The sequence below is a fragment of the Phyllostomus discolor genome, chromosome 12 (genome assembly GCF_004126475.2).
Source record: "Phyllostomus discolor isolate MPI-MPIP mPhyDis1 chromosome 12, mPhyDis1.pri.v3, whole genome shotgun sequence".
NCBI lineage: Eukaryota > Metazoa > Chordata > Mammalia > Chiroptera > Phyllostomidae > Phyllostomus > Phyllostomus discolor.
Window position 1 is genome coordinate 64,493,364 of NC_040914.2, and position 69,939 is coordinate 64,563,302.

General features: G+C 50.8%; 2 protein-coding genes and 1 non-coding gene across 3 annotated transcripts; 1 reads left to right on the forward strand and 2 right to left on the reverse strand.

Moving 5' to 3' along the window:
* Window positions 1-196: 196 nt before the first annotated feature.
* TLE7 (TLE family member 7) lies at window positions 197-4,120 on the forward strand. The gene is made up of 8 exons (XM_036013566.1): window positions 197-679; window positions 803-905; window positions 1,567-1,779; window positions 1,886-2,127; window positions 2,326-2,467; window positions 2,616-2,769; window positions 3,295-3,368; window positions 3,680-4,120. Exons 1-8 carry the CDS (start codon window positions 369-371, stop codon window positions 3,782-3,784), a joined length of 1,344 nt encoding a protein of 447 aa, XP_035869459.1. The 5' UTR covers window positions 197-368; the 3' UTR covers window positions 3,785-4,120.
* Window positions 4,121-9,444: 5,324 nt separating this feature from the next.
* TRNAM-CAU lies at window positions 9,445-9,517 on the reverse strand. The gene has a single exon. It is a non-coding gene; the product is annotated as a tRNA-Met (tRNA).
* A 16,200-nt stretch (window positions 9,518-25,717) lies between these two features.
* Window positions 25,718-52,413, reverse strand: CALB2 (calbindin 2). The gene is made up of 11 exons (XM_028501878.2): window positions 52,242-52,413; window positions 41,564-41,640; window positions 38,865-38,954; window positions 35,784-35,864; window positions 32,608-32,664; window positions 31,985-32,062; window positions 31,416-31,471; window positions 31,093-31,132; window positions 30,896-30,949; window positions 30,027-30,098; window positions 25,718-26,439 (listed from the first exon to the last, which is right to left on the reverse strand). Exons 1-11 carry the CDS (start codon window positions 52,333-52,335, stop codon window positions 26,323-26,325), a joined length of 816 nt encoding a protein of 271 aa, XP_028357679.1. The 5' UTR covers window positions 52,336-52,413; the 3' UTR covers window positions 25,718-26,322.
* Between the last annotated feature and the right edge of the window lie 17,526 nt (window positions 52,414-69,939).

Below are 69,939 nucleotides of genomic sequence, written 5' to 3' on the forward strand. Positions count from 1 at the left end.
TATTCAGCCTTCGTTTGACAAATTGACCATCAGATTTAAGGGTGAGTTTGATTTTATAGGACCGCAAATGCAGTCTGTGTGCCTAATAGGAAAAACATAATGTCAGGTAACATCTCAAAATGTCTGTGTGAAACTTTTCACCATGGCTGCCAACTTTTTGTATAAAAATATAGCCAGCAGCCACTATTTTGAATCCTCTCACCGTGAGAGGTGTTCTCTGACCATTCTAACTAGACTCCAAAACAGCGCATCTGTTTTCTCTCTTGCTACAGGGGATCAGGACGAGCTGGGAATCCAGCATCTGTTTGACGGAGCCATTTCTCACCCCCTACAACCAGGTGGCTCGGGCACTTTGTCTACCTAAGAACATGAGTGGAGAGAAGGAAGGGAACTCGTTCACTATCCTCAGAATTTATGATGAACCAGAGGAGAGGAAGTATAAGTCAGAAGACTCTGACATTTCCGCCCAGCATGGGCTTGAAGCACAGTCCCAGCTGGATGGGGTGTATGATATACCTCAGTGGCCCCCAGTTTCCCCAGCACGGCGAAGCCCAGTTTATCAGGAGATGAGCTCTCTGACCCCACAGCAGTGGGCCCTCCAGGCCCTAGACAGGTCTGAGCTCCAGGCCAGTTGGTTCTCTGCGGGAGGGCCAAGAGAAGATTCAGAGTTTGGCTCCAGGTAGGTCTTCCTTGCACGGACTGCTGGGGGAGGGAACTCACCTGCGGGGCGGGGTGGGGGAGGGTGGGAATCCTAGCTCAGAGCTCTCCGTTTCATGCTCTCCCTCCTCTCCATCTGTCATAGCTGCCTACCAGGATCCAGGTTTGGTAAGTCGTACCGGGACAATGTGGGCAGGGAGGGTGGTAGCTCACAGTCCTCAGATGGGGACCAGAAGCGAGGCCCCAGTGTCAGGAGAACAGGCTGCCAGACACCCTCTCTGCGAGCAAGTGGGCATTGATGTTTCCCTGCAGGCCAGCCTTGTGCTTTGCCACCTTCCAGTGACGAAGTCTGGTCATTCTTCAAAGCAATCGTAAGTGTCTTCTTTTAAAAAAAACAAAAAAAAAAAACTTGGGATCTTCCCCACCTCTGTCCCCTACTCCCCAAACAAGAAGCTAGTAAGAAGAAGGTGAGGGTGTGCACTGTATCCACACTCATCCTGCCCCATAGGTGGCAGGTGTCTTGTGGTTCCCTTCTGCTTTTGAACTAGGCTGGCCCCCTTCTCCCACCACCAGTGTTCAGGGCCTTCCACTCACAGGCTCACCTCTTGGAGGGCTGTGTCCTAAGGGTCTCTGAGCCATGCTCTGCACTCACTGCTGTTGCTCAGAATAGTCTGGAAAACGGGGCCCCATTAATGAAGGAAGGAAACCTGGGCACGACCTGGGCTAGTGCGGAAGGTGTTGCTGGTCTGGGGTCCCCAGACGAGGACATGGTTCTGCCTGGGGCTGAGCGAGGAGCTGTGGCGTGAAAGGTGAGGAGTGTCATCAGAGGACAGGGGCAGGCAGTCCCCGTGGATGATGGTGGCCGGGGCTATGACTGGTTCATGGCCACCCGCCTCCTCCCCTCCCCAGCCTCCCATTGCAGATGAAATAGTTGTCAGGCCGAGGGCCCCACGTGCACCCCTGAAGGTTGGCAGACTCCGCCACGGCAAGAGAGTCTGTGCCATTGCCATCAGCAGCTCGACTCACCACGTGTACACGTGTGGTCACGGCTACATCAAGGTGTGGGACAAGAGTGCTCTGCACACCTGGAACAAGGCCCCTCAGGCTCAGCTGAACTTTCAGGTGAGGGTGTTCTAGAGGGCTTGGGGGAACCCAGGCAGCGTTCTGTGAGGAGGCTCGGGGTCTGTACTTGGAGGAGGCGATATGAGAATGCAAACCATTCCTACAGGACCATCAGAACTGTGTCCTCACCTGTAAGCTGTTCCCCGACGAGCAGAGCCTGATCACTGGCGGGGTGTCCCGGACCTTGACTCTTTGGGATCTGGCACCCACACCTCGCATCAGGGCACAGCTGGCCTCCACAGGCCCCATATGCTACTCGCTGGCCCTCTCCTCCAATGCCCAGATCTGCTTGGCTTGCTTCAAAGGATTCGTTGAGATTTGGGATTTGCAGAACCAGATCTTGATCAGGTATGACCTGGGGGAGGGGCTGATGGTAAGACACTTGGGAAAGCATGTGTCCTTTCTGGACCTCACTTTCCCCTCTGTGGAGTGGGACTAGGTGAGTCAGTGTAGAGGACACACCTGGGGTACCTCTAGGGCCTTTGTGGGCCCAAAACTTCTAGGGGGTCCAACTAATACACAAACCTCTGAGTTCTTTTCTTCCAGGAAGCAAGAAATCCCTGAATATGGGTCCCGATGCGTGGACCTCACAGGCAATAAGTTCTGGACGGGAGGTGAAGACACCAGGCTGTATTCCTGGGACCTGAGGAGTTGCCAGAAGCTGCAGCAGCTCAGTCTGCATCACGAGGTGCCTGGCCAGCTACCCCTGCGCTGGGTGCAGCTGCCTGAGACTGGGAGCTGTGGGTTCCCGCGGGAGCGGGCCGGAGTGTGGGGGTGGGCATTAAGGAGGGGGCTGGGCAGCCTTGAGCCCTGACTCCGGACCTTCTCCCCAACAGATCCTCAGCATTACCCATGACCCCAGTGAGGAATGGGTGTTAGTGGGCCTGAGAACAAGCGATATCATAATCCTGCACTCGAACCGGAAGGAGAAGTTTAAGGCCTCCATCAATAAATACGTCCACCACCACAATCTGAAGTTTGCCGCCTGTGGTGAGTGAGAAACCAGGTGACACCTCAGGGTGTTCTGTCACATTGCAGGGTGTCTGCTTACTTGTAGAGCCTGGGTCCAGCCTTATTTCAGACTCCTCATTCCTCCCTCTGCAGCGCTGACACTGGCCAAGCAGAGACCCTCGCGTCCACCTTCCCACTGCTCTCACCTCTGAGCCATCCCCCTTCCCCCTGATGGCCTGGCTGTGTTTCCTGCCTTCTCTCTACTCACCTCCTCTCCTTTCCTGACTGTCTCTGAAATGGTAGCTTCCTCCACAGAGTGACAGCCTGAAGACAGACAGACAGGAGAGGCATGAAGCCCAGGCTGAGCGTCCTTTTGTTCAGTGACGCTTGCCACGATCCTGTGTGGCTGGGGCAGAGGCACTGCTGAGGGGATGGTTCGGGTTGTGTCTCTGATTTGTATGTTTGGGGAAACTGAGGCAGAGAAACCTTCTCCCTAGTCCAGTTGGGAACAGATCTGGGACTGCAGTGCAGTGTCTGGCCCCTCCACCGGTCTTTCCTTCACAGGGAGCTATTTTGTGACCACACTGGGCGAGTCAATCCACTGCCTAGCTGCGCCTTCTCTGCAGAGGTTGTTCCAGGTACTGGAAGGAGGGATGTGAAACCCAGGCATTGGAACTGGAGCCGCAGATCCCAGGTGGTCAGGTCCCAGAGACAGTGCAGGAAAGTGCCGCTGAGATGGCACCCGGGTCCGTTTAGTTGATGGGGTGGGGGGGAGGACTTAAGGTCCTATGTACCCGGGGGCTCCACCTTGAGCCCTGATGTCTGGCTCTGTCCCCAGACCGAGTCTCACGGCTACGCTGAGCCTTGAAAGAGCCCTAGATGAAGACTTCCCTCTTGCCCAAGCCTGGCCCCTGCATGCAGTCTCTTTTCTGGCCTCTTTTTCCTCTAGGAAGAGGAGTCCACAGAAATCGTGTGTTGTGATGTGTCCTCCGACAACCAGTACCTGGTCACGGGCTCCAAGAACTGTGCCTCAGTTTACCAGCTCTTGTACTGAAGGTTGTACACCATGGTCCTGCTGCTGAAGACCAGAGAAGGCCAGCAGCGTGCTGGGAGGGTGACCTTGGGTGCTGGGCAACTTCCGAGGCCACCTGCCCCTCTGCTCCATCTTCTATGGCAGCTCATAGGTGTCCCCCGCCCCCACCCAAACACGCCCCTAGCCCTTTTCTCCTAGTTTTTTATTGTACATCTTAGGATTTTTCATTTTCTTATTTTTCCACCACTGATTGCTGGGTTTTAGTGGGGAAACTTGCCTTTATAATTAATAAAATAGAAAAGCAAAAACCAGAATGGCCTGGATATATGGTAAGTTCTTTACAATAACAAACTCACCGTGGTGGATTGCTTATGACGCCATTCAGCAAATTCCAGGGTAGGGTAAGAATTTTAGACCAGACTTGGTTTTGTCTGTAACATTTTGCAGGAGGGGCGGGCAGTGTCAGGGAATGATTGGAATTTAAGAAGACTCAAGAAGAAATGTATGTACATATACAAACTTTCAGAATGTATCAGAGTTGCTAGACCAACAGTGTTCAACACTTGACCCGATTAAGATTCCATGAACAGGTCTAACTGTACCCCGAGGAAGGGCTCTCTTTCCTTTTAGCATCCTGCGTCTCGATGCCTCGCCTCATCTCACTCTTTGGAGGTCCTGATCCTAATTCTGGCATTTGATGCCAGTCAAAAGCTACTTATCTCTCTTTCAGGGCAGCTTCCTTATGTTTCAGGATGTGATGATGTAATATTTTGTCTGGCCCCCTCCAAGAGGAAAATGCCCCAGCTCCCAAAAGCAAGCCAGAGAGGACGGCTTTCTAATTCTCTTCTGTCCCACCTCCTCTTTGCTTAGTGTTGGCATGGCTGAGATGGGTAGCTGCCCACTAAAATTTGTAGCTTCTAGTTGTCACTTGGAGGAGGCTGCAAAGCTGGGGACCAAGTGTCCCATCCATCCTTTGCACTGAGATGTTGCCGGGTACCTAGTTCTTGCTGACAGATCATGAGTGAAGAATGTGTCTCACTTCTGTGCCAAGGCTAAAGGAGTTAGGAATGTCCCCTCCAGGTGCCCGTCCTTATCTACAAGCTCAGGGCGAATGATATGGAAGCCCTCGAGGACTGCAGAACAATGAGGTGGAAGCATCCTGTGTCCACAAATCCAATGTGGGGAAAAGCTGCCCACTTTGGACTTACTATGTGAAAGAGAAATAAACTTATATTTGAGCTGTTATAAATTTTGGAGTGTGTTTGTTACTATAGCCCTGAAAACAGGCAAACTTAAAGGGCCAGGTAATAAATATTTTAGGCTTTGCTGTGTGGTCTTTGCACCAGTTACTCTACTTCACTGCTGTAGCATGGAAGCTACAATACATGAATGTGCGGGACTGGGTTCCAATAAAACTATAAAAACAGGCAGCGGCCAGATTGGTCTGCTGGCAGTAGTTTGTCTAACCTGCTATAGCCAGTGTTCTTCTAAGTAATGTCAGTAGTTGGCATCCACGTAAAAATATGATACAAAGGGTAAAAACTAACAGTAGACCTATCCTACTGGGCTATAGAAACAAAGAGACTCCAAAATTTGTGACATCCATCGATGGATGAATGGGTAAGCAAGATGTGGTTTTATGTATATGCAGGCATGTGCCATGGAACGACTGTTTCGTTCAGTGATGGACGGTATGTAACAGTGGTCCTGTAGATTATAGTGGAGCTAAAAAATTCCTATCACCTAGTGATGTAGCCATCGTGACGCTGTAGCACAAAGCTCTGTGTGTTTGTGGTGGTGCTGACGTAAACACTCACTGCCATCATATAAAAGTACAGCACATACAATTATGTCCAGTATATAATACCTGAACAATAAATGGTTATGTTACTGGTTTATGAGTAGTATAAACCAGTATTATAGTATTGTAGTATTATAGTATTATAATATTATAATAGTATTATAGTATTACTATTATAGTATTATAGTAATTACTATAATAGAAAGTATAGTAATACTTTCTATTATAGTAATAGAAAGTATTATAGTATTTACTATACTATTCATAGTTATTTTAGAGCATACTTTCTACTTATAAAAGAAAGTTTACTGTAAAACAGTATGCCGAATCACTCCAGTAGCAGCTTCATATACCTTGTGTTCACCTCATCTCTTGACTGCATCATCTCCTCTTGTGCTTGACTTAGTCTTGTGTTGTTTGCACAATAACATGCTGTACAAGCCTGCGTCCTCGGAGCAATAGGCTGTGCCGTGTAACTCAGGTGTGCAGTAGGCTTGACCATCTAGCTTTGTGTTAGAACGTACTGGGACCTGAGCCACCACCCATGCTCGAACAGAGAAGGTATGCATCACGAGCTAAATACCCAGGAGATTCCCCATTATCAGAAACAACTGAGGCATAGCTGCGGGCATCCTGATGGAAACCAGTTGAATATTCACTGCCTCTCCCCTTTCCCTCGAGCTTTTCCCTGAAACAAGGCCCATAAATCTCTCAGGCTTTTGTCCCAGAATCAGCTATCCCTGATCAGAGGACATTGTCTTGCAAACACCTATACCCAGGACACCTGGGGCAGATAAACAGGGTGACCCACCTTCCCCAGGGGTCTGTTACACACCCGTAAAAACCCTCCTACTCTTTCCCTTGCCTCTGCAGTCCGCTCAGACTCGATCCGCTGGATCAGTGTCCGGCCTCAAATAAAAGCCCTTAATCAGACCTTTTTGGATCCCAGTCCTCTCTCTCTTAGCCACCTTGGCTATCTAACAGTTTGTATGGCAAAATTGCCTAACATTTCTCAGAATGTATCCCCATCAACAAGCGGCACATTTCTCCCTCTCTCTCTCTAATATTATGCAGCCATTAAAAGGAATGAACCTGGAAAATATTATGCTAAGTGAAATAAGCCAGCCACAAAGGGACAAATCCTACATGATTCCACTTACATGAATTACTTAGACTGGTCAAATTAATAGAGATAGGCAGTAGACAGGTGGTCACAAGGGGATGAGAGGAGAGGGGAATGTAAGGTTATTGTTTAATGGGTACAAAGTCCCAGTTTTGCAAGATAAAAAAGTTCTGGAGACTGCAGAGGATGATGGGTGCACAATAGTATGGATATAATTAATGCCACTGAATCGTACACTTCAAAATGGTTAAGATGGTAAATTTTGTATGTGCATTTTACACAGTTAAAGAAAAAAGCTAGGAATCATAAAGATCAAATTCAGAATAGTGGTGGTCTCTGGAGAGGGAGTTAGAGATATTGGACAATAATGGGATAAAAAAAGGGAGCTTCAGCCCTGGCTGGTGTGCCTCACCACCAGTGAGTGCTGGCCTGTGAATCAAAGGTTGCTGGTTCAATTCCCAGTCAAGGCACATGCCTGGGTTGCAGGCCAGGTCCCAGGTAGGGGGTGCTTAAGAGGCAACCACACATTGATGTTTCCCTCTCTTTCTCTCTCCCTTCCCCTCTCTAAAAAAAATAAAATCTAAAACAAAACAAACCCCAAAACAAAGGGAGCTTCAACTCTATCTGCAGTGTTTATTTCTTCAAAAACAAAATTCATCAAATTAAAAATGAGTGGCACAAATGAGTGCATCAAGAAAGTGAAGAGACAACCCACAGAAAGGGAGAAAATATTTGCAAATCATATTTTTCGGTAAAGAACTTATATCCAAAATATATAAAGAATTCTTACAACTCAACAATAAAAGATAAGCAAACCAGTTTTTAAAGAGAAAAGGATTTGAGTAGACCTTCCTCCAAAAGAGGTATACAATTGGCCAGTAAGCACATGAAAGGATGCTCAATATCGGGGAAATGCAAATGAAACACATGGTGAGATATTACTTCACACTTACTGGGATGGCTAGAATAAAAAAGACAGACAATAACAAGTGTTGGTGAGGATGTAAAGAAACTGGAACCTCCATACATTACTGGTGGGATTGTAAAATGGTACAGCCACTTGGAAAAAGTTTGGTAGCTCTTTTAGAATGCTGAAAACCAAGTTACCATATGATCCAGCCATTTCACTCCTAGGTATGTGTCAAAGAGAATTGAAAACAAAGACACATAAATTGAGAGTGTAATAATTGAGAGTGATAAAGTAAAAAAATTTCTAAATTTTTTTCTGAAAAGAAGCTAAAATGCCCAATTATATAGTAATCTTGATAAGCCAAGCAGTAGCATTATAATTTCTAGGTTAATTATAAAATGAATATTAAATAAGGGTAGTTTCTAATAGAAGGAAAATACTGAATAATGTAATAATTATTTTATTTCATATTTATAATTAATGTAAGTTTATTAGTTACATCAATATATCATTTAATTTTATATTTTCTATTAATATCCATAAAATTATATAATAATAATGACAAAGCAATCCAAAGGAAGAGAAGAAAGCAACAAAGAACATGCAGAAGAAGAAAAGCTTATTAAAATAGATTTAAATTTAAATATATAAATAATTATAGTGAATGTAAATAGAGCAAATATTCCTATTAATCTGTTGATATTATATGACTGGATTTTTAAAACTCTCAAATGTACATGTTTAAAATATAAGAGTAAAAAATATGAAAATAAAAGATATTTCATTACACACTAAATCAAAGCAACCTGATATATTAATTTTAGATTGCATATGTTCTAAAACAAAGAGCAATATCTGAGATAAAGGTGAACACTTCATAAATGTCGAACTCACCAGGAAGATGCAAGAATTCTATTATGCTTTATGAATATATTAATGTAGTCTCAAAATTTATAAAGAAAAGTGAACAAAAATAGACAAATCTATCTGTCACAGTAATAGTTTAAACAGACAAAAATCATAGTAGAGTTGAATAACATAATTAGAAAACTTAGAACAATTCATACAACCACTACAGAATACAGGTTTTCCACATACACAAAACTTACAAAACTTGACCATGTACCGAGGCATACATTTCAGAGGATTAATTTACCGAATGTATTTTATGACCACAATGCAATTAAGAGAGAAATTAATAAGAAAATGAAAGCTAGAAATATTCCCATTTTTTAAATTAAGAACTAACTAATAGAGAATAAATCACAAAGTAGTTGAGATCTATTGTAAACTGAATAATCAAAAACTGAAGGATTCATGGAACATTTGAGATCTTGCTTCCAGGCATCTGTCGTCGGTTTGGCTCAAATAAAATGTTATCACAAAAATAAAATTTAAAAAAAGGAAGGATTCAGCCAAAGCTATGCTTATAGCGTGGTCACTCCCGAGGCAGCCGCGTCCCGCCCCACCTCGCTCTCCAGGACCAGTTGGGGGCGGACACTGACCGCTCGAGTCTTCCCGCCTTCCGAAGTGGGGTGCAGAATGCAGCGATAACACAGTCTCTGAAGACGACTGGAAATAACCTAGGGACACGGTCTTGCTCCCTGAAAGTCAGGGGAAAAGATCAGAAATGGCCCAGGAGACTGATTTTCACAGATGTCGCAAAAGGGATGGAACCCTCCGCCTCGGTATATCCGTTCCCCAGTGGCGCCAATGGCGCGCGTTTGCAGGGGAAACAACCATCACTCCACTCTGCAACTTTCACTTCTTTTGTTCAGCGGTGGCGCCAGTCGTGTGTGGGGCCCAAGTCGGTGCCCCGCCCGCCGCGGGAGGAAAATGCACAGGCCTGCCCTCTCTGAGGCTCGAACTCAGGACCTTCAGATTATGAGACTGACGCGCTGCCCGCTGCGCTAAGAGGGCCGCTGAGCGGCATCTCTCCTTTGTCCCTGACGAGAGAATGCCTTCAGCCCCTTTCTCCGGCCGAGCTGCCGCCGGAGTGTCAGTCTCTCTGGGACGAAACCCGCTGCGTCCCCGGGCTCCCGCGGGCCCTTCGGCCGCCAGACCCCGCCGACACCTGGGGATATTTGGGGCGCACGTGGGAAAGCAAGAGGGTCGCCCTTCTGGGCGAGGGGCGGTCTCCGCCGCGGAACGTGCCCCCCGACCCCGGCACCCCCGTGCAACGCGGCCCAGGGCCGTCGCGCGCCGCGGGACCCCGCGGCTGGGAAGCGGGGGCCGAACCAGCAGGGCGGACGAGGGCGAGCGCAAGGAGGGGCCGGTGCGAGCGGCTGCCGTGGCCGAGGTGGTCCGTCCTGACGGCGACCGTCGCTGGAGTGGGCGGGAGACGAGCGCCCGCATCGCTGACAGGTGGCGGGTGTCTGGGCGGACGGAGGGTGACGGGGGAGACGCCGCTGCGGGGGGCGTGTGGGGGCTTGCGAGCGGCGGGCTGAGGGGGAGAGCCGGCCGGCGGGGAGGACCGGGTGGGAACCCTCGGGCGCCGCACTGGACGGCAGGCAGGGGCGATTTAGGAGAAGGGAGAGAAGGTTCCAGAAGACTGGTGAGTGTGACGTCAGTAGGAAAACGGCGGGAAGAAACTATGGTTACCTTGACTTGCCAGATTTTTTTGTTTGTTTATTAAACCCTGTGTTTTTGTTTTTTTCTCTTATGTTTCAAATCATTTTGCTTCCTCACTACACAGAGGGCCACCTCTTCTTGAAGGGCGGAAGAGTAGCGCCATTCCCTCCGAGCAGGGTTTTCTCGATTTTATTGCTGTAAGCAAAGGCAGACGGGCAGAAGGGTGCGGCATGGACGGGCAGCGCATGTGACCCGCTCAGGGAGATTTCTGCGGCCGCTACCCCGAAGGGACGGCTGCCAGGGAATCGTCACTCCGACCCATTTCCCCGGCGTTCTTGGAGGGCACGATGACTGAGTGCCTCGGACTTGCCGGTGTATTGGTTCTTTCAGTTCCTGGTGAAAACAGTATTCCTGCCGGGTAATGTGAGGCTGGAGACCAGAAAGAAATCTGCACGTAGATGTAAATCTGCACGTTTAGTTAGTAAGTTTCTTTTTCACAGGGGAATGATTTCTGAAAGTCTTGACTGCATTGCAGGACCACGTATGTGAGTACGTGCGTTGTGGAAGAGGCAGGTTTCTCGAGGGTGGAGGAAGGAGTTGCCGGTGGGGAACGGGGGAAGGTAGAAGGAACCCTTGGTGTCGCGTTGGAATCAAAGGTCCGGATGAACTCCTGGTCATTGCAGAGGCGGGAAGGTGGAAGTGCTCAAAAGTGATGAGGGCTGTCAGAGGGACTCGGGAGCTAACCTGGAAGTGCTCCCAGGGCCGACTCTGGGGTCCTTTTGGGGAAAAAAAATGTGTGTGTGTGTGTATACACATATAGAATAATAGATTATAACTCATAGAATAAAATATGAGTCCATTCTGGTAGGAATAATTGGCTGTGTGTATATGTTTATGTATATTGTGTATATAGTGTATCTACGCGTATCTATATATTGAGAGGCAGGGGAATTGCCATGTGGCAAACAGCACAGTAATAATGATGGCAGCTAAGAATCACCAAGCGGAAAAATTGTAATTCTTCCGTGGAGAAACCTGCCAGATACCACCTTTTCTAAGTTAACAAAGTTAAAACCCACAGTGAGGATACATGTTGATATGGTGAACTGAGGACAGGACATCACTTCCGTGTTATCCTGGCCTCCAGTGCATCATCTGGATTTATTTACGGGGAAATAGTAGATGAAACCACATTGAAGGACAGTCTGAAATAGTGCTCTTCCAAAATATCAAGGGCGGAGGAACAGTTGGTCTGTTGGAATGCGGGGCACGTGAAAAATCTGAGAGGCAGTTGGGAGGCAGTTCTGGGCGGAGAGGGCTGTTGAGGGAATGCTGGTGGAGGGGTAAGTGTCAGAGCTTGGAGGATCGGATGGACCATTGTACTGGGAGCCATACAGCATTGCTGCAGGAGGGGAGGGCACTGCACTGAGAACTAGGTAAGTCCTGTATTCACTGTGCTGGGGTCTGTGAGAAGCCCCCCTAAGGAGAGATGCCTGAGGCCCAGGATCCACGGTCAGGGGCAAGAGGCCTGCTTGGCCATGCTGAGCTAGACTTCTGGGTAGAATGAACTTAGTGCTCTGATGGAGGTAGAAGTGATGAGCTACCTGAGGCCTGGGCTAGAGGAAGCAGGTGGGAGCTTGGGGCCAGCTGGGGTTCAGGGAAAGACATCCATGGAGATACATGCTGCTGGCCTTTGGAAATGTGGACCTGTCGATCAAAGGATAAGATGAAGGCTGAAAACAAAGAATAGAGATTGGCCCCACAACGGTCTGAGGAGGGGTTATAAGGGAGAGTGTGGCTTGAGGAGGACCTTCATACAGGAGGTCCTGGGCAGTCTCCCCTTGGAGGCCTTATGAAAGCGTGGGTTAGGAGAGGGGTGCTTGATCCAATAACCTGGTCTAAACCCCTATAGTGTGCACGTGGGAGCTCTGTCTTTGAGTGTCCTCACCTTTAAGTCGGGGTATGAATAAAACCTATCTCCGAGGATTATTGTAGGATTAAATGAGTTCATATAAAGTGCTTTAATGTGTACTCAACAAATGTCACCATTAATTACGGGCAAGAAGACATCACAGGAGAGCCTCAAGGGGCTGCAGAGGATACGGAGGCATGCAAATCACTGAGACCCCGGAAGGAGCTGATTTTAAGCAGAATGGAGTCATCATGATATTGAGCACCAGCTAGGTGCCAGGTATGCAGTGTGTGTTATCACCGACAGTTCTCACTGTAACCTTACAAGGAAGTTCCTATTGTCATCCTCACTCTATGATATAACAAGCTCAAGGTCACAAGAGCATGACTTACAATTCTTGTTCTCATCTGGACCTTGAATATTAAATGGCCCTTGGGTTAAAGGCTGGCCTCCCATTGAAGATGGTTGTCTGCAGAATGCCTTCTGAGGGCCAAGTACTGCCAAATACTGGTGACTCTGATACACACGAACCTTGAGCTGTGTCCTTAAGTGGGCTTCCAGTGTGATGGTTCCTGTAGCCCTAGTCTCCATTGCTCTGTGTTCAATACATCCCAGAAGGTCTTTCCAAAGCCAGTTCTCTCCCCTGGCTCAAGCACCTTCCATGGCTTCCTGTGGCCTGCAGCCCAGGGACTGATTCAGCCATACCCCGTAGTCCTCTGTCTGCTTTCAGGATCTTTTCTGTGCTCTGAGCTGCCATCCTTACCCAGTTTTATCTCTCACTGCTGTAGGACCTTCACCTAGTGCCCTAGTCACCGATCCCTTTCCTGACCTATTAACGCCATTCGTTCATCTTGGACTTTTACCCTGAAATACTGCCCCTCCCTCTACCAGCAACTGAAATCTAACCCTCTCCCTTAGCAAGCCCAGCCTGCAGCAAGTCTTTCCAGGTTACAAATATGCACTGACCTTCCTCTCTTCTCTGTTTTTCTAGACTTAGAGACCGTCCCACAGCCTGGATCAAGGTGAGAGGTTGTGCTTGGCCCATGTCATGTGTATGTCCTGAGTTATATATGAGGATGGAAGCACCTTGAGCCAGGGATGGTATCTTAGCCATTTATGGGATCGCCACAGCCCACATGCTGAGAGCTATTGGGAAGTTCCAAAACCCACCATACGTCTGCCACCATTTATTGCCATCTGGTGCCCAGGCGTGGCTCTGGGCTGGAGGAACAGGGTGCTGTGGCCTGGGAGCAGGGTCTTGAGGTTTGTGCCACCCCACCCATTGCATGGCTAATGGGCATGCATTATGGATTGAGCATGTGGATTCTCTCTGGGCTTCAGTCTCTGCAGCTATAAACTTTCAATAACAGTATTGGACTGAAAACCCCCCAAAAGGGCCCTTCTGGTTACGAGGACCAACGTTCCTCAAACTCTGATCTGTGTGAATTCCCAGGAGATCTTGCTAAAAGTGCACGTTCTGATTCCGGTTTGGATGGGCCCTGAGAGTTTGCATTTCTAACCAGCTCCAGGTGCTGGAGGTGCTGGTGGTTTGTGAGCCCCGCTTTGAGTTACAGAGGTCTAGCCCAATGGTTGTCTGCCCTTGCTGAAAAGCAGAATGGTCTGAGAGGTTGCTCCTCTGCCTCCTCTACCTCTTTCCCCATCTTAAAAATTAAAGGTCCTCTGGGGACACTAAAAAGTGTGATGTTAGGGTTGTACCCCAGACCAATTTAATTTAATTTATGGAGTTGGGAACCTGGCGTCAGTGTTATTTAAAGCTTCTCTGGAGAAGCCAGTGTGCAGCCAGGGTTGGGAACCACTGCTTTACCTGGTGGGCAGAGAATTTAGACTAGTTACCTGTTTTCAGTTAAAGCTTTTGACTTCTGCTGCCCCCTTGTGGTCATCTTGTCCCTCACATTCAAATTCAAGCTGCAAAAAAATAAAATTCTGCTGCAATAAAATTCTGAAGGGGCTTCCCTATGCCCCCAGGACCCACTCTGCCAGGAGTGGACTCCTCATTGCCCTTAACTCCCCCTCTGCATCTCACAGATGCAAATCCCGGCACCATTGCCCATGAGGTTCATAGCCCTTCTGCCCCACCTCCTCTTGCTGTGACAGTCCAGAGTGAACTCTCTCCTTCCTCTGAACCTCTCTCGGCATGACTCCTTTGCACCTTTGTTTTCTCCTTGTTTGGGGTGATTTCTTTTTCTTAGGAGCAAGAGAACGTTTAGACCAGGGGTGTCCAACCTGTGACCCAGGGGCCACATTGCAGCCCAAGATGGCTGTGAATGTGGCCCAACATAAAATCGAAAATTTACTTAAAACATTATGGAATTTGTGTGTGTGTGTGTGTGTGTGTGTGTGTGAGATTACATATCACAATGTATTTAATGTGTGGCCCAAGACAACTCTTCTTCTTTCAGTGTGGCCCAGAGATGCCAAAAGGCTGGATATCCCTGGGACTTTGCTGAATCCCCTGCAAAAGAAATATCCCTGCATATGGAACTCTCAAGTGCCCAGATTGAGGACAAGCTTGTGGAGGATTCAGGAAACCAGGTGTTCATTGGCAGGGTTGAGGCATGAGGGCTGGGAGAGTCACAGGGACTGCACCAGACACGGACCTGGCCAGAGAGGGGAGCTGCAGCCTGGAGAGGTGAGTAGATTCTCAGGTAAACAGCCACGGTGATCCATGGTGAATTAGGAGGGAAGGCGTGAGAGAAGAAGAGGAAGCTGCTAGGACAAGGGACATGTGAGGAGGAGTGTTGGCTTTGTCTCTTCTCCCCCCCCCCCCAGAAATGCCTTTCCTTTTCACATCTGTGTAGCTGTATGTCCTCTTCAAAGCTCAGCATGTCTGCTGTTAGAGCCCCTCTGATCCATGTCCTTGGTACTGGGTTCCCCAGCCTGCTGCATTCATTCTGTCAAAGCTTTGCCTCACTAGGCTTCCTTGGTTGTTGCCTCACTCAAGAAACTCCCTTGGGGCTGGAGCAGTGTCTTATCATTTCCAGCCCTGAAGTACCAGACCCAGTGGCTGGCTTGCAGGAAGCCATCGATAGATGATGCTGAGTGGACACGTTCAGGGATGCAGCAAGAGAGAAAAAAGTGTCTTGTACATGGTGGGCATGGTTTTCCTACCCACAGGGGTCCTGGGGGTTCCCCAGGGGTGGTCTAGAACGAAAGGAGAAACTCTCCAGGAGGGGTATGCTCTGAACTCAACCCTCAGCTTTCCTGGGTACCGTCCACAAGAAGTCTGAGTCAGACCTAAGGTCTGAGTTGCTAAGCAATTGGACAGCAGGGGGCACTCTAGCCCCACCTAGATTCCTACATCTGGTGCCTTCATCCTCTCTCATGACCAGAGAGATGCTGACCCCAGTGGCAGGATGCCCACAAGTGGAAATGCAGCAGCTCACAGCCTGCTCTCTGTGGTGTGAGGAGGAAAAAGGTTCTGATGATGCCACCAGCTTGCAAATGCACTGTGGCCAAGGATGCAAGTCTAGTCCCTACCTCACCACTGATTGACTGTGTGATCTTGAGACATTCAGTTACCCTCTCTGGGCCTGCTTCCCTGTTTCTCTTCCACCAAATAGCAGGTTCATCCCTTTCAGCCTGTTCTAGTGTGTAAAGCATGCCCTAAATCACTCTGGGCCGTGGTGCTGCCCCACTGACCGTCCATGCTTTATACTTCACACACATTGTCCTTAGTGGACCAGAGTCCCAGAAATAAACCCTCTCCCATTGTGAGGACTGGTCCCAAGCTGGGCACTTTCCACCTCCTTCCCAAAAAGCCACCCGTGCATGCCTGGTGGGGTGAGATATCCAGTCAAGGAAAGGAGCTGGGGGCCTTTAAGCGATGAGCCCAGAGAGGGTCCAGAAGTGGGCAGCATGATGCTTTGTCTGTAAGCTGTCAAGACATACCAGACAGTATGACCCATTGGTTCTGGCTCCACGAGTGTCCCGTTTCAGTAAGAAATATCCGGGGTGAATGTGCTGCTGACTCAGGGCTTGTCCCAGAGGGTCAGCTGACAGAAGCAGCAGGGTGGTGGAGTGGGGAGCTTGGCTTTAAAAAAATGTCTACTCATTTAAAAAAACTGGTCTGGTGCACATATGGAAATGGGTAACATCTGTTAAATCTGTTGTTTTTTGAAACAAGACGTTTAGCTTTATATACGTGTATCTGCAAACTAAGCAAATGTGCCTCTGAACACAATTTGCTTGAACACCGTTTCTTGATTGTCGTAGGCCTCCAGGGACGCGAAGGAACCCTGTGATCAGAGTAAAGGGTGACCACCAGGAAATGAGGACAAAGGATGAGCCCGGGGCCGTGGGTGTCCAAGGCCGGGCATCAGTCCCCACCTGGCCCACAAGTGGCCTTGTGCGGTGAAACAAAAGCGGAGAGAGACTGAGAGAACCAAGGAGAGTTTTAATGCAGGAAAAATAAGGAAACCTCAGGGACTCGCCATTACTCATTAATTTCCAGGTATTGGTTGGCTGCTGGCCTCAGAGGCACACAGAGAGGGGCCTGGTGGGCCCTCTGAGTGAGCAGGTTGGATGCACAGGTGACGGGCCTTGCAGCAGACATGCTCACTCCATGAATGAGCTACTGGTGTGGCTGGTCATGGTCACAGGTGAGCATGCTTGGAGGTGAAGAGGGGCTGACTGAGGCTGTGAGGCTTCCTGCCTGGAGCTGGGAGCCAGGAGCCCACCAGAGTGGGCGGGTCAGGGCAGGGTCCCCTCCCCAGAAACTCGGGGCCTGTGAAGGGAGTGGCCTCTGCTCCATGCCAGGTGTCTATGTCCATGTCCACTGGTGAGGGCAGGGTGACAGTGCTGGCCAGGCACCTCTGCTGACTTCATCTCCCAGAGAGGGCAGGGTGGCCGAGGAGGAGATGTGGCCTTGACGGAAAGCTGTTGCAGAATCGGAGTGCCCCGGGCCATGCCTATGGCTCTGCCACTTGGTGGCTGTGTCACCTTGGAAAAGTTATCTGTACCCCAAGTCTTCTCTGTTACATGGTGGTCCTAACAGTCCCAACCTGATTGGATGGCTGTGAGGTTTAAATAAGGTGAAATGTGCCAAAGCTTCTTTTGAGAAGGGTTTCTTTACAAGGATAAAAAACATTGGAATGCTCTCTAAAAAAAGTACCTGACCTCAATATCCTTGGGGTGCCTGGTATTGGGGAGGGGGCTCATGAATGGGCACCAGGAATTGTTGACACCCCCGTGCCCCAAACAGCCCTGTATGCAGAAGTAGTTGTGTGTACATACTTCTTCCTCAGTGGAAGAGTCTACAGACCTACTTAGATGACCAGAGGGGTCGTGACTCAAGTGGATGCCCTGGGGGGGTTTCAAAAGCTTTGTTCTATTTATTTATTATTTATTTATTTAATCTTTATTCAAATGTATTATTCTTGACTGGAGTTTCTCAGCCTTAGCACTATTGACATTTGGGGACAGGTATTCTTTGCCTTGAGGGGCCTGTGTACTGGAGGTTGATTAGCAGCATCCCTGACTCTCTCCATGTGATGCCAGAGCATCCCCTCCAAGCCGTGACAATCAAAACTGTCTCCAGACATTTTGCCAAATGTCCTCGGGGAGCAGAAAGGGGGACAGAATCGCCTCTGGTTGAGAGTCACTGCTTCACCATGTCTCCTGTGGAGTGAGCCCTCAGTAAGTGGCTGTTTGCTGATCTGAAGTTCAGCAAGATGAGTGTTGCTGCTCCCCGCCTACCCCTGTGCTCTGTCTGGAGGGCTCAGTGAAATCACTGAGCTGACGGAGGACAGACTCCAAACCCCAGCCCCGTTTCATTTACATGACTGGTTCTGCCTTCTGCTGGGCAGCTGGACCTCAGTTTTCATTATGTTTCTTTTTATTCAGACTTAAAGGGTTTTTCAAGCATTAAATGCAGTATCAATTACTTAGTCCTTTACTATTAACTAAAACCTGAGCTATAATTAAAACGCAACAGTTTATTCTGTGGGGAGCCAAGGCCTTGAAGTTTTCCTCTTTTGTGTAAATACATTTTTTTTTAACTACAAACCTCAGAATCAGCAGTTCTACACTCAGGGGAAGGCCCAGCAGGACACTGACGTGAAAGAAGAACTGGAAGCATTGGAGGTCCCCATTATTTGGGAGGTGCTCTGAAAGCACTCTACTTTTGGTACCCTCTTGCTGGGGTCTCTTAGATATGATGAGTGCTTTTGACTCGTTTTTTGTTGTTGTTGTTGTTTTGTTTTTGATGCTCAGTTGTCCTCCGTAGATGCATCAGGCTCAGGTTTAGCTCTCCTCTTACTCCACTCCTTCTGTATCTCCTCTGACATCTCACCAGGAATTCCAAACAACTCCAGGATGTGTCATTGCTCATGAGTGAGGAAGTTTCATTCACACTTTGGAAGCCTTTTCCTGAATGCTCACGGAGCTTGCTTCTGGGCAGCCCTTCAGTCATGGGTTTAGGGGCACGACAACCCCTCCCTGTGGGGCCTGGGGTGCCTGCTACCAGGCAGCAAGCTTTGGAAATGCTCTGGGTACAACAGGAAGTGCCTCTGCGTGGGGATTGCCTTAGACTGAGGGAACCCGTTCCGGTTTTTGCCTTGAGTTGGTCCTATGCTCTGTGGCATTTGGGGATCTCGTCAGTGACCCCGGGGATAAGAGTCAGTGTGAAGTCTGGTGTGCTGGGAGGTGCATGTCAGTAGTATAGCATGTGGCCATTGGGGTGCCCCTTGGAGTCCTGTGGACCTGTACTACCACATGCACATCTGGTCCAGTGAGCTTGGTGACAGCACCTCGTGATGCCGTTGTGCTGTGACATTTAGAATTGGGTAAGGCACGTGTGCCATGGCAGTGTTGTTGGTTATTTTAAAGCATCAGAGATGGTTCTCTGCAGAGCCAAGGTGGCCATTATCATGGGAGTCGAAACAACAGCACTAGGATGGCGAGGGATGCACAAGAGAGCCCTGGAGCTGCGGTATCAGGTTTGGAGGTATTTGCAAACGGTACCTCCAAGAATACATTTCTTTAAGCCAGGCAAATGGCACCAAGGATTGTGGTGTGAGTTGTCCTAACATTGTGGAGTCCATTCATGTGCTATACAGACAGTGGAGCCAGTGCTGGCCAGTCTCCACAGGGGGCCAGCCTAATCATTTTCTTGGAGGAGCCAGGGAGGGCTGCTGAGGAAGATGATGACAGGGTTGGCCCTAGGCTGGCCATCTGTGTATGACCCCATTGGTTCCTCCTTGACACAGACCCAGTGGCTCTTCTGTGCTTACCTGCTGAAGTGAAGGGTTTCAGCAAAGCACAGGAGAGGCCTCAGATGAGCTGATGACGCGGTCTAGGACCTTCTTCTGAGGCCCAAGGAACTCCTGCAGTGAGGGACGAGGAGGACCTTACAGGTTGGCTCGGTGGTGATGGTGGTGGGAAGGAACAGTGCCGGCAGTGTCTCTGCAGTGGTCTGACCATTTTTTGAAACCCTCAAGCCTCAGACCATTGTCAGCATATACCCTCTTGGGAAAAGGGAAATTCTTTCTTGGGGAGAGCACAGATTGTATTTTCTTAGTAGAGCTACAGGGAACCACTAGGGGGAGGGAGAGGGGGAGGACCACAGGAGGCCCTCCCAGGCGGGGCAGTGGCCTTCCTCATAGGCTGGGCACCTTCATCTTGGTGTGAACGTAGAAATCATGGAAACGACAGGTGTCCTGTGATGTCCAGCTCTTTAGAAGAGAGGGGTTTCTTGCATCTACTGCGGGAACCCCAGCTGTGCCAACTGGGAGGCAGGCACTGCACTTGAAGCCTGAGATGGCCCCGAGGAACTGGTGTTGGGGCTTCCTGTCCAGGCCGGGCTCCTGCAGCAAGACGAGGGCGACTCCGCAGGTTGGCTTCTTGCTGGTGCTGGAGGCAAGATTCCACCTTGTTTTAGTGGGTGGGCCAGAGAGCGTCTCTGGTCGCTGAGAGCGTCTTCCAGGGAGTTTCTTGTGACTACTTCTTGGAGCTGTTTTGAGGGACACAGTTGTTGAAAGAGGCTCTCTTGGTGTGTTCGTTCTAAAACGTGTCTCAAGTTGGCAGTTCCCACCTTTTCTGTGGCAAGAGCTCTTTTAACACCCTGTGCCGTGAACAAGAGTTCGTGGCTTTCCTGTTTAGAACACAAATGTGTGTTTTGTGGGGACTTTCTTGATTTTCTTATTTTTTTTCTTCAGGTCTTGGATTTTCTATATGCTCGTTTTCACTTCCTCAAGCAGCTTCTGCTCTTTCTCCTTCCCGTTGGGCTGCTGTCTCCCTGTGCTTCGATGTGGCTTGTTGCCTATGGCCTTCGTGCAGGCCTGCGTGGTTTCGCCATTTGTTTTCCAGATGAGGACTGACTGAATGCAGGCAGCGCCATCTTCTGCATCGCCTTGCTTTTCTTATCCTTCTAACACTTGCGGCTGGACGGGCACGTCGTCTCATCTGGGCCTGGAAGGCTGCATCTTTTTCAGCCCACTCTTTTTCTTCTGCCTTCATCCGCATTGCAGAGCCATGACTTGCTTCTGAAGGCTCGGGTGAGATTCCTCCCGATTTTTTTCAGTAGAGCACAGGTTGCACGCCTTCCTTGTTGCCCCTGCAGTGACGCAGTGATGCCTCCCCTCTCCGTGCGGAAGGGGAGGGGGCTGCCACCATTGTGGACAATGTGTGGTCCTGGGCTCACCAGGACCTGATTCGTCAGACTTCATACTTTTCTTTCCCTGGGGTTCAACTGCTTTCTGACTCATCGCTCATTGGCTGGCAAGTGACGTGGAGTGAGCCATGATCCGTGGCACCAAGAAGTTGGGGACTCACCCACCAACTTGCCTACTTAGTTAAGGGACACTCTGTGGTATTACTTTATTTCTGCTCTATCAAATTTTCTCCACAACTTGTGACCTCCCTGCCTTTGGGGGACCATGTCTTTTGCTCTTTATATTTTTGCTGTGGCTCTTCAGCTCCTTCCTAATTAACCCAGCTGTGTCAGCTGTTTAGCCCATGAAGAAATAGTCTGTCTTCTGAGGAGTGTCTTCTGACTTCGGTGATTTTCAGGAAACCAGTGGCCAAGGAAAGTGATACCGGAAAGGGAGTCCTAACCCTAACCCTTCCTCAGGACTCAGGGCTCCTCAGGGGGAGATGAGGAACCTCTCCTTTAGACTGAGACTCTGGATACGGATAGGGTCCCTTGGGGACACACACTGCCCTGTCCACGCCACCTTGAAGCAGGGGCCTACCACTCTGGTTTTGTGATTTGGCGTGCAGCTTTGTGTTCAGGAAGGACTCTTTAAAACTTTACTTTGCTTTTTAAAATGGGTATTAAGAAACCTTGTTTTTTTCTCAACCTTTAAGTTTCAGTTGCAATTTCTGCTCTAACAAATTTTCGCAGTCCCTCTTAAGGGTAATTGGTGAGATTCTGGGTCCTGTTGGGAGCAGTTAGGGATGACTGCCCATCTCCTGCTCATGGCAAGCCGAGGGGTCACAGGCCGGGTGGTGCAGACCTTTCCGGGTTTTCTTCTGCCCTGGGCTGGTGGGCCACAAGCGCACATCTCCGTGGTCCAGAAGGGCAGGCTGGCTTCAGGGGGTGTGCGACCTGTGCAGTCATGCACCCTGCACTGGGATTAGTGCCTTGAAATTCTTGATCTATTTGAAGAAGGATACTACAAATCATTTACCTGGTTAGCCCTGAAGAGGGGCGGTTACCAGTCAGAGTACATCCCTGGAGTATTACTGAGGGCACCAAGAGAAGAGGGAATGGCTCCCCGGAGAGAGAGTTGTAAAAAAAGGCCAGGGTTCAGGAGAGAGGGAGTGGAGGGTGGGTACAGAGGGGAAGGGGAGGGGACCATCTTAAAGTCAACACGATGAATAGGATGAGAGATGAGGCATTTTGTGTGGCGCTCAGTGAGGCGAGGTGATTTGTGTTGGCACGTGATAACTCGCCCCGTGGAATGCTGTGCCGCCTCCTGGGACTGGGAGTCCCTCGGGGCAGGGGTGGGGTGGGTCTGCTTTGGTTCTTCACTGCAGAACCTCCAGTGCGAGTGTAACGTAACTCACAGCCTGGAGTTCACGCTCCAGATAATAGTTGTCAAACGATGACAAACTTCATAACTAAGCGGAGTGACGGTGGAATGTGTTTTCTTTGGCAAGTCACCAGTTCCCAGTCAGAGCACTGGTTGACAGTGGTGTAGATCACCGACACCGCTATTGCTGGTTTAACATGATGGAGCACATGCCCTTTGGTACCTCTCTGTGGGGGTTGAGCCCATGGCCCTGACTCCATGGGTTGCTCTCTGTGCCTTTTGCAGAACTTTACTTTCTCAGCTTCTGGCCCTCCAGTCTGGATTCCTTGCATCTATGCTGAGTTTCTTCCTACCCCCACCCCCAATGGTACCATGGCACCCAACAGGTACCAAGCACAGGTACATGGCCTCATGCACCTTAACAGTGTCCACTTACGAGGATGACAGCATGGTTGGTCCCACCAACCACTTCTGCCGCTTTCTGCCCATTTCTCCTTTAGGTATGATTCTTCCCAGTTGGCCAGTATGCCTGTCTTTATCCCTGCAACTGAACAAACCCCTTGGTCCAGGGATAGGTGGTCTGTGTAGTCAGTACCTTTGTATTGTGTCTGTGGTATCTGTCCAGCCCCTCCTGCCTTGCCTGTCCTGGGAGCTGCTTCCCCTGAGGCCCATACCCCCGTGTGCCTCACTGTGCATGGATTTTCTGGGGAAAATCCTCCAGGACAGAGCATCTCCAGGAAGACCATGATGCAACGTGCCTGAGAGGTGGTCTCTGTATGGTATCAGCTCTGTCCGGGGCAGCTGCAGCTGGGTTGGGGAGCTGATAAGTATTTTTCTTGGGGGATGTGTGGGACCCTCTGGTGCAGAGGGTAAATGTAAGCATACTCCCCAAGTTCTGGTAATCTTGCATGTGAAAGAACTGCACCCTGCATTGTCAATAAGCAAACTGACTCTTGTTCTCTTCTTAGATGTTTTCTTTGCAGTCTGTTTCACTTCAGTTGCTGTCATCATTCACTTGAAGCAGACCACCAGTTAGTGAGTTGGCCTCCTCAAACACTGGCGTAATCTCAGGTTCTTCTGTTGTCTGTCTGTCATTTTCATTTGTGTGCACTCCTTCCACTTGCCAGCCATGGCCGCTACTGCTGGATATTCCTTCTCCATAAGGAAACTGCCGGTTACCAGTTTGTTCACGCTTTGTTGACTCACTGTCAGCAGCAGCAGCATTATGTTTTCTGCTGTTTCCGTTTCACTAGTTTTGTGCTGCTGCTTTCCTTTTTCCATCGGAAGACACAGACCTGATCTTCCAGCGATGAAGGGGGCGGGGGTAGGGGGGCGTTATGCTATTTCTTATTCTGTTCCTTTTCACCCTGTGTTTTTAACATGTGATCTTCCCCCCTACATTCTTAAACCTTACCGAGATTACCCAAAGAGCTTTTGTTTATGTGGGTTAAAACTATTGATATTTACTGCATTAGAAATAGAAACAGAGGTGGTTAAAAAGTACTCATTGATTCATTTGAAAACAGCAACGATGAACACATTGCCTGTGAACAGAACTAGCATGTTAGCATCATTATGAAAATAGTTTCGACCCTACAGACTGTCTTTCCTACAGTGATGTGTGGGTTTGTTTCACAGTGTGAAGGGGTGCTGTGAAGGACAAAGTTTGGAAAGTGAGTTTTATTTGTATTATTTTATGATGCCTGCACCTGGAAAGAAAGTATGAAATGTATTATATTTTGGCAAAGTTTGCTCAGGTTTTAGGGCCTCACCTCCCAGGTTTGCTAATACTATTCTCTATAATATGGATGGTTATTCTGGATGACCACGATTCTGTGTCTTACCAGAAGACTTTCTGGTGCTTTATGTTGAATGTGTCATGTCCTAGAATAGATTATTTTAAAACACAATGAACAAAAACTCCTCACTTATGAACAAGTTATGTTTATGTATCTCTGCTTATTTTAATTATTTCACAATCCAAGCCTGCATAGGTTTGGGTTTTTTTTTTAATTAAGGTATTATTTACCTTTTTAGAGAATATAGGTCAGTGGGTTTTAGTATATTGATTGGTTGTGCAACTACCACCACCATCTAATTTCACCTAATTCCAGAACATTTTCCAAATGAAACCCCATATCCATTAGCAGTCATTCCCCATTACTCTCTCCCTACCTGCAGCCCCCGGCAACTATTAATCTACTATCAGTGTCAATGGGCTTGCCTATTCTGGACGTTTCATGTAAAGGGAATTATGCAATATATGGGCTTTTGTGGTTGGCCTTTTTTGCTTAGCATAATGTTTTTGAGGTTCATCCGCATTGTATGTAGCACGTATCAGTGCTTCGTTCCATTTTGAGTGAACAATATTCCAACATGTGGATATACCGTATTTTGTTTATCTGTTCATCAGTTGATGGGTGGTTGGGTTCTTTCCACTATTTGGCTGTTAGGAATTATGCTGCATGAACATTTGCATGTAAGTTTTTATGTGGACATATGTTTTCAATACTCTTGGGTCTGTTTACTTTTAAATGTTATCACTTAAATGGGTAACAAAGGTTTGTTTATCAGGCACGTATGATCATACGTTAATCAAGTGTCCAAATCTCTTCTGATAACTCTTTAGATTTTGCCTTCCTGAATAATTTAATAAATGTAAAAAAAAGTGAAAGGGGACTTTTATGATATCTTTTACACCTACAGTGATCTTTGAGATGACCCTGGGGAGTCCTGGAAAATCACAGAGATTTGCTTTTGCACCTTATTCAAAGAGAGATGCTAGGGATACTTAGGTTCGTTTGATGTGTTTCTGTTGTAATATTTGCACGAGGAGAGTTGTCAGATAAGAAGCCATGCTCAGGCTTCCTGAGGTCAAGCTTACATGGATGAAATGTTCATGTATTTTAGAAATTGTATGTTTTATGGGAAGTCCCTTGCGATGACATGTCCCCTACTGCCCGTATGTTTTTACCCTCTGGGAAACATTGTGTGGGATTAAATGAGGAAATGTCAAAATGCATCTTGTAGACAGTCAATAAATGACAGCATTAAAACAAAATCAGTGGTCTCTCTACTTTAGTATCTCACACAGTTCTGTGACCCTGAGGGCCAGGTTGGCCCCACCCCAGGGGCATGTGATGAGTTGTTGCAGGGTCACGTACACTTTGAGGAGGAGAAGTGAAGTTTGTGGTGGTCTAGAACTCCTGGCTGGGGGCCCCCCCAAACTGGTGGTGATCACTTTGTCCCACTGTGGCCACAGCCCTTTGGTGTCCCTAGTGTAAAAGACTGTGGATCTGCTCCGCAGGGTCCATAGCCTGGCTCTGGCCCCCACTGGCCACGAGACTTGGGGCTTGTTATTATCTTCATTTTCCTTGTCTGTGCAGTGGAGACAATCACAGCACTTCTCTCACAAGATTAAGAGAGACACCTCAGGTTAACTGTTTAGCACAGTACCAGAGCTGCAGAAACAAACGTGGAGCAAAGAAGTGACTCCGGAGTGAAAGCCCAGAGTCCCGGGGTCCTACGCCCCACCTCTAGTGATTATGCCTCTATTGGGGGTTCTGATGTCCTTCCCCACCCACATGAGGACAAGGGTCAAGCAGAGCCGCTAGCTGCAGAGAAAAGGTGACTACGTGACCAGAATGGGGTGACTTTTCACAGCAGAACATTTTCATTTTATTGTCTGTAAACTCTTCTTTGGTAAACAAGAAGACAAGAAACCCAAAGAGAAAAGGAGCATGCTGAGTCAAGAAGACAAGGAAAGGGCTGGTGCCCTCCACAAACAGGAACTCTGAGAAGACAGCTATACCATTAGCAAGGTGGCGGATGGAACTTGGAAGTTTGGGGTGGGTGGTGGCGTGTGGGGGGGCAGAGAGGAGCAGGAAGGAAGGGTCCACTCTATCGGACTTAGAAGCCTAAATCATACAGCAGAATGAGCTCATGCATCACAGCGAAAAGAACCAAGGAACTTCCACCCGTGCCCCGCCCACCTTCCATGTGGTTGGCTGGTGCCCCACTGCAGTCAGAGTGGTGTGCTGGTCAGGTCAGGGTTGGGTTGGAGGGGGCCCCAGGAGGCCCATCAGCAGCCCATCCTCCATATCTCTGTTCCTGCTCTGCAGGCTGGTGTGTGCCGGTTGCAGGGGTGGGGGGTGGGGGAGGAGCGCTCATGATCTCCTGGTCTAGGTAGAAGTGTCAGGGCAGCGTGAGCGGGGTTTGGGGGAGGTGGAGAAGCAGTCCCTGTTCCCCCTTTACATGGGGGGCTCGCTGCAGAGGACAATCTCCAGGTCCTTGCGGTAGAGCTTCCCCGCCTCGGCCAAGGACATGACACTCTTTTTGTAGTTGGTGAGCTCTTGGATGTTCATTTCCTACGAGACAGAGAGAGAGGATAAAAGCAGGCTCTGTGGGGGCACCACACAAATGGCCCACCTACTCATTCGCAAACACACACGATGGAAACTTTCTCTTATCCCATCACAGTGCACGTGGCTCAGAGGAATACAAAGCAAGGGTTTTGGAATCAGAAAGTTAAAACCGTCTTTCACTCACTGGCTGTATTGCTTTGAGGAAAGTGTTCAACATGAGTCTCAGCCACCTCATCTGTGAAATGGACACACTAGTGGTGCTTGCCTCACTGAGTGGTTATGATGGTTAGAGGAGGGAGTGAATGGAAATGCCACTTTAGCTTGGTACCCAATGCAGAGCATGCCCTCCGGAAAAACGGTAGCTAATGTCATGATGGCCATTAGGCAAACTTCTAGAAATTCCTGCACCTCATGGGGCCTCCATTTACTCAGTCTGTGTCTGCAGGTGAGGAAGAGAATGCCAGGGAAGCTCCCTGGTCTTGTCTCCAGGCCCCTGGACCACACCTTCCTAAGCCTGTCCCATTTAAACAAAGAATTGTAACTCCTGTCTGCTCCAGCAGGAAAGCTCAGCAGCCTACTTCCTGTTCACTGGCTTCTTGACGCCTTTGGAGGCCACTGAGACGGGTGACCCATGAACATTGCCCACAGTCTCAGAATAAATGGAGCATTTACTCCATTACATGTGAATGGCCAGCATTAAACAGCACACAACACTTTCTGTGTCTTACAGTGAATACAGGCACACCTGGATTTAGTGTGCTTTGCTTTGTTGTGCTTCCAGATGTGCTTTTTTAAAAAAATACAAATTCAAGACAAGACTCCCACCAGCAAAAATGTTATGACTCACTTTATTGAGATACTTTCTTTTTTGTGGTGGTCTGGAACCGTACCAGCAATATTTCAGAGCTACGCCTGTACTTGCTTTATAGTAATTGCTTTGTATGCAAATAACCAATGGGTCTGAAATATAGCAAAGTCATCACCAACATCACTTAAACTATCTTTTTTCCTTCTTTCTTTCCTCCCTCCCTTCCTTCATTCCTCTCCCCTCCCCCCTTTCCTTCCTCCTCCTCCTTTTATATTGCAAATGTCCACAGGTATTTTTTTTTTAATAATTCTCCTTCCAGGCCGATGGGTCATTATCCCCATTCTACTAATGAGAAAACTGAGGTACAAAAGACTAAGGTATGTGCTAAAGGATTGGACCAACTCACAACCATAAATACCCTTAGTCCCGAGCCCTGAACTGTCTCTCTTTACCTGGCTCACCTGTCCTCAGTCACCTGTTTTTCAGTGCTCAAAGGTAAGTCTCTTTTGGCATTGTTTCAGGATGTCCCCTCGTGTCACTGATTCCTGGTTTTGTGCCACCACCGGACCCAAAGGCACTTTGCAAGCCCCTCCAGCTTTGGGGGACATCTTCTCTAAAGTTGTGAAGTTTCCGGAAATGTCACCTAACTCATAACACTGGGGTGTGCCTGATTAGGAACCAAAGAAGAGACCTCAAATATTAACTCCCAGCTTAAGAAGACACCCCTCCTCTCCAGTTTAGAGTGGCACCAAGAGTCAGCAGTATCTAGGGAGAGGCTGCTTGCTTCCTATGTCTAAAAGCTTTGCTGAAAGTGGGGGTGGCCTTTCATGAGTTACAATTGCCTTAGGTGTGCTAAGAAATATTGAAATTTGATCCCATCAGCCTATCCTTCAGGAGCCTCCACCATTATTCTGCTCAGAAAATAGATCACAGCTCATGCACCATCAAAATGGAGTGTGCATCTGCCTGGTGGGGTCCCCAGAAATAACCGCTCCCTCCTCAACTCAGGTGCTGCTATTTACAGTCACGCAGCTCGCTCTCTCTACAGATGCAGTCTCTGGATCCCCGGATGCCAAAGCTGAAGCTGGCCACAGGGGGAAGCCTCCTAGGTAAGCCACTTTATGAATATCCTTTTTTCTAACCTTCAGCACGGGATTCTTTCTTTGTTTCCACATCTCGAGTGAACCTGTGCAGCCGTATGAGTTGTCTTTGGTGGTAATCAAGGAAGAGCCTAGTCAGGGATGACCAGGAAATTCAGGTCACTCCAGAGAATTAATGCATGCCTTCAGGGTCCATCAACCACAGGCGTAAGGCAGGGCCATATGGAGAATAATTTGCCTCGTTAATATGATTACAGTTACAGATATTTTGCATTGTGATGCCCAACTGTCCTTGGGTACATAAAAGTGCATAAATTATTTTCTCCTAGAATTTGGTGCCAGGAAAAAGTTCGCCATGTTCAATCACTTGATGAGTACTTTCTTCTTCCTAGGAAAACTATTTTCTTCTTCTTTTAAAAGGCGATTGTAGGTAGCATCAAGGAAAAAAATAAACGTAGGATGGAGATGAAGGATGATATTCAGGATAAAGATAAAAAGGTCGGGAAGCAATCAGAAAGGGAGACAGTCTCACAGGCAGCAATGAATCTTTTTCCCTCTGAAATCGAGCAGTAAATTTAGCTCATGCCTGGCAGCCAAGGCAGTTAGACAGTGTAAGATATTAGAGTGTTCGTTTCCTAATTAAAGCAGCAAAGGCTTTGCTCGCAGGAAGACAGTTTCTAGGAGGTGGAGGAGGACAGCTGCAAGGACCGGCCTCTGGTTCTTGTCCCACCGGACCCCTCCCACCCAGGGCCTGGCGCTGAGCTCGTGGAGCCTCCTGGGGTTGGTCCCTTCGGCAACGTGCCAGGCAAAGTAAAGGAGCCCAGTCTCTGCCTTCTCTTTGATGGGAGCAAACACTTCCATGGCTCCTGTTAGCTCTTCGCACAACTCCAGATTCTTTAGTGCATTGATTAAAAATACCCTCATCTCCCACTGAGCTCTGCTCTCCAAAATCTCTCCTTCTATTAAAAAAAAGTATTTTTAGTTTTACTTTTGGCAGTGTGGCTGACACTTCCATGAACGGGGCCAGTCCAGCCTGCCCTTGCCTGGTCACAGCATCATTCGCAACAGCCAACGGGTGGGAGCAACCTGGGTGTCGTCCGTCAACGAGCGGACAAACCAAATGTGATGCCGACACACAGTGGAATATTGCCCAACCTTCAGAAGGGAGGGAATCCTAACACATTCTCTACCGATGAACCCCGAGGGTGTTACATTAAGTGAAGTAAGCCAGTCACAAAAAAAAAACACCAAAAAAAACAAGAAAACAAATACTGTATGATTCTACCTACATGAGGTCCTTAGAGTTGTCAGATTTATAGAGACAGAAGGTAGAATGGTGGTTGCCAGGGGCTGGGGAGTTGTTTAATGAGTACAGGGTTCCAGCTTTGCAAGACAAAAAGTTCTGGAGGCGGGTGGTGGTGATGGTCGCACAGCATGGTAAATGCATTTGGTAGCACTAAACTGTACACTGAAATAGGGTCCAGGTAGTGAACTGTGTTGTGCGCATTTTTATCACAATTAAGTGCAAAAAGAAACACAAGCCAAACAACCATAACAATGCTTTGTTGTGGCCGATCAGAGGGGAGTGGGGGGCACCCCATGGCATTCCTTTCCACCCCTCCCTCAGAAGCCCCCCCCCCACTGCCATGTCACCCCCCAGGTCTCCGTGCCCAGCCGCTCACCTTCTTGTTTTTCTCAAACAGGTCCTTCAGGAGGGCATCCAGCTCATTCTCATCGATGTAGCCGCTTCCATCCTGGGGGTGGGGTGCAGAGAGTCAGTGCAGAACTAGAACTTGGGCCCCACGACTGCTGACTTTGCCTCTTGCTTTCCTACCCACTCATTCTAACCTCCCCTCTACTCCGGGCTGAAGGAGCTGTTCACATGGGGCGGTGCCAAATAACAAGTCCCTCCTGACCTCACCGGTCAATGCAGGAATGAGACAGTTCAGGCCAGCGTTTGGTAGCCTTTCATTCTGGTGTTCTCATTTGCATTAAAAATATAAGTGCGGTTCAGGAAGCATTTAGCTAGCTGAGTGTCCCATCCCATACTAAAATGTCAGGATGAATGCAGGGGCTGTCTAAAGCCTACCACCAACCCTTCAGTTATAAGGGAGACCACTGGAGTCACATGGGCAGGGGACAGCCAGGGGAGGGGAGGTGGGTGGTACCCTCTCATTCGCAACGTCCTAGAGAAACAGCTGGCATCGTGACTGGACACCCAGAGAGCAGTTCCGAGCACCTCCTCCCTGCAGCCCCAACAACAACCTAATCACACCAGCTCTGAACAGAACTTTCTACCATGAACTGTTCTCTCCTGTACTTCTAAGGAACTGAAACCCTGGGTCCCACAGGCCATGGATCACGATGACACTTATCTTCTCACACAGCAGAAGATGCTGCAAGGAATCAAAAGGGACAGGAAGCAACCACATGGCCCAAGCTGCCCCAGGGGCTCATCTATTCCTAAGGATGGAGTGGAGCCGTTCTGGCTGCGGGCTGCTCTGGTGACGGGGCCTCCTGCGCTTCTATCCCTCACCGCCCTCCCTCTTACCTTGTCATAAAATGTAAAGATGGCATTGAACTCCTCTGAGGTCAGCTTCATGCCCTGGAAGGCCCAAGGCATTAAAGAGAAAAGCAAAAGCCTGGCGTGAGTGTGCATGTGCGGCTGGGAGGGCAGGCGGGTGGAAGGTGAAGCTCAGAGTGATGAGAGGCAGGGAGGAACCAAGAAAAGCGAAGTGGCTCTTTTACCTGAAACTTAAGTAAGAAGTTTTCCTGCACAGGCAAGAGTCTGGAAGAAAACGTGAGAGCAGAGGTTAGGAGGCAGAGCAGGGCAAACGACTTGCACCTGGGGGGGATGCAGAAGCAGAGCCTGGAGTTACAGAAACCGCCTCTGAGCACTTAAGAAGCTGGGGTTAGTGGAAAATTCTAAAAAGAGGGAGACAGACGCCCTGAGGTGTTGACCTTCATGGTTCTACCCAGCTTTGTGTTGAGCTTCAGGAGCCCTGACCTTTCCCACTGCTAGGCCTTAGGGACAGTAGCACAGGACGCCGGGGTCAAGGGCAGGCACGTACCGGGACATCTCTGAGAGGCCCAGCTTGCCATCGCCATTCAAGTCAAACATCCGTAGCTGTCGGGGACAGAAATAGGCGTTTGGGTTATTTGCTTTGCCTTTCTCTCCTGTGGGACCTTGCTCTGCCCTCCCCTTCTACAGGAGAGGGGGGAAGGCGGGTGGAGCCTGCTCATGCCTCCTCTGAGGTCACCTGCAGACCAGGGACCAGCCTGGTACCGATCGGTCTCTGAGGAGACAAAGGGGACTCAGTCACTCTTCCTCTCTTCCCCTCAGGGAGAAGCCTGCAGAGGCCAGCAGGCCAGCCCCAGAGGCCCACCCTCTCTCCGGGTTTATCCTCTCCAGTGCTGTGCAGAGGTTGTCATGGAAACAGATGCTCCTGGTCTCAGTGAGTACCTCAGAGAGAGGCTGTGGGGGGCCATGAGCTAGAGTCCCTTTTGTCAGCTGCCACTAGGAGTCCCTTCACCTGGGCCTGAAGAATCAGCCAACAAAAGACCCTGCAAACCAGAACCCCACTGGCTCAGGGCCCCAAGTCCCGTGCCCCTGGGGAGGAGGGACACTCTGCCCACTCACTATGGTTTGGGTGTACTCTTGGAGCTTGGGTTCATCATACGGCCGGTTGGCCTTCTTCAGCAGGTCAGACAGGAACCCCTGGAATACAAAGGCCTCTCAGAGCTCCTGCCTCCATCAGTCCCTCATTCACTTAGTTGTTTGTGCATTTATGTAGTTCACACCCCTCCTAATTCCCTAACCCTTTTACCCTTGTGGAGTGACCTTAGAGGCCTGCGGGTGGCTCCTGGAGGCAGCCTCACCCCATAGGAAAGGCAATAGCTCTGGGTCTGGCTCCTCAGAGAGCCTGGGACACAGGGCTACGCAGTGCCTGGGGGTCGCTGGTCCCAGAGGAGCACAGAGGTGGGTGTACAAGCCAGAAGGCCGACTGCTGGCCTTGCCTTGAGGATGCCTGTCCTGGGTACTGTGTGCAGAGGAGTGGGGTTTGGTTGAACTCTGCCACCCTACAGCTCCACGTTAGCGATTTCACTCGGCTGCCCGGAGCCAGACCTGAGTCTTCCTGCATCGACCAGAACCCAAGTTCCTCACCCAATGTCCCCTCCTTCCCCAGGTTCCATAAAGCACCACCACTCTGGCCCTAGTCCCATTCTCTTTGCCCTCCGCACCCTCCCCAAGGCCCATCCTACCTTGAGCTCGTTGGCTTCAATGTAGCCACTTCTGTCTGTGTCATACTTCCGCCAGGCCTGCAATGGGAATGCCACCCTGTTTGCAAAGACCCCCTAACCTCTGTGAGCCTCCCTCCATTCCCCTCTAATGGACTCAGGCATGTCTCCATGTTCAAGACTACTACAGTGCAGGAGCGGGGAGGGTGGTGAGGCATAGGGTGGTCTAGGCCTTTTCCTGCTGTGTCACTGCTGATGGAATGAGGGCAAGTGTCTTGGCCAAGGTCACATAGAGAAGGAGGAAAACTGCGGGAACAAGTTCTCCCCATTTTAACTGTCTAAAGGTCTGGGTCTCTTTTTGGATCACCCTCTAACCAGGGTTACAGTTTCTAAGGTTAGCTTCTACCAAGGCTACGCTAGGACCTGGCGGATCTCATTTTGCTGAATGTATGGGGTGTTCTTTTACTGCTCTGGAAGCCTCTCATTTTTTGGGTGGGGAGCAAGGGTAAGAACCCTCTGGCAGGGGCAGAAACAGGCTTTGGTTGCTCTGTACTGTGCTCCCTCCTCCCTGCGTCTAGCACGATGCACATGGCTGCGGTGTCTAGAGAACCAGTAGTGTCATTGGTTTGTTAGACTATCCCAAAGCCCCTCCCTCCCTCCCTCCCTTCCTTCCTTCCTTCTTTCCTTCCTTCCTGGAAACGACCCCTCTCCCATGTTCAATCCATATGGTTCATGAGGGGGTGACCGTGTGTTCAGGGGCAGGCATGTGACCTAGCTCTGGATGATGGGTGCCTCCCTGCATCCTGTCCCAGACTGGTTCTGGGCTCCAATCTGAGTCCCAGTCATTGGGTGCACATGCTGGGTCCCTGTGAGGACCCAGAGCACTGCCTGCTGACCACAGCATCTGGGGGACAGAGAGGAGCAGAGCTTCGGCAGGTGACATGGGACTGACCGTCTCCCTCCTCTCTGTGCTGGCCGTCTGAGCAGGAGCAGACATTACACAGGAGCAACGAGGAAAATTAGTAGTTGTGGCTTTAAATCATCCACACATCCTTCAGCTCCCTTCCCAATGTGCATGCAGCCTGAGGCCCCTCCTGAGTGTGGGCTGGACTTACTGACTGGGCTCTAATGAATCCAGTATGACAGATGTGACAGTGTGTGACTTCCAAGACTAGGTCATCTGACTGGGAAAAAGGCAGAGAGCCCCTAAATTGCCTAAAAGGAGGAAAATCTGAAGGCAGCCCAGTCTTCTGCACGGAGTAAAGCAGCTGGCTGCTTTTGGGAGTGAGATCGTCCCAGCAGGTCTAACCTAACCTTCCCCTCCCTTCCTTCCCTCCTTCCTCCTGGGATCCACCCCACCCCCACCGGCAGGTCCCCACCTTCACTTCTCTCCCCTCCAGCACTTTGTGCTCACCCATCAGCGGGTCATTATTCTCTTCCCGTTCAAGGAAAAGAGTTCAAGAGGCCTGGGCTTTGTGAAATCTCAAAGAAATCCCGAGGTCACGCTAAAATTAGAAATTAAAATGTGCTGAGCAGCGGACAGGAGCTATCTGACAGCACAGCCTTTCGGGGCCACCAAGGGACCACTTGGTGTTTCCAGCTGATAAAAATGGAACAAACGGATAGCCCCAAGAGGGGAAGGCAGTGCAGGGTTGTGGGGTCCCAGGAAACTTGTTGGGGGCAGCCGTTGGCTCAGCAGTTTTGCTGGGACTTAAGAGATTAAGGCAGGCATGAATATGGAATGAACTACACAGAAACCACTGCTTCTGAGAGAGTGAGTTTGAGTTTGTGTTTGTTCCTCCCCTTTAAGGGTCTCTGCCCCCTCTAAGCTATCACCATCCCCCTCTTCCAGACCAGAGGCAGAACTGAGGCCGCCTTTGGCTGTGTCCCCATCCGGAAAGGAGCCGTCAGACAGAAAGCCCCCTTTTCTACAGGCAGGAAAATCGCTCCCACAAAAGCAGCACCCTGACAAGTTTAAAGTAGATGTAGGGTTTCCCCCTAGAGAGGCAAGAGGAGGTCTAACGACAGAATCCAGAATGTCAATGGCCAGTTTATGGAATTTTGCCGTCTTGAAGAAACTGGGGAGAATCCTTTAAAGCACCATAAAATTAAATCCTCATCTGATGCTCAGGCAAGCTGCCACTGAAAAAATGACTGTTCAGCCCTGAGAATAGGTCATTTCTCACCGGCCTTCTATCCACATGTGGAGAACTCACTGCCTGTGGGTTTCGGGACCAGCTCTCTAGTGGTCTTAGGCAGTGACTCACAGCGAGGGTTTACTGGTGGCTGGGGATATATTTAACATGATGGATGGCAACCCGAGTGAGGCTGAAGGCCAGCCTCATTCGTCCCAGCAGGCAGCGTGTGGGGTGTGGGCTGAACGTCACTCTGAGGGACACACACCTTGAATGGCCGGGGTGTGGGGCCCCAGAAAAAGGGCACGAAATAATTGATTGATGGTTTGCTGAACCACATGGAATTTCCCATTTTTGTAAGTAAAAAATGGTTAAATATCAACAGTTTCACATGGTTCAACCTATTGGTTGAATATTAGTCGAAAGACATTTGAATTTTAGAGAATTTCTATTGCAAAGGCAGCAATGCCCGTTTAAAGGGGACGGGGGAAGGGAGCAACAAAGCCCATGCCAGATTGAAAGATAAAACTTGGAAGATACTGGAAATTGGGATTCTCACTGGGCTTTTCCAGTTTTAGGAGGTGAATAAATCCATCCTTCCCAAGCCTGCTCCTCGGAATGCTGGGTGCTTGAGGGATACCAGTGGCACTGAGTGAGAAGAAAGCATGAGCGATCATAGAGCCAAAGCAAGCGAAACAGGTCTCTCTCCTGCAGGATTGGGAGCCCATACTACGCAAATGTCTGTGACAGATGTCCAGAGGGGAGAGACAGTGTTCACCTAGCATTTCCCAAACGAACTTGACCTAGGCTTGCTTCTCACCTTATTCCCCACACTTGAATGCATCCACACATCACATGGGGTCTTGTTACACTGTAGATTCTGATTCAGTGGGCTGGGGACTCTGCATTTCTAACAAGCCCCCAGGTGACGGCTATCCTGAGGCTGCCAGTCCACAGACCACACCTTGAGTAGCAGAACTCTAAGGGGTTTAGAGTCTCCCAGGGACCAGGCATTCGGGTGGGCCTGGCCCTGAACACGGGGGAAGGGCAGCGCCTGAGCCTCACCTCCATGAACTCGGCGCTGGAGCCCACGTGCTGCCGGAAGCACAGAAGGAAGTTCTCCTCGGTGGGCAGGATCTGCGCCAGCTGTGGGGATCAGAGAGCGACAGTAGCGTTAGGGAGGGCGTGCTGGGGGCAGGGCGGCCTTCCCTGTAGGAAGGATGGAGAAGGGCCAGTGGCAAGGCAGTGCGGGAGTGGCATTCTGCTTCCTTCCTGAGAGCACCTTTGTCACCCCGAGCCTCAGGGTACCCTCAGCTGGAAGGACAGAAAGTGGTGCCAAGTGCCCAGACTCGAAAGCGTACTCAATAGATGATTCCGTATAAACAACTTCCTGAAATCTGCAGACTAATCTGTGATGGGTGGTTGCTAGCACAGAATGGTCTGCCCCAGGCGAAGTAAACTTTGCAGAGGTGGGGTGGGGGGTGGGCAGTAAAAGAAATGCTGAACCTTGATTTGGGGGAGCTTACGTGGCTGTCTACAACTGGGTAAAATCATGGAATTTTTACACTTCAAATGGATCCAATTGATGCAGTTTATTGTAAATTATACCTCAACAAATCTGACTTTTAACAAACTGCGAGTACTCTGTTATTTGAAACACATGTAATTAAGAGGAAACAGCACCAAGTTATTTTGGCAAAAAACAATATAAGTACTCTCGTGCAACGAAACCCACCCACCCGGTCTTCCCCCTCCCCTGCTTCCAGCATCCTCGGTCACAGGCAAATCCTGATTAGTTTCAGTTAAATGTGCTAACCTTACTTCCCTTGCCAGTGACTGGTTCAGGGGTGGTAGGCATGTGGCCTAGTCCTGGCCAGTGAAATGTGAGGGGAAGTCTGCTGAGGGTACTCCTGGGAAAGGTTTCCTTGCTCTTATGAGGGACCAAATGAGATGAGCCTTCTCTGTATCTGGATGTGGATGTGATGCCCGGAACTGCTGTAGCCAGCTTGCTACCAGCCTAAGGATGAGACTGTTTTAGGGGCAGAGAACAGAAGCAAGAGAACTGCAGGGAAGCAGAGCTGGGCACTGGCCTCCTCCACCTGGAGTCAGCTCTGCCCATGGCCTTTCTCATCGGGAGCCTCTCAGTTTAAGCCAGGAGTAGGTGAACTCTGGCTCATGGCCCAAATCCATAAGTGAACTTGCACTGGAACATGGCCATGTCTGTGCATTTACATATTGTCTGTGGCCGCTTCTGTTGGCCACAACGACAGAGTTGAAGAGTCGTGACAGAGACTGTATGGCCCACAAACCCAAAACATTTATCAAAATCTGAATTCCAGAAAATCTTCACAGAAAAAGCCTGCTAACCCCTGGTTTAAGTCCATCTGTGTCAGGCTTTTCTGAGACTCGCAGCTTAGGCTTCTATAATGGATGGTCTCGGTGCCCTTCCAAATCCCCTTTAACTAGGCTGGTGGGCCATCCCCCAGCGGCTGGGAAGGATGACCATTAATGGCTCATAGCCACCCCCTACAGAACTGCCCTCTGCCAAACAAGGGCCGCCACAGCCATCCTCCTGACCGACCTGCGCCTGGGGAGGGGGAAGCCTACATTTAACAACTGATCGGCACGGGGGTACAAAGGACCACCCCACCCCTTGCCTCAAGATGGGGCCAACTCTGGGGCTCAGTCCATACTGCAGAGCTCCCCAGGAGAGCCGGCCAAGGCCGGGCTCCTTCCTCAGCCCTTTCCTGCTGCCCCCTCTTTCTTTCTCTTGGGAGTTCTCCCTCGACAAATCCCATCCACTTGGATCTCTGCCATCGCTGGAATCTCTGCTTCCAGGGTGTTGACTGAGGCAGCACCCCACCCAGTCCACCCGGGGAGTAGCTCTGCCCTCATTCCTGTGCCACCGACATCACTCTTGACCCCTTGACCACGGGTCGCAGACTGATTGCTGGAATATGTACACATATTCATGCACATGTACATATGTGAATATGTGTACATATGAATGTATGCATGTAGATGTAAACTCTTAAATAAGCAAGAATAGACCGAAGTGGCCTCAGAGCCTTAGTAGTCCATGAAAGCAAACCAAAAACTAAACAAACAGCCAAAACAGCAAACCAGGCTTTCCTAAATAATTCAAGCATTTGAGCCATAGCCAATCAGATAATTGTTTCCCTTTGCTTCTGCCTCTTCTCTGGAAGTCTCTCCCTGAGCTCTTGTTGGTGGAGTGTTCCTAACCATTTCCAGTTTGGCACTGCCCAATTCCAATAGATTTGTGCTAAAAAAAAACTCTTAAATTAAAAAAAAATTTTTAAAGATTTTATTTATTTATTTTTAGAGAGGGAAGGGAGGGAGAAGGAGAGAGAGAAACATCAATGTGCGGTTGCTAGGGGGTGTGGCCTGCAACCCAGGCATGTGCCCTGACTGGGAATCGAACCTGCGATGCTTTGGTTTGCAGCCCGAGCTCAATCCACTGAGCTACGCCAGCCAGGGCTCTCAAAAAACTCATAAATTTTTAATATACCTCAGCCTATCTTTTAATAGTATGTATAAAGCTATTCATATATGAATGTATGTGTTTCTATTATATATAAACTATACATGATATATATATGGGCAAAAGTAGGTTTACAGTCATGTGAAAGTTTATTCTTGTATTATGATTTATTAACTATTGTGTTATTTGTATTATGTCTTATTAGTAATAGTATTTCATATCCTTACCTATGATTTATCTTTTAGGTAATGATGGCTGGTAACTTAACCTACCTTTGCTTACCCGTGTGTTATAAAATTTTGCATTTCTAAAAATATTGTCTTTGGATGCCTTCAGGTGGGCCATAAACTCTCCCATGCTCAGCCTGCACCCTCCTGGTGTCTTAAGCCAGGCTCGTCACACATTTACTGTACCCGTGGGGCCCTGAGAGCATTTAGGTCTTCATCCCTGTCTTAGGCCAGCATTTCTTGCTCCTTCCTGTGAGACACAGAGAAGCCCTGTTTGCTGAGCCTAAGCACTGAGGATGGGAGTGGGGCTTTAAGACCACCACCTGGTTTAGATCCTAGACAAAGGCCTGTGCATGGAGGAGGCACAGGTGGCACGGCCCTTCCCACGTAGCTCTTAGCCAGGACAGTAGGACTCACCTCTGCCATCTCGATTTTCCCATCTGAGTTCTTGTCATACTTCTGCATGAACGCCTTCATCTTCTCCCCAAAGTTGTCGCTCTTTGACACCTGTGGAAAGGGAAAGGGGGCTGATTTTGCTGCAGGGTCCCACGTGAACTGTGGACATCTCCCCTCTCGGTGCAGCAGTGGCGGGGCTCATTTTGCACCCTAGGTAGGCAGGCACGGAACCATGTCGAGCCAATGTTCTGAGTGGCAAAGGGAGGCACCTTTCCCTTTTCAGCATCCCTCCAAATCCAGGGGTCTCTTCTTCAAGGCTCAATCACATCACTTTTGAGGAAGAACAGCACATGTGGGCATGCTGTGTACCAAGTCATTAAATAATGCCCCTGCCTTTGATAAGGATTAACCCACAACCCCCAGTCACTCAGAAGGGCAAGGCTCCAGTCACTCGGGTGTGAGAGCTGGGGCCCCATCATTTTACTGCAGCAACTTCTACTAAAACCCTACTTAATGCAGTGTCTCCCCACCCCCCACCCCCGCCCCACTGCTAAGCAGTCCACCAAAGCCAGGTGCATTGCTCATTTTCTTCTTAAAGACTCAATGACAATTTCACCATATTTTCCACTGTGACTTTATGCCAGGAGGATCGTGAGGAGAAAGTCTTCATGTAGCTAAAGGGTAATTTAAATCATCCACTAAATTACCGTGACTACCAGAAAGGCCAAGAACTTCAAAAGTTCCTTTAGCCCATGGTTGCCTATTTTAAATGTAAGGCTCTCTTGTCGGTCTCAAACCTTCCCTTGCTTTGGAGTGCTGCTGAGTCATTATTGGCGTTAATGAGCTCTTCCTCTTCCCTAATCAAAGATGAATCTACTTGAGCAGCTGATGCCTCTTGTTCGCTTCTCTGATGACTTCGGGGAAGGTTGTGGTTTCCCTAGGAAAGGGCCGGGGAGGATTCTGTGAATGCTTAGTGTGTCTTCAGAACCCCTTCTATGGCTTTTCACCTTCGGAGCTGGTCTCAACTTGCCAATATTGATTCATTTATCAATATTTATTGCTTTACATTTACGAACGTGTATGGAATGATCTGAGGTCATTATCATCCTGATCACAAATGTCGCATGCTATTTAATTTTTACAACAGTCCCTGGGAGGTGAGTAGCCTGTCCACTCTACACAGAAAGTGGAGGCCGAGATGAAGTGGCTTCTCTCCAAGTCCCCTGTTAGCACTGCCAGGTGCAAACTCATGGCTCCTGCTTCCCAGGCGAGTCTTCCTTCTCCCTCGTAACAGCTACTCTTCTGGACTCGGGAGGACTGAAACCAGTCTGGGATGATGCCAGCTGCGAGGATATCAGTTAAGATTGCAGTTGACAGACCTGAAAGTCACCCCGATGCCATCTGAGACAGGCAATACACAAGGATGCCATCTGAGACATCAAAGCTCGACTAAGAGAAGGATTTCAGATCTGAAGCACTTCACAAAAACATACTTCTCCACCTACCCCACAAACTCAGGAGCCTGTGTTTTCTGTGGTCCAGGCTTCATTATCTTAGCAATGAGGGGCGACAGGGGAGCTGTTGACAAGCCCATGAATCACCTCCATCACTTAGGCCCAGTGCCTGGACCTCCTCTGCACTGGAGCACCCTGCCGAGCTTTGAACCAGGAGCTCAGCGGTGGGTCTGTGACTCGTCACCTGACCTGCTGCACAGAGACTTGCTAACAGGCAGTGGGCTGACCAACGGATATGCAGCAGGGGTGAGTACAGAGACCCCCCAAAGACCCTCGGGAGGTGGGGAGGAAGTGGGTCTGGGTCTATAGCGTTGAGAACCAGGCATGGTTCCAATCACCTCACCTTCTCAATATTTTAGACACTTCTCCAAAAGGCTTTAGTGAATCCCACAGGGCCAGGCTGGCACGAAGGAACAACATCCCTGCCGTTAAGGGGCTGAGACTTGATTTTAAGTTGCTGCAGGCAGGCTAAGGAGGATGGTTTGGCACCTCTGCATACGAGGCCAGCCAGTACTGTTGATTCAGATACCGGTTCAGAGCAATCCTCCATTGTCCCCTGGGTGCTTGCTGAGGATGCCACCTTTGTTGGTCTAGGACAGTGGTTTTTCTAGTGGGGACAATTCTACACCCCCCTGCAGAAAATGTTTGGCAATGTGTGGAGACATTTTTTGTTGTCACCACCTAGAAAGGAGCTACTGGCATCTGGTGTATAGAGGCCAGGGTTACTGCTAATCATCTTCCAAAGCACAGGACAGCCATCATGACAAAGAATTATTTGGCCCCACTTGTCAATAGTGCCAAGGCTGAGAGACTCTGGTCTAGAATAAAAGCACTTGTAACTCCCACAAGCATCCACTCTTGAGTCATGACCCCTCTGAGCATCTTAGGCAGTGGACTCTTCACTAGGAAAGAAACACTTTTTACCTACATACACACAGACACAAAGCTTTGCAGTTTTGAGGGCTTCGTCACCCTGTCATCCATTCATACCCCTCAATCTCAGACACCCAGTGATACTGGGATAAGGTACTCTTTTTTAGGGACTGTTCCACTTTAAAAAATCCTTACAAATAAAAGAACTCTTAAGGGTCAAGGCCAGAGCTGTGAGGCCTGCTGATGTGCTGCATAACTTCGGACAGACAATGCTCAAAGCCATAGTCAGGATGACAGAAAATCCCAAACAATGGGAGAGGGGGCTGGGCTTACCATGCCAGAGCCTTTTCTTGCCTTCTCCAGCTCTTGGAAAAAGTTTTCTAGTTCTTTACCTTCAATATAGCCATTTCCTGCAAAGATAGCAAAGAAAAAAAAGCAGTTAACCTCAGAGCGAAATAGTTAAGACCAATGGCGGGGTGGGTATGCTGGGGAAGTGGGACTTTGCAGAGGACAAGCAGGTGTCTGGCCAGCCCTGGGCTGTTAGGGATGCAGGTCCTGCCCTTGGGCATTTGCAACTGTAGAGATTGAAGATTAATAAACTGTGCATCTTTGGGCTACACATTCAGTAGTCAGAGCAGACTGGCAGGAACCAGCACCTGGGCCAGCACCAGAGGTGAGCAGGAGCTGGGAGCTGGGCAAGCAGCAGGAGCTGGAGATGTGACAGGGGACAGCAGGTGGCCGGCCCTAGTCACCTGAATGAGGTCAGAAGCAGAACGTGGGTGTCTGGGGGTTGGAGGGCGCACAGTCAAACCTCAGTTCTTGAACATCTCTTGTCTCGAATAACTCAACTCTCAACCAAATCGTTCACAGAAAAAGTGTCTCTGTTCTCAAACAAAACTTTGATTTTCGACCCCACAACCCTTTCATGGTGATCCCCGTTTGACCAGCCACGCATGTCTCAGCCAACAAAGGAGAGAATGCACGGCTAGGAGTATGATTTGTTTTCACACAAATCACTTCTCAAACAGCCTTCTGAAATGGATTAAGTTCGAGAACCGAGGTTCCATTGTACTGAGTAAAGAATAAATTCCTGAAATCCATGTCCACCTGGAACCTCAGAATGTGACCTTATTTGGAAATAGGCTTTTTGCTGCGATGCAATGAGTTAAAATGAGGTCATACTAGATTAGGGTGGGCCCTACATGCTGTGACTGGTGTCTTTATAAGAAGGCCAGGTGAGAACACACAGGGAAGAAGGCCACGGGGGCACAGAGGCAGACATCGGAGTGAAGCATCACCAAGCGAAGGAGCACCATGGATCGCTGGCCACCACAAGAAGCAGGAGAAAAACCCAGAATTCACTGCCCCTCAGAGCCTGGGGCCAATCCTGCTGGCACCTTCATCTTGGACTTCTAGCCTCCAGAACTGTGAGAGAATAAATGTCTTTTGTTTTAAGCCATTCAGGTTGTGGCACTTTGTTTCAGGAGCTCCAGGAAATGTATAATTAAGGAAAGAGTGAAAAGAGAAAGGCAGGGGTCTCACTTGTGGGATGGGGGCACCCGAGAGGGTGGGTCACAGGGATTAAGCACCCTCGGCAGAGCAATGAACAGAGGGGCACCAAGGTCTGTGGACAGATTTGAACCCTGGTTCTGCTGCACTTACCAGCCGTATGACTTTGGGAAAGTTATTCAACCTGTCTGGGCTATTTTAATTAAATGGGATTTCGGATGTAAATCCCATTACCTAACCCAATAGGAGTACACCATAAAGGCTGGGTTCAATAACCACACCCTGAATATAAAATGGGAATGAATCTCCATAAAAAGTGCTGTTCAGGACGGGGTCCGAGGGTCAGTGCCTTACTTGCAAGATCACGTAAGTAGTGAGAAGTCCTTTAGGTTCTCAAGTCTTGAACACAAATGACCTAGAGACCCGGGTGAGCTGAATCCATGGACAAGGCACACTGGGCTGTGCATGGTGGGGAGGAGGCATTTGTGGGTGGGAAATCGGACGGGCCTGAGGCACTGCTCCCAGACTGCCTGCTGTAATTTGGAATCTCCTGGGATCTTTAAAAAATGTGAGTTCTGGCTCCTACCCCCAGACATTTTGAGGTGGTTGGTTTGGGGTGTGAACTAAGCATTGTGATTTTTTTAAAAAGCTCCCCAGGTGGTTTCCATGTACAGCAAGGTCTGGAAAGCACTGGCCTCAAGTCAAGCTCCAAATCTGATCTAAAGCAGTTGAACAAGCTTCTCACAGAGAATAGAGAACCTTCAACTTGAGCAGAAAAGAGGGATGGCAGCTAGCTTGCTTCAGAGGTTAGTTACAAACTAAACAAAGAAAATAGAGGAGTATTTGCCCTGGCTTGGTTGGGGCTGTGCGGGAAGGGGGGTGCACGTAGGGGGATATAAGGGTGATATGGGGTGGGGTATGTGTTCTTCCCAGACTCTCCTCGTAGGCCTGTCTCTCCACGCCGAGTTTAGATTCTGAATAAGTAACCTTAGAGACGCCCTCTAGTGGAGAAGATGACCATTAAATACGCTAAGGAAAAAAATCCCTTGAGATAAAGGTTGCATTTTTGCCTGCGGGGAAAGGATGTGATTGTAATTGGGGAAACCAGACTTGAGTCCCCCCACCACCTGAGGATAGAGTGGTCATATTTGTCTAGGATGTTCTGCAAAGCTTGAGAGAGTTGGAATTTCATGAGCTTGTGCCTGATAGCCTGTGAGGCCAAGCAGAGCTGGGGAGCGAGGGAGTGGGGAGGAAAGAGGAAGGGCTTTCTAGACAAAAAAAAGTCTTCCGGTTAGCCAATGGCTGTTGAGTTGGAGGAACAAGTACTTTCTTCCTGGTCACACCCTGCAGTGAACTGGCTGTTCCCCCATTTCTCAGGCAGAAAGCTTGAGGTAAGCTCTGGGTCCAGGTGCAGCTTCCAAGCCCAAGGTGGGGGTTGGAGAGCGGGCTCGGAGCTTGCACTGAGCATGCGTGAAGTGGAGGCCGCGGAGTCAGGGCTGGGTGCGCAGGACTGCAAGCGAGTGAGTGTGCGTCTGTTAGGAAGGGGGTGCCTGAAATGACTGCAGGGGCTACTCGGACGAGGTGGCCAGGGGAGGCCTCTCTGAGAAGCCCCAGCTGCTCGGCAGAGAGAGGAGAAAATCAGGCAGCGAGAGGAGCCAGGGGCGGGGATTGTGCCGCCGGACCAAGAGCCGTCTTCGGAATCTGGTTTGAGCAGCCCGCGGAAGGAGATGCCCAGAGGCCGGAAGCGCCCCTCGCACCAACCTAGGAGTTCCTCCACCACCTCCCTCTGTGTCCCCAACAAAGGGGCAGAGGTGAGGTCCACTTCAACAAGCCTGTATTGTTTTGAACTGAACAGTTTACCGTTGAGGCCGGAGCTGAGGGAGCGATAGCCACATTCTATATATGGGCCTATTTTCCAAGAGCATTTAATGGGCCAGTGGGGTGAGGCACCCGACAAGAACGACGTGAATCTACCAGCCGAAGGAACAAGGTGAGAAGCAAGGGTTAGACAGACAGCGGGAGCTGCAGGGCCCGGAAGCGCAAGGCCGCCTCCACCACTGCGGGGGGGGGGGGGGGGGGGGAGGTCTTGCTACTTTGGCCCCCCTCGGGACAACTGCCCACCCACCACTCAGATGGCGCCTATTATGCGAGGCTGGAGCGGAGGACGGCTGGCCTGCATCCTTCCAGGAAGGACGTCAGCATTGGGCAAGTGGTTTGCTTTTACTAGGACCATCTTGGTAGTAGTGGGGGTGGGAGGTGACTGGCCACTAAGCACATCTCTCATGGATGGGTAGCGTGCAGATGTGGTTACCATGGCAACCATCACTCCATATCAAACCTATTCTGTGACCCTTAGGGAGAGAGGGCTGGGTGGAAGCCAGGGAACTTCCACCCTTCTTCCTCAGTCTACTCTTGCTACCATTCTTCACCACCATCGTGTCTCAGTTTCCCTGAATTTAAAGTGAGACGACACTTGTTTACAATTAATCTGAGCACAGACGCTTGGGAAGCCTTGACTGAAGGATGCTTTGACCACAGTGGGTAGATACCTGCTTATTTCTGACTGAGACGCGTGTGTGTGCAGATTCTCTAAGACTTGAGCAGGAAAGAGGAACTGGAGTGAGGTATGATTCTACCATCAGATCTGTGACTGTCCATGTGAGGTTGAGCAAGTCAGTTTCTCTGAGCCTCAGTTTCTTGCTAAAATGGGTGTAACTATTTATATCCTTCCTATTTATAGGGCCATTGTGAGAGCCACACAAGGTAATGTTACCAAAACATTCTGGAAAATGTAAAATCTCACTCCGTGGAAAGCACCATTTTTATAATCTGTGCTCTTGAGGCCTTCTGGTCCATTCAGCGTGGGAAGCCCTTTGGCCTAAGAGTCCCCAGGTGCCTGCTGTCCTGAGTACTGGTTCTGGCCCTGGCTGGGCAGTGGAATCACCTGGGAAGCTTCTAAAATAGAGCCTCGGCCTGGGCCCATCCCCAGAGCTTCTGCTTTAATTGATGGGACGAGGACTTCTTGTGGGCGTGCTGGCAAAGCCCTCCAGGTGATTCTAATGTGCAGCCAGGGTTAAGACCTGCTTTCGAGCAGGGTCTCTCAAATTCTAAGGTGTGTAAGATTAGCTGGGGTCTTATTAAAATGAAGGTTCTGAGTTAGTAGGTCTGGTGTACAAGGGCTTGTGCTTCAGAGTGTGGTCTGTGGAAAGGCAGCATTGGAATCACCTGGAAGGTCGTTAGAAACTCGGAATCCCGGGCCCCACCCCCATCCTGCTGAACCAGAATCTACCTTCTAACAACACAGGAACTCAGACGTCAGAGAACTACTGCTTTCCAATGTTTGCGTCTTCTTACAAAGGCCATGTTTTGGGCTTTACCTTCAAGGTGAGGTGGAGGCTGATGTGAGCCCTGAGGCAGTTACCTGGGGCTTGTATTGACAAGGGACTCACCTCTATCGTCCTGAGGGGTTAGCTACTCAGAGTGTGGTCCCGCTGGGCGTGACTGTGTCAGCATCACCTGGGAGCTGGTTATAAATGCAGATTCTTTTTTCTTTCACTGATTTTTGTGTTTAGAGAGAGGAAGAGGGAGAGAGAAAGAAACATCGATCTGTTGCTCCACCCACTAAGTATTCATTGGCTGATGCCTGAGCATCAGGACGATGCTCCAGCCGACTATCTAGCGGGGCAAGGATGCAGATTCTTGGTCCCACCTCAGACCTACTGAGTCAGAAGCTTGGGGAGGGGGGCCCAGACATCTGTGGTTTAACAAGCCCTGTGTGGACTCAGGCCCGAGAGCCTAGATGCTGGTTGGTGAGGTGCTCACCTGTCCATCTTCCTCTGTTGATACATAGTTAAGAGAAAGTCCAGGAGGGGAGATAGTCAGTTTCAGACTTCCTCCTTAAGCTGCACAAGAGGCCAGGCCACTTGGCTGTTGGGGTTCTGATTTACAAAAAGGCAAACAGCCCTCTGCCCTCCCGCCTGAGCTCTCTCTGACACAGTGCAATAGTCAGGACAGTGGCTTCCTCAGGCTCTACCCCAATATTGATATCACTGCACCTGATGCACACTACCTGCAGAGGGCTTTCTGCTTCCCACCCCACCTGGTGTTGGGGACTCTGCCAGGTAAGCAGCGGTGTTATGGACCCCGTGTTAGAGGGGAGTGGAGGGAAAGAGAGTTTCAGTCGTAGCTAATGGCCTTGTTTCCTTCTGTTCATCTCAGGGACGACTCTGTCCCATTCTGGACGCTGCTTGATTTCTCTCTGCCAGGTGCGCACACACACACACACATTCTCCCAGTCACTTCTAGTGGGGGACGAGGGGGTCCCAGTGCAAATAGCTACTGGATGGATGTTCAGACACTTGACTTTTAATCTGTGTTTCTGGGCTGAGCTGCTCCTGGAACGGTGTCTCGGCTCCAGAGCTGGGCTGGGTCCCCTGAACCTGTGGACAGCTGGCAGCCTAGTGCTGGGCTGATTCCCAGGCGTGGGCGAGGCCAGAAGGATGGGGCAGATTGGGCGACAGAGGAGGGGAGACAGCAGAGAGCCAGAGAGGAGAGGAGGGAGCCGAAGCCAGAGGCCCCAGATGGGACCGGCTGGGCAAAGGAGGGCGCAATGACGCAATGGGCCCGGAGGGCCACCAGGCTGCGCCGGAGAGGCACTGCTCTTGAAGAGCCTCCTGCCTGCTCTATTAATTCTGGCCCTGGGGAATTGGAAGAGGTTCCCCCACTACTCCCCCAGGGTCTCCTTGGCCCTGGAAACCTCCCCTCATGGGCCTCAGCTAGTGAAACCACTGGAGTCCGGAGGGGAATAACCAGGGCCAGCAGGCAGGGGGTGGGGTGGGAACGCTGGGCTGGTGGCTGCCCCGTGAGGCGGGCTGAAGCATCTTGTTTGTGAAAATGTGCCCCGGAGGCTGCCTCCCTCCGGGGCCCCAGCTCGTCTCAGACACAGCTGCCTCCCTCCGGCTGGCGCAATCACCCTCCGCAGAGAGTCGGGGCGCTGGGGTGGGCACCCTGCACAGGGCTGGCACGCTGTGGATGCTTTGCATCAAAGAGCAGACACTGTTCATGAAACAAGCGGGGACTTGGGGGTGAAGGTGGAGATGGGGCTGGGGGACTTACTCCTAGGGTCTCCCCCAGGCGGGGCAGATCGCTCCCAGAGAGCCCCCGATCCTGACACTATGCCCAGACGAGACCCTGGCCTGACGGGGGTGGAAGAACGCCTCTCAGGCAGTTCTGACCTCCCTGAACTGGAGCCCTCTGGCTTCAGTGTGCCAAGAAGCAATCATTTTTATCAGCCCTATAATTATCTTATGAATAGCACAGTTATACTGCATTGTAAACACTGTAGTATTTGTGTGACTACTTAACATACACCAGACCCTTTGTAACCCAGTTTGGGCATGTCTTCCTTTCCAGTGTTCCAAGAGCCTTCAGCTCCTAGTCCACCACAAGCTGCCCAGGCCTCTCTCCACCTCTGAGAGGTGCTGTGGTTTAGCTCCCCCCTTTCCCCACAAAAAACCAAAACAGGAACTTAGCAGTGACTGGAGCTTGGGGAGCGCCTGCCTGGGCACTGTGTCTGGATGCGTCCTTGGTGGTGGATGGGTTTGGAGGGTGGCTCTGCTCACGCCCCTGGGCGTAAGAGAGAGGAGAGGACACTGGGCGGGGCCCTCCTCCTCTGCCCCTTCTAGTCCTTCCCATCACTAATTCTCAAAGTCCCGGGGGTCCACACAGGTAAGGAATTAGTCCCTGTGAGGGGCTTGGAAAGCCCCTCTGTCACCAGGGCCATCTGGATGCAGAGAAGCACCCAGAGAGCCCGGGCAGACTCCCACACCTGCAGACAGGTATATCTTCCTGGGGAAGGGGGAGGTGTCCATAAAATTATTTTCTTTTGCATCTTCCTTGTTTTGCTGATTACACAAGAAACACATGTTCTTGTAAAAATGTCAAACACTGTAGAAATTAACTTAGAAAGTAAAAGAAAATGCCTTTAATTTTACTTTATCTACTCTGCACAGAGAGCCACTATTATGTTCTATTCTTTTAAATATTTCCCAGCGTACATGTTTCATTAATAATAAAAACAGGTTCATACTCTAATAGTATTCTGCTACAATTTTGAAAATCTTAGTAATACATTTTGGGCATTTTTCCATGTCAATACCAAAGCTCCACTTGAATTTCATTGGTTGCATAATATTCCCCCGTAGAGATAGCATGATTTATTTCTGTTTCCTAGTGAAGCAGGTTTCTTCCCAAATGTTCGGTATTCCAAAGCACTCAGTAATGGAGCTCCCGGCCTAGAGAACTTGGCACATGTGTGAGTGTATTTGCGTAGGGTAGACCCTTGGAGTGAGTGGGGATGTTTCATGGTTCTGGGCGTGTCTACGGGCCTCTGGGAGAGAACCCATCTTATTCCTACGCTTTCAGTTGCTTCTCAAGGGCAAAGGCTAAGGCCACAGCTTGGCCCCTCACGGGCCTCCTACTGGTTGTCAGCAGAATAGCAGCCTGGTGGCCCTATGGTCACAACCACACAGAGCTCTGAGCCGGTCACTCCGAAGCTTCTGGGATCTTGCAGAGTAAGAAAGTTCCTGACAAAGATGTGACCAGGGGACAACAGTAGAGTGGACTTAGACCCGTAAGGCCACCTAGGGTCACTCAGAGCAGGCAGGTGACATGGAAAAGCCACAGCCTCACCCAAGCCATAGGGATGCTTGGCTGCCTTCTCTACCTCAGCTTTTGAGAGTCCACGTCGGAACCACCAGGTGCATGACCTGGCTGGCACCGTGGTACAGGGCACTGGGAGACGGGGTTCCTGCACCGCCCCTCACTTTGCTGAGTCATCTTGGGAAAGAACTTTGCCTCTCTGAGTCCCAATTTCTCCCTCTTCAAACACCTGTCCCTTCCTTTCTCTCCACCAAAAGGCTAATGATGACTTTGAAAATAATCCAACAGGGAGCAAAGTCGCCAGGATGCTGATTCTTCCCTGTGGTTAGGAGCCGGCTGGGCTCAGGTCAGAGCCCCCCTCCAGCACCACTCTCCTCAGGGTCCAGTGTCCCCTGGTCTTACGGTCTCTGTTTACTATGGATTCTGGGGGCAGGGGCGTGGCTCTTCGTCCCTGGTGGCCGTGACTAATTGGGCTCCAGTGGACTAACTCCTGGGACTCTCCTTTGCAGTCCTCCCAAAGCTCTTCAAGGTTGTGAGCAGCAGTGGGACTCAGGGCTGGGAAGAAGCCCCAAGGTGAAAACAGAAGCCAGAGTTAGTAAGAGGGAGCCCGGTCCAGACAGGGCAGTGATGCCTCGAGGGTGAGGTGGTGAGCTCCCTGGCAGGCTTTGGTGTTCAAGAGGGGACAGGTAGGGGAGATACAGAGCAAGTGGCCCACAGCTTAATTCTGGGTCCTTTAGTGGAATTTCAATCTGGCTGTATCCTCATTTTCCTAAATCACCTCTGTGTTCCCAGGCACTTTAATCCTCGCTGCCTGCCTTCTCTGTTAGGTCCAGGTTTCTCCCGGGGATCGCCCTAAGGCAGTGACCCACTGGGCAATGGGGTGCCTGGTGGACAAGAAGCAAGAATTTAGCTTCCCTTTCACATTGGAGCAGGAGGGAGCCACAGGTACAATGGGTTTGGGGGCGTCTTGAAAGACTTGAGTCTAATTGTAGCTTAGCTGTGCTCCAGCCACACCAAGGACCCCATTGTGGGATTAAAGAAACTGCCCATCACGTCCAAGGCTGGGTCAGAGACACTTCTGAGAGCAAGAGGGAAGGAGAAAAGGTGACCAAAGACCAGAGTGGGGAAGAGGTGCTGGCCAGTCACCAGCCCCACCTCTACCTCGCTACACGACCTCGGAAAAGTCACTTCTGGGTCTGTTTCCTTATTTACACAAGGAGGCTCACAATCTGCCCAGCAGGCTCAACAGTGCAGAACTCAAGAAGGTGCATTTGTGTTTTGAAAAGCACAAAGTCTCAGATAAATTAAGGATTTGCATGATTATTGAGAGTGCTGTGGTTGTCCCCATGAGAACAGGGGAAAGTGGAACTGTGGAGTCCTCTGTTTCTAGCTGACTCATCTGGCAGGAGGCCGGTGGTATAACCTTGGCCACTTGGTAACTTTCCTTGAATCATGCAAGTCTGTGGTGCAGATAAACTGGCAGAAGCCTCCCTAGGGAATGTGCTTTGGGTTAGAAATGCAACCCCTCCTTAGCCCCATTTCACAGATTTGACAACCTACCCACCTCCTTCACTAATTCATGAGCAGGTCATGGTCCTGACCCGCATATCACAGGCCCAGTCCTCTGCCCACTCCCAGCTTCCTCGGTTGGCTCCAGGGGAACGAAACTCACTCATCAGAGTCCCCAGACATTAACCCTTGCCTCTCCAGAGCACTCCGGGCAGAGGACCTCTGTTTAGCCACCCTCGCCCCTGGCCCACCAGGGCGAGAAAGGGACGGGGGAAGAACCAAGCGAGCCACCGCTTGACCTGCCCTCTGGCTCCCGCACCCCCACCTCAGTCCCAGGCACACACACCCCGAGTCACCACCCTGCCGATGGTCTGAGATGCCGGAACATTTCGGTTGCCCACCCCAGCCAGGACCTCAGAGGAGGAATATCAGGTCACTTAATTTTTTTGGTGTGGTGTAGAAAAAGTCTCCAGCCAGATCAGAGGACTCTAAAGAGGGGCCTCCCTGGGTGCCCTGAGTACAGAGCCTTGGAATCTCAGTGCTGGGGGGCCGAGGGTCATTCAGTCCAGGCCTCACTTTTTGGGCGAGTCAATGTCCAGACCACACACAGCAGAGGGTTGGCTGTGGAGGCATTTAAAATTGTGCTTCCTCCCCCACTCAGATATGGAATCACCAAAAGCACAGGATTATCACCGTGAGGGAACAGGCTAGCAGGCACGCCAGCCCTGCCCCCACCACACCCACTGCTGCTGGGCGTTGGACCTCATGCCTGTCGGGGATGGAGAACGGGCCGGGGATGCCCAGGAGTGTTGGGGCTCCGACACCACCCTCCATTCCTGTTCCTCCCTAACAGGGCTGGGGAGGCTGAGTTTCCCTTCAGGATCCCCCAGCTTGCCCCAGGATGGTGACAGGGCTAGCCTGGTATTCAGCAAAAGGGGAACTTGAAAGAAACGAGTGGGCTTCTGAGACCTGTGGCTGCTGCAGCTGAAGACACAATGTTACCTTGAAGAGAAAGGCGGGAAGATATATGGCAGAGGGGACTCCTGGGAGACTGGCCAGCCCAGGCCTCCTCTGGGAAAGCTCCAACTTGCCCAGAATGAGGCTGCGAAAGCTGGTGGGCTCTCTGTCATCTATGTCAGGGAAGAAAAGTTACTGACAGTTGTCACCAGAGCAGCAGGATGTCTCCCAAACTCAGGACCTGGACATCAGCAGGCTCTACAGTCAGAACACCCCCTGAGGCAAAGGTACACCTGCCCGCATCAGCAATGCCCCATCCCCTCCACCGCAGGTCCCTTGGGGTCGAATGGACACAGAAGTTGGGAGCTTTACTGACCGTCTGCGTCAAAGTGCTTCCAGATCTCCAGGAACTGGGACGCCGTCAGCTCGGCCAGGTGCAGGTAAGGGGGCTGCTGCTGCGGGCCAGCCATGGCAAGCGGCTTGAAGACCTCAGGCAGCACCGCGCTCTCCCTGCGCACTCCGCACTCGGCCGGGTCTGAGCGCCACGCTGCCTTTATATACAGTCTAGAGGCTGCGCCTGCGCCGGGATGCCAGCAGGGGGCGAGCGTGCTCAGAGAATCAGCGTGGGTCGCTGAGGGGCGGTGGCTGTCCCGGGGCTCCGCCAGGGTTCGCAGTAGGGTGGGAGCAAGTCAGCGCTGAGACCGCTCAGAGCCGGGTCAGGGAAACCGAGGCTCTTCGGTGCAAAGCGGAGTGAGGCTGCATGTGCCTTCCTTTGCTCTCTTCCTGACCATCTCTAGTGCAGGCACCACGTATTGTAGTTAGCAGTGGCAACGACAACAGTAGTAACTGCAACATCAATAATGGTAATAACATGTTTGACATATTTAGCACCCGGACTTCAGAGTTCTCTAGGTCCATCTCATGCCTCCATTTGTCTGACCCTTCCCCAGCAGGAAGACAAGGGACCACTTTTCTGATGTGGGGACTTAAGACTTCAAATGACCTAAGGACCTGCCCAGCAAATTAATGGCAGGGCTAGAATTTGAACCCAGCTCTATTTTTGTGCTCTTATGGCCCGTTAACGGGGCCCAGTCTTGGGGAGCAGTCGAGCATTCTCAAGGCCCTTCTGAGGGGTGGCTAGAATCAGGGCCAGCCAGGGAGGATCCAGATGGGAGTGGAGGAGCTTCTCCTGTCCCCTGGCTGTTGGCTTTTGCCCTTTTGCCCATACCGGGGTGTCTCCCTCCACCCCTGGTACTTGCCTCACCCTGGACAGGGTCCTGGGGCTTTTAGACTTTTATCCAGGGAGTAGCAGAACTAGATTCCCCCTCTGGCATCTTAGCCATGCCCACCTAGGGGTATCCGGGAAACTGCCTAGGCCCGTGGGCAGAAATGGCCCAATGCTGACCTAGGGATGTTCCACGCTGGTCTCAGAGAGTACAGTCCTGGGCACAGCAGACAGGATTCCCCAACCTGGGAAGGGGGCTCCCTCCCCATTCTCTCTGGTGGCCTGAGCCCTGGGGGGGGCTATCCTGGCCTTGTGTACCCATTACCCTCAGAGTGGCAGCTTCCTCTTTTCTTCCCTCTCCTTTCCCTCTGAATAACTGAGAGATGAATTGATGCTCATTAACATGTGCTAATGAGTGTTAGCTGAACTGCCTTCCAAACGGAGAGCGAAAGGGAAGGAGGTGAGAACAGAAAGGAGGTCGCAGGAGAAGAGGTTGTCCCTGGGAGGAGGGACATGCCCGGAGGGGCTAAACAGAGTGAGGGGTCCAGGTCCACTCGTTTTTTTTGCCCAGAGCAAGTGTGTATAGAGTTAAAAGGAACACTGGAGGAGAGGAGTCGGAACAAGCCGGCTCGGCTCGTGACGCCTGTGTTTACCTCCTCCCTGTTGCTGCCAGAGGAGAGGCCTGGGCTGAGGAATTCACCAAAGCCACCGGGTCTCTCGTGCCCTGTCCCTAGGGGACAGGATGGCACCGGGGTTAAGAGCAGACACACAAGAATCAGGCTGCATGGTCTTGAATTCCAGAATAAACTGTGTGACCTTGGGCAAATTACATTACTTATCTGTCGGTGCCTCAGTTGTTCTCTTCTGCAAAATGGGAAGGTGTGTATTTACCTCTTAGAATTGTCCGAGGATTAAGAGTCCGTGTACCCCACTGCCATTTATGGAGCCAGAAATCAGCAGTGGTTGGCCTGGCAGGAAATTCTGTGGCCAGCATCTCTCTCCTGGGGCAGGGAATGGGTTCTGGAGGGGGCTGACCACGGAGTGCGGCCGACAGGAAAAGCTAAACTCAAGCTCTTAACCCCGGTGCTTCACAGCCACTCAGGGGTCCGGCTCAGCCACTTCCAGCTCTGACACTGTCATCGGGCTCCCCTACCTCCCGTGGGCCAGGTCTTTGGGGTCAAAGGCCCCCCTTCTGCTTTGGTTTCCCTGGTGAGGAAGAGAGAGTGGAAGTCCTGCTGCCTGTGTTCCAGGGCCACTGAGACGGACGGAGGTTTTGGCTCGTCTGAGGGAGGTCCCGAGTGTGACCGACCGCCCGGTGGCCACGGTGACCTCCAGACTCCTCGTTGAAACAGCCCCACATTGTTTGTTTAGGTGTGTGGCTGGAGTCTCTTTCTGGGAGGCTCATCCCTGACTCTCCGGGAAATGGGCCCAGGGAAGGCCACGGAGCCCAAGCAAGCCCGTTTGTCCCTTGTCTCCAAGCTGAGCCTGCAAAAGCAGTCACCTTTAGGAGTTACAAGCCCTGCTCTGGGGTCAGACAGATGAGGTTGCAAAACCCGCTTCCCAGTCATGAGGCCTTGAGGAGCTCTTTAACCTTTTGGAATCTTAGTGAAAATGGAGGTAATCATGAAGTCAGTGCAGTCAAGGAGTTAGTGGGCAGGAGTCCTGGCAGCGGCAAGTGCCACCTTAAAATGTAGCTATTATTATTAATATAGACCATTAGGAGGAGTTTTTCTTGTTGTCCTGAAAGAGTGGCATGAAAGGGGCTAAACGCTTTGCTTGTAAAGCTTCTCCCTGGAATCCAGGCTCCTCCTGTCTGCTGGACTCACTAAGCCTGCCCTGCACTTCCCACCAGGGCTGTGGGCTATGAAAGGAGCACCAGCGTGGGGGAGACAGGGAGGCCTTAGCCTCCGGGGACTGCAGCATTTGTGTCTCCTCTGAAACCATGTTTCGCTGGGGGGACTCCCAGAAGACCTCCCCAGGTCATGGGGGAGCCTGCAGTAAGGAAGCACTGGCAGGCCCACCTGGCAGGATTCTGGAGTCTGGGCCCCCGAACTGCTGCTGTGTCTGACTTAGGGCCGTGTGAAGGCCCAGGCTGTCCTTCTCATGTGTAGAAGGGAGACGGGGGTGATCACACCCTGTTCTGCCTGTATCTGTAGCCCTTGGAGGTCTCTGTGGCTCCTGCGAAAGGGGCACGTGGCGTTTAAAGGAGGAGCAGAACCCACGCAGCTGCTGGTGGTTGGTGCAGGCGTGGAAAGAGGCTGGGGTGGGGCTGAAAACAGCTCCGGAAAACCTTCATTCCACGGTGCAGGGAGCCTCAGAGAACAGCCTACAACCACCACGGTGACCAGGAAAGAACAAGATCTCCTCCTCCCTCTTCTCTTGTCCCACCTGCCCCTCCCAGGGAGGAGGTGTCTCAGGACCAGCCCACCCCTCCCCTCCGAGCTTAGCCCTCCCACAGTTTGCAATGGGGAAGAGAAGAACTTTTGATCAGAGCTGGACCAGATTAAATTTATATACCTGAATGTGAGAAGAAAATCATGGACTCAGATCAAGAAATCGCCAAGGGATTGAGAAGAGAGACAGTGAGCATATTTGAATGCAGAGACGATAAAAATGAAATTCGTTTACATTCATAGCTCAGTGAATAGGGGATCTTGTTTGTTTTTTTGTTTGTTTTTGTTTTTTTTTAGCTGTCTGAGGTGCCGCAGCTCCTCCATGATCTCCCCTCCCGTTTTATGATGATGATGACAACGCCCCCAAGTCTACATGTAGATGCCTTTATAGAGGCTTTAGTGTGTCCTGTTTGGTTAGGTCCTCACACCTAGCCTATCGGGTGTGCAGTGGGAGAAATGGGCCCATTTTGAAGAGTAGGAAACCAACACTTAGAGAGGTCAGCACCCGACCAAGACCTGGCCGCAGTGGAATGTCGAGGACCCTCTGGCTGCTGCAGGTTCTACTTGCCTTGTGGACCAGATGCCCAGTCCCTGGACAATACGTACAAAGTTCTTTCCTGATCCTGGCTGCCAGAGCCACAGGGTACCTACTAGTGGCCAGGAGTGGTGCCCACCCACTGTTTCCAGGCTGCCCGTGAGTTCAGCTGCCAGCTGGCCCCTCTCTTCTCCAGAAGGGGCAGCCTGGCCGCCATCTCCCCTTTTACCCACCACCACCCCCCAGCTGCATCCTGAATGCTGTGACCCAGCGACTGTCAGCTTTTTTCATCTCACATCAGCTAATTACTAAGATTCTATGGCCCACCAAAAAATATAATGTTTGCTCATCTGACAAAAAATAGGTATAATTTTGATTTATTCCCACCGGGCGGCTATTGTTGTGTTGCCTGCTGTCATTTTTTTTTATTAGACAGTCTAAGGGAAAAGAGCTCAGTGCCTCTGACTACATAGTCAGGTATTGCATGTTTTAAACATGCTGGTGGCACACCAGTTGAAAATCCCCACTCTAACCTGGTACCTAGTATTGACAAGAAGACGTGCCCACCTTGCCCTCTGCCTCAGATCCCGGAATTGCTCCCCAGAAGGGAGGGTGGCCTAGCTGACCACGAGACAGCGAGCTGCAGCACCGATGACAAACACCCTTGCAGCCAGCATCCCCTGGGCCGAGGTAATTGGCAGAGCTTCCTAGAGCACCTGGTGTTATTTTAGAGCACATCAAAGGAAAAATCAGAAGCCCAGCCCGGTCCCTGCCTGCGCTTGGAAATATTTCTTCCAGATACTGTTTCTTTGGTTTTCATAATGGCCAGGCCTGGCTACCGGGGGTGCCAGAGAGCAGGCCTCGCTTCCCAGAAAGGAGGATGAAAGGGATGCAGGAGCCCAGCAGTTTCCATGGAAACGGATCAGGTGGAGGGGGAATAGAATCCAGAGGAACCCAGAGGTGGGAGCAGGACTTTTTCAGTAAACTCGATCTGAAGCCTGAGAATCCGTGGACGAAATATCTCCCTCTGTGCAAAGGGCTGGGGTCCTCGGGATGGCAACAGGGGTGGAGTACCCGTGGCTGGGGGCAGCGAGCGAGGGGAGCGGTGGGCAGTGCAGAGAGGGGCTGTGGCATTCGTTGGCACCTGTAGTACTTACTGGGTGCTTGGCGTGGAAAACCCAAACAGGCGGTGGGACCTGCCTGCTGTAAACCTGGGCGAAAAACCTTCTGATCAATGAGTCCAAATGTAGAGGGAGAGCTGAGGGGTAGGGTGACTTCTAAAATGGGTTGGCAAGGGGTTTTTTGTTTTTGTTTTGGTAAAGGGCCATAGAGTACTTTTTTTTTTTTTTTTTTTTTTTTGCTTTGTGGGCCTCAGGGTCTCTATCTCAACAACCTAACTTTGCAGTTGTAGTGCATAAGCAGCCGCAGACAATAATGAATACATGAATGTAGCTGTTTCAGTAAAGCTTTATTGAAAGTTTTACTTGTCAAAAACTTGACAAAAGCATGCAATGAGCCAGATTTGTCCTGTGGGACATAGTTTTTTGATCCGTCATCTAGTAGAATGGACTTGAGGACCCCTCGAACCTGTCCAGGCCTCAGTTTCCTCTTCTGTGAAATAGGGACACTAACAGAACCCTTGTCAAAGGATTGTGATGATTCAGTAACATGATGTATGTACATTACTCTGCAGAGTGTCTGGCGCAGAGTAGGTTGATGTTGGCTACCGTTATTCTCCTTATCGTGCAGTGGGATCTCAGAATACCTGGACTCTAGATTGCCAGTTTGCTTTATGAACCTAGGAGAGTCCCTTCTCCTCGCTGAGCTAGGAGCTACGTTCATGTATTCATTGTTGTCTGTGGCTGCTTATGCACTACAACTGCAAAGTTAGGTGGTTGAGATAGAGACCCTGAGGCCCACAAAGCAATCCCTCTTTCCGGAAGGCAGGCGTGATAGATTCGCTAAAGGAAGGGGGTGGAGGGGAGGGAGAAAGACAAGGCTCAGGCAATGGGGCAAAGAGAAGGAGAGCTGAAAATGAGCATGAATCTTCAAGACCTCGGTGTCAGGCTGGCTTGGCCCCGGCTTGGGCACCTGGCAGGGAGCCCTGGGCTCGATTTGCAGGCAGACCTCCATTTCCTGCCACAGCAGGGCTTCCTGGTGGCCAGGAATTTGGCTCCTTTCACCAAGGGTAGGAAAAGTGTCCCTAGAGAGTAGCGTCCCTCTTCTAGTCTTCCCCAGGAGGTAGCAGGGATGTTGGAGGGTGGAGCTAAAGGATAAGGGCTGCATTCCATCTGTTCATGGGTTCATTTAAAATTTAATTCATTTGTGATGTCAAAAATATTAACCTGCTTTGTGCCAGGTGCTGTACTAGGCCCTAGGGGTCCAATGGCTGGCAAAACTGGTGAATAAACTCCTGAGATGCCGCCCCTCTGGAGTTTGGAGTTGAGTGCTGGGAGACAGGTATCGACCAAACCACACGATTAAACAGAGAAGTTCAGACTAAGGGAATGAATAATGGGAGTCCTGTAAGTGTCTAGCACTTACTGGGGAGAAGGGAGGGAGGGAGCACTCCTGGGACTTAAACCCCCGTGCATGGAGGCCCCAGGGTGGAGGCAATGTCAGAAGGCCTGTGGGAACGGAGTGGAGGGTGGGTGGGAGTGTGTGGGGGGTGTGTAGTGAAAGTGACTCTGGAGAGGTAGACATTGGCCAGAGTTCATCTCCAGGGGAGGTGGGCACCTCCCTCCCACCAAGGGCAAAACTCTGGAGAAAGGCGCAGGTGTGACAGGTTAGTAGCTGACCCCTGCAGCAGCTGTGAGGTGGGTGGGAGCCCTGGCTGGTGAAGGGGATGGAGCAAGGCCCCAACAGCAGCTGGGACACGGCAGACAAGACCAGGTACATCGAGGAGTCCAGGCAGGGAGAGACTAGACCAGCCACTCTGGCACAGTGGCCAGTGCGGAGAACCCAGTGTTCTTCCAAGTGTCCTCCACCCCCCACTGCTAGGTATCTGGTCGTCACTGCCCCTCCTCTCACTCGGACACCGTCCTGGAGATGGCGTGAAGGGGAGACGGGAAGGCCTGAGCACTTATGCAAAGGGAACCAACGCCCCCACAGCGCCCCTCCCGGTGGAACAGCAGGGCAGCACCATAAACCGGTGAGTTCGAGGTGTGCTCCCCCAGCCCTGCCCCTCTTCCCAGAGGGGTGGGGCTCCTGAGGAAGATTGGACCAGTGAAGGGAAACAAAGAAACTGTATTTTCCCTGCACAGCTGAGTGATTTACGACCTCCCAATGCTCAGCTCCTCTTTGTCACCCCCAGGAGAATGGAGGCGGGAGCCCTGTCCACTGTGCTCACCACTGTTTCCTGGCGCCCAGCACCGGCTGCGGCCCCCATGTGCTCAGTGAGCGCCTGTGGGAGGGCGGACAGCAGAGGGGAGGAGGATGTTTTTGTTGAGAGAATCAGGACCCTCTGGGAGCTGCAGAAACGATCCCCTGCACTGACCTGGCAGCTCAACTCCTGGCAGCCAAGCGCCAGGCAGCAGGCCCACGTGGGCTGCCCGCAGGAGGGCAGCTGCTCGCCCTGCCGGGGGTGCTGCACCGTCTGCCGAGGAGGAGGAGCTGCCTGGCTGTCGGCCTCCCCTCTCATTCATTAATCTCCAGGCCCAGCTCAGGGCCACCTCCCTGCCCTGCCGTCCTGGTCACGTCGGGGAATCCCCTGCCCCAGGGTGGGGGGCAGGGTGGGTGGGCCTGGGCCGGAAGAGGCCCCATGTGGGCACTGCCTGGAATCTTCAGCTCCGGCTGTGACTGCTGGTGGTCAGCCCTCAGAGCCAGGAGCCTGGGCCAGGCCCAGCCCGGCCTGCGCTGGAAAGTGACAGAGGAGGAGGTCCAGAAGGTGGAGAGGAGCTGAGGGAGAAGGGTCGGACAGGGAAGGGAATGCAGTTTCCCACGTGTCACAGAGCCAGTTAATGAGGTCAGGGCCTCTGGGGTCACCTACCTGTGGTAGATGCCAGGGGCACCCCCCGAGGTCCCCTCTAACAATGGGACAACATCCCCCAGCTGCTGAGAGTGCCGACTGCCGTCGAGGGCTCAAAGCTGCGCCGCTCTCTGGAGAGTGGCCCCCCCCCCCCGTCCCCAGAGATGTGCCCCCTGCCCTCACTGTGTGACTACCCACAGCCAGAGGCCGACAGATACACGGGTCCTGGCCTGGCCCCTTGCCTCAAGGTGACGGCACTGTGAGGTACCCTTCATGCCCCGGCACTCCCTGTGGGATTGGGCTGAGGCCAGACTTCCACTGAACCCACAAAGCTGCTTGGCTTCTTCCCTGAGCGCCTTCTCCCCGTAGCTCAGCTTTACGAGAACCCCTGTCTTGGGCTTGGCTGTTAGATCAGACCCAAGACGTGCTCTCAGACTGAACTATGGCTCTCACACTGCTCGCTGGGAAGCCCAACTCTGCAGTTTCTGGGGGCATCTGGACACAGAGGTGTGTTCACGTGAGGGCAGGGTGTCACATGAGGGATGCTGGCTTCCAGCATCTCGGTGTGTCAGTGGTGTGCCCACAAGGACTCTGGCACCCCCATTTCTCAGCTGTATGGACCTGGCCAGGACTGGACTTGTTGGAGTTTCTATGTCTGTCTCTGAGGAACTGGGATCACACAGTCTCACAGGTGGCTGTGGGGGAGGAGGAGCCAGGGACCAAGAACCTGGCTTTAGAGTCAGACTGTCCAGCTGCGTGACCTTGGGTGTGTGGTTAACTTCCTAAGTGTCTGTTTTCTCATCCAAGTAAAACTTTATTCACAGAAACGCGCAGTGGGGCGGAGTTGGCCTGTGGGATGCAGTTTGCTGGCCCCTGATCTAGTGGATTGAATTCTAGGCCCTCTCTCATCTCTCCAAGCCTGTTTCCTTTTCTGTGAAACAAGGACACTAATAGAACCTATGTCAAAGGTTGTTGTAGCTACTCAGTTAAGTGACGTATGTAAATGACTTAGCAACGTGTCTGGCACAGAGCAGATAGATGCTGGCTGCTTCCGTTCTCTTTCCAGTGTGGTGGGATCTCAGCACAACCGGACTCGGATAATAATGGTGCCAAAGCCACAGGTCTCTGGGAGCACTGACTGCCAGTGAATCATCCCTTCAACCCAGGAGCCCGGCCTGTTCAGTGAACGGTGGCCACAGACAGTTTGGGGGCACCTGGCACAGATCTAGTACTCGATAATACCTAGTGAGTGTTGTTGTTTTTATTAATGGAGATTATATGTCAAAAATCCGATGGTAATAATAATAGCAAACACCTTTGGTAGCTGGGAAGAGGTGCCCCAGAAGTGTGGCAGATGGGACCCTTGGGCCCTGATGCCTCGGATGGGGGCTGGGGAGGGGCAGGCAGGTGGAACCCTTCCAGGCTCGCTCCCCGGTCATCTGGCAGGGACCTCGAGGCCCCAGTTCTCCAGCTGCCTGCATGGCAGTGCATTTGTCACCCTGTCATCTCCTCCACGCTGGAAAGCAGGCCCCCAGGGATTTGTGGACAAGGCACGCAGCACAGGGAGTCACTTTTTTCTTCCTCTCAGACCACAGGAGGGGAGGAAAGAATGGTGAAGAGCCAGAGAGTGTCCGAGGGCTCATCCTTGCAGAGGAGACACTTGGGCAGATTCTGTGTTTGCTGAGGAGCGGGGGCTGGAGGGTCCAGCGCTCAGGCACGCCCAGCCACCCTCTGCCCTCCGTGTTAGCGCACAGGAAAACTGAGGATGGTTTTGATGTTTGTAAATGGTTGGGAAAACTGGGACACAGCTACACCCGTTCATTTACTTATCGCCTGCGGTGGCTTTCATGTTGCAAAGGCAGAGCTGAGTGACTTCAAAGGAGACTCTGTGGCCCACAAAGCCATTTCCGGAGAAGGCTGGCCGGTCCTGGCTTGCAGCATCGGGCTGCCCGAGACGGGGCAGGAAGGACAGTTGCTTCATTTTTTTCCCTCCGCTATGCCATCTCTTTTCAGTAACCTTTCCCTTCAAAATTATGTTCGATCCTCTCTTAACGCTTGGCTCATGCGGAGGGCATAATCTGATTAATAACATCACACTAAGGTGTTGGTGACTTAATGTATCACACCCTCCTTCTCCCGGGAGGTTGGACTGAAGGAATAAACCTTTGAGTGGTGGAATTGTAGGAACTGTGGATGGTATGTGTGGGGGGGTGGGGGAGAGAAAAAAGAGAGGAATTTGTAATCACAAAGCATGGGAGATGCAGAGCCCTGGCCCGAAGGAAATAAACAGACCCTCTGGGAATGAAGAGTGGAGCCCGCCTTAGTGGCTCCTGGGACCGCTAAGGACAGGGGAGAGGGGGTGCCGCCTCTTCTGATGCGAACCCTAAACCTGCGTGGTACAAGGCATGGTCTCAGCCTGTGTTTGATGATCGGATAGCGCTGGGAGGACGTGGAACCTGTGAACAATGGGGGCGCCACATCAATGCTGGGGTGCTGCCCAGGAGGTCAGACCCCATGCATTGATCAGAGGACAGGTGACTGTCAGCTTCATGCCTTTGTTGGCCCTGACACTTGCTCTGTGGGCCTTTGGTGCTCTGGGGACCAGCCGTGTGCCTTTCTGTGGCAGCGCGCCTTTGTCCTCCTCTTCGCTCTGCTGCTGGGTCTGGACGGCAGGCACAGCTGGAGGGCAGGGCCGACTCAGCTCGGGGCTGCTGCTCAGTCACCCCCCAGGCTGTGGCCTCCGCCATCGCGACTTCAGGCTCTGACCCGCTGGACAGCGGCCGTGGGGTTTCTCCCAGCCTGCCACCTCTGTTTCTGTTTCCCAAGTCGACCTCCCTGCCAGAACCAGGGTGAGCTTTCTGAAACGTCAGCTCTTATGGGCTGAACTGTGTTCCCCCAAGTTCATATATCGAAGTCCTGACCCCTAGCACCTCAGACTGTGACTGTATTTGGGGATAGGACCTTGAGGGAGGCAATTAAGTTGAAATGAGGCTGTTGGAGTGGGCCCTAATCCAGTCTGACTGGTGTCCCCATAAGGAGGAAAACTTTGGACACAGAGAGAGACACCACCCACACCCACCTCCCAGCAGCTGTCAGCGTGATGCTCATTCCCCATCACCAAGGCTTTGCATGTGCCATGTCCTGTGTTGGAAAGTTCTTTCCCCCACCTGGCAACTCTCATCCTTCCTTCAAGATGACTTCTTCCCAGTGCCACCTCCTGCCCCGTCCCTGAGAGGAACTGGGTCGATTCCTCAACACCCAAGGCAGTCGCTCCGAGCATACGAGGACCGTGCTTCTCTGATCTCTGTGGCCCCAGAACTCGCCCCATGGCCAGGCCCGTGCTCCAGGTGTGGCTCCTCTTTGTAGCGCTTTCTCTGCGGTTGGTGCGGGGCTGAGCGCCTCACTGCACCATCTCTCTCAACTCTCAGCCGTAAAGTGGGCACCATACACTGCCCGCCTCCTAAGACCGCAGCAAGGAGTGAGCATTGTAATGCAGCTGAAGTGCGTGGTGCAGTGACCTGTGCATGAAACACCTCCTGTGGCCTTTGTTTCTACCTACGTTGTTCTTCGGGGACCACCTGAGCCACTTCACCTGCCCGGGAACTGGAGGTGCTCCCGAGGGCCCGAGGCTGAGGCTGAGACTTTATCTGACCTCACACCCTGGCCCCGTCTCCTTCCCCTCCGTGTCCTGCTCCCTCCGGCCCCTTACCAGTGCCTCCGGGCAGCATCACCTTGACAAATCACTTGCCCCCAAACGATTGTTTCAAGTTTTGCTTCAGGGAGAGTCCCAATATGGTGCTGACAAACTTTTCCTGCAAAGGGCCAGATAATAGATACGTAATAAATACTTGAGACTCTGTGACCCCCCCCCCGCCCCCCCCCGTAGTCTCTATTGTAACTACTCAGCGCTGCTGTTATGGCAGGGAAGCAGCCACAGGCAATATAGGTCAATGACTGTGCTCGGCCGTGTTGCAATAAAACTTTACTGACAGAGGCAGGGGTTAGGTAGGATTCAGTGCCGGGGGAAGGGGGGCAGGGGGGAGGCATGGTTTACTGACCTTCACCGGAGACAGCAGCCCGGGAAGCCCGGTGCTCTGCCTCGCTCCTGCTGTTTTGCCGTTTTAGATGCGGTGCAGACACGTTACGTAACGGGCCCAGTGTCACATGCTGGCGAGTGGCAGGGCCAGCAGCCGGCTCCGACGCCTCTGTGCCAACTGCCTCCTACAGCAGTTGCCCCCACCTCCTAGGTAGGGGTCTAGTGTGCGAGTGGCTTCAGGCGTGGTCCGGGGTGAACGGGAGAAGGGGTGCAGGGGAAAAGCTCTGGTCGGCTCATCTCCCCTCCATTTCCAGAAGGACCAGTAGGAGATGGAGTGGGGGACGCACCTCTCGTAAAGTTCTGGGTGATTTCCATTAACTTATTATATGTTTCATTTGCTTTCCTGAAGCACTGGGTGGACTGAGAAAGACTCCTGGAATCCTTTGTGAAACCCATGTGCTGGAAAGATTTTAAAAATAGCACCGGGCCCTTTGACAAGTCGAGTGCTAATCACCCCGGTGCTCTGGCACCCAGCAGGCGTGCCGGGCAGAGGCCTGGAGCCTCCCACAGCCCTGAGTCGTGCGTCTTCGTGGGGGAGTGAGGTGAGGCTGCCAGTGCGTCTGAGCCCTCCAGCTCTGCTCTGGCCAGGGAGCTGGATGTGATCCTCGAGGGGATGGGGCAGAACCTCTCTCTGCTCAAGTCAGGGAATGGGGTGGGGGCCAGAGGGGCCCAGGTCTGCCCCACCTGGCAGCTGGCCAACCCAGGAAGCTTTCTGGCCAGCCTTGTGTGTGTGTGTGAACCTTTTCTTAGCAAAAATCATGTCTATTTATTTGTAGTAAATGCTCTTCAACAAAAGGAAGAAGAACTACCCACAATTCTAGCCCCTGGGATAACAATTTATTACAATTTTGGTTTGATTCCTCCCATTTTTCCCATATATGGGAAATGCATATATTTGCATATATGAGTATGCATATATTTACACACTATTTATTTATTACAAAATGGGACCCTTCTGTGCATGTGTCTCTATCTCATGACATACTTTGACCGTTTTTCCGTGCCGCTGCACACTCTTCTCTAACGTTGTTTTAAATCCCTGTGCACACTACACTCTCTGCACGCCTGTGTCACAGCTTACTGGCCGTTTCTGTTATCAGGGAAAAGGTTCCGTTCCTGGTCATTTTGCTGTTATAAACAAAGTAGCTAAATCTTTGTTCGAGCCCCTGATGCTCCCTTTACATTTTCTGGTGTGGAATCGCTAGGGCTTGGGGTGGCCGTGGGGAAGGCTGGAATCTTATTGATCTGTTCTGTTATCTGCAGCTTTTTCAGAAGACATTCTTGGAGAGCAATTAAGGGTGCATGTTCTAAGATTGAATGGCTGGGTCTGATTCTCAGCTCTGTCTGAGAAAGGTCTGGGACCCTGAGCATATTACCGAACCTCATTTGCTTCACCGGTGATGCAGGCAGAACACTGGTACCAACTCTTTCATGGTACTGTGGCAATGACCTGACTCTCCACCACGGATCTGGCCTGGCCCCCTCCTGCCCTCGTTTTTGCCCCTGCTCTCCCAGCCCCACCGAGGGAACACATCAGTGACACGTCCACCCCAGGAACTTCGCACTTGCTGCCCCCTGAGTGTGATACCCTGCCTCCAGAGTTCCACCTGGTTTGCCGTCTCCCTTCCCTCAGGCCTTGGCTCAGGTGACCCCCCTTCCTGACCCTCCCTCCTCCACCAGTCTCTGTCCCTGTACCGGGTTCTATTTTTCTTTGACTACTGTGACCTCCTGACATGTGACAGACCTATTTATTGTTTTTTCTATCTCCCTCCAGCTCCAAGAGTATGAGTTCCTTGAGGGCAAGGAGTTTGTTATTTCCCCGGGACCTGAACTAGATTGCCTGTCTGCACAGAAGGTGCTTGAGCATAGTTTTTGGAGTGAATGAATTTAGCCTGTAAAGTACTGAGCGCAGCGCCAAGCCCGTGCCAGGGCACCATACATTGTACCTCACCTGCTCGAAGAGCCGAACGGGATGACTGGGAAGCTGGGTGGCAGTGAGGTTCTGAGGAGACACGGGGTGGGAGGGAGACAGCTGCTGGTTGCACAGGGATTGGGGCAGCTGGGCTGATGGACACTGGAGAGGACACTGGTGTGGTCATGGTGTCCCCTTCTAGCTCCCTTCTCCTTGGGGACACTGTCCCTCCTTCCCCAAACCCAGCGTCTCCTCTTAACTACTTTCTTCCTGGGCTGTTTGATTTTAAAGGTGAGCTAGGCATCTGGAAGCCCATGGAAACCAAGGGCCTCGCTTTCTTCTTGAGCTGCATGCCTCCTCTTTGCACCCTTGCTCTCCACGCTGTGGCCACGCTGACTTGCTTGCTACACCCTGAATGCTCTCTCCCACCCTGGGGGCTTTTTGCGCACACTGCTCTCCTCTCCTGGAGCGCCTTTCCTCCGGTCTGTCTGCATCCCGGCTAGCTCTTGCTCATCCTTCAAGACTCAGCTTAGGTTTACCTGGGAAGTGCCCATGACCTCCCCTCCCTCGCCTGGTACCTCAGCAGCCCTCTCACTTCTGTTCCCATTGTTTTTCTCACACTGCGCTATGATTCTCTGTTTTCTCATCGGCCTCCCCACTGAACTGCCTAGGCGAACCCGGGGACTCTGCGGTGCTCACATCCATCCTCTGTGCCTCGCCTGTCACAGAGAGAGCGCTCAGCACGACTGAGCAAATGAATTAATGATGATGGAATAGGCTCGGAAGGTGTGAGTGGCGGATGCCTGTGCACGGTCATGCGGTCAGTGGGGACCGGGCCCTGGAGTCTCAGCTCTGCCCCTTAGGACAGACACTTCCACTGTTTCTGAGTGAAGGGTCCTATGTGTCTGGGGAGTGACATTCTCTGGTAGGTGTTCCAGCCCTGTCAGATTCAGATGCTTCAGCCGGTTTCTATAAATGTGAGCATTTTAGTCGGGCAGCAGCTGCCATGGCAACTGGCCGAGTCTTAGAACTTGGGGACTGGGAACAGAGCAGAGATCAGATAACTTTTCAAAACATTTTTTTCTCCTATGTTTTCTTTAAAACAAAAAGATTTAATTTAATTTATTATTTTTTTTTTAGAGAGAGGGGAAGGGAGGGAGATGGAGAGGGAGAGAAACACCCATGTGCAAGAGATCGGTTGCCTCTTGCACACCCCCAGCTGGGGACCTGGCCCACAACCCAGGCATGTGCCCTGACTGGGAATTGAACTGGCAGCCTTTCAGTCCACAGACTGGTGCTCAGTCCACTGAGCCACCCCAGCCAGGGCCAGATCACTTGTAAGAGGCTCTTTTTGAATGGTGCTGGTGTTTGGAAGCTCCACGGGGAGAACTGATGTTGCCCAATTGCCCCACAATGGCCACACTCAGTGCTCCTCCCTCTTTGGGACAGGAGCTTCAAGGCCTTTTACTGATCACAGTTGTGTTGTCCCCAGTTTGTCCTCCTGAATCCCAGGCTGTTTGGGGCTCAGGTGAGGCAGGCTGAGATTTTCCTCGGTGATAAGACTGGCGCGGAGGGGTCATGGTAATCCGGGGAGGAGAGGTCACACTCACCTTTAACGTTCTGTCTGCCCCAGTCAAACTTCTGAGCAACCATCCAGATGCATTGGTGCTTGCTGCTCCCGCAGCTTTGTTGAGTGGCAGGACAATGTTTCTGAAGCATTAAGTAACGTTATTTCCCTGGTGGCACTTCTCCCCTCCCTGTTCAGACTGTTCTGCTGTGTGGCCCACCCATCTGCGCATGCACAACTGTGCACATACGTACAGCTGTTCAGGTTGTGCACTGCGTGAGTCCACCCAGGTGGCCGTGTGCATGATGCTCCCTGGAATTGTGCAGCGTGATAGGCCTGGGAAAGGATGTGACAGCGGAGATGAAAGGAGTTGCTTCCATGACTTTGTATTCACATTCTTGGCCTTAGAACAAAAGGAACTTGAAGGATAGATAAAAGGACGAGAGAATGCTGGATAGTTAAGAACACGAATTCTTCAGCCCCAGTTTAAACAAAGGAGGATTCCTTGGGCTGTCAGAGGGAGACGAGTGCATAGAAGTTAGTGGCTCACGGAGAAGAAGACCCTGTACTCTGCTGCCTGGGCCAAGTCCAAGTTAGGGCAGGGGGATGTAGCAGAAACCTCAAGTCAGTCTGCAGAGTCCAAGAGTCTCAGAGACTTGTGCCCAGTGTCCCAGGTGGAGCTCCAGGAAAGAAAGGGCTGCACGGCACATTTCCATGCAGGGCTCCAAGGGTAAGCGGCAGCAGGATTTCAGTGCTGGGCATGTAGCATCTGAGCTGGCCAGGGAGCTGCTGAGTGCAACAGGATGGGCCATGGCTGAGCAGCCTTCCGTGAGGGCCAGCAGTGAGGGTGGACGGGGTGATGATGACTGAATCTGAATCGGTCTGAGCAGATGGGAATAGCAAGAATCAACTCTCCCTCCACTTCCACCCCTCCTTGCTTTTGGGAACTTAAATGCAAGTGTGTGGGGAAGTGGGGCTGGGGGCTCCTCAATGTAGCTAAGGTATACTGTCTGTTCTCTGGTAGATGAGAGAGATCAGGATAGAGATTAAGTTGCATTAAAGAAAAATAGGGTCGCGTTTCTTGATTCAGCCCTGAGTCTCGCACACAAGATTTGTTCTTGCAACAACATATTGTTCAGAGATTCTCAAAAGCAGCCTCCTTGGCCGTCCCTGGCTTATACTAGGGGTCATGCTCCAGGGCTGTACTTAGAGTCACGTGGGAGCTTGGACACACACACGTGAGCTTTCAGACTTGGAGAGGCAGACTACCTCTGCCGGGCAGGTGTGTGTTCCACTGGTGAGATCAGTGCCTAAAAAGCAGCCAATGAGAATCTTTCCTAGCTGAGTTTGCTGTGTGCTTTTGGGAACATTTCTTACTCTTTTTCCTGTTTCTTTACCCATAAAAATGGGTCAGTTTCTTCTTATGAATGAGTCTCCACTTCTCAGAGGAACAATCTTAAAAGAAACAAATAGCTGTTCATGGAAAATCATTCCGTGATTATTGTTTTAAAAGGGGGTTTCTGCCACTTAGAAATTTATTCTTTAATATTAACAGATGAAATGATACTGATGATAAGAAGGATAACATCAGCTACTTATAGGTAGAAGAAAGGAAGGAATAGGTGGAGGGGACAGGGTCTAAAGCTGAACTTCTTAGAATGTGCCTTCTCCACAGATTTGACTTTGGAACAGTGTAAATGTTTTACATGATTACAAAACCAAATTAACTAAAAAATGCAAATAATAATAATCCCTGAACACCGAAGGAAACATGAGAAATGTGAACCTAACTGTGTATCGAGTTGGAGGCACACAAAGAGAAATGATTTCAAATGACTTTTAAAACACAGCGATGTAACTTCGCATACCTGGTGGAATATATCTGAAGGACAAAAGAACTAAAAGACAATCTTAAACTCTTTTCCTTAAAAATGTCATTATACCAGAAATAATATTCGTATTATTATTCAAGACAATTTCACATGCACATATAGTAAAATAAAGCAAATAAGTAGTGATGTTATTAGACACCAAGATTATCAGCATAAGAGAGGAGATACAAATATAAAATTAAAGACTTCAAACAAAAATTCCGTAATTTAAAATTTTAATTGGAAATAGTTTAAATTTATGACATATTTTCTCTTTTCACGCACACACACACACACACACACACACACAGTTTGTATTTGCTACATGTGTAAAGCTCCAAAGTCTAGAACAGTGACCAATTGCACAGCAATGGGAAGGCCAGGACCCAGTTCCTAGTCCCCAAAACCACCGCCCACAAAAAGGGCACATTTCAGCAACATGCAGTGTGTGAGGCTTGTTTAGATCCTGACTCGAGCAGAACAACTTTAAAGAAACCTTTGTGAAAAG

Coding starts and splice junctions, on each gene's coding strand:
- TLE7 (XM_036013566.1), top strand. CDS start 369: ATGAGTGGAGAGAAGGAAGGGAACTCGTTCACTATCCTCAGAATTTAT. Junction 2,468..2,615: donor AGCTCAGTCTGCATCACGAG/GTGCCTGGCCAG, acceptor TCTCCCCAACAG/ATCCTCAGCATTACCCATGA. Junction 3,369..3,679: donor CTCTGCAGAGGTTGTTCCAG/GTACTGGAAGGA, acceptor TTTTTCCTCTAG/GAAGAGGAGTCCACAGAAAT.
- CALB2 (XM_028501878.2), bottom strand. CDS start 52,335: ATGGCTGGCCCGCAGCAGCAGCCCCCTTACCTGCACCTGGCCGAGCTG. Junction 30,099..30,895: donor TCTTTACATTTTATGACAAG/GTAAGAGGGAGG, acceptor CCCCACCCCCAG/GATGGAAGCGGCTACATCGA. Junction 26,440..30,026: donor TGTTTGAGAAAAACAAGAAG/GTGAGCGGCTGG, acceptor TCTGTCTCGTAG/GAAATGAACATCCAAGAGCT.